This window comes from Cotesia glomerata, unplaced genomic scaffold, assembly GCF_020080835.1.
Source record: "Cotesia glomerata isolate CgM1 unplaced genomic scaffold, MPM_Cglom_v2.3 scaffold_36, whole genome shotgun sequence".
Taxonomy (NCBI): domain Eukaryota; kingdom Metazoa; phylum Arthropoda; class Insecta; order Hymenoptera; family Braconidae; genus Cotesia; species Cotesia glomerata.
In genome coordinates, this window is record NW_025403973.1 from 1 (window position 1) to 72,089 (window position 72,089).

The 72,089-nt window shown below is 32.2% G+C and overlaps 3 protein-coding genes across 9 annotated transcripts; 2 read left to right on the forward strand and 1 right to left on the reverse strand.

Moving 5' to 3' along the window:
• The first annotated feature begins 1,562 nt into the window (after window positions 1-1,562).
• LOC123274450 (inactive hydroxysteroid dehydrogenase-like protein 1) lies at window positions 1,563-4,629 on the forward strand. 2 transcript variants are annotated; one of them, XM_044742065.1, is made up of 5 exons: window positions 1,563-1,796; window positions 2,051-2,287; window positions 2,446-2,789; window positions 2,918-3,129; window positions 4,517-4,629. In XM_044742065.1, the coding sequence occupies exons 1-4, from the start codon at window positions 1,637-1,639 to the stop codon at window positions 3,122-3,124; spliced, it is 948 nt and encodes a 315-aa protein (XP_044598000.1). In that variant the 5' UTR covers window positions 1,563-1,636; the 3' UTR covers window positions 3,125-3,129; window positions 4,517-4,629. The 2 variants fall into 2 exon arrangements, with proteins under 2 accessions (XP_044598000.1, XP_044597999.1); XM_044742064.1 differs by having other exon boundaries at window positions 2,918-4,629.
• On the reverse strand, window positions 3,231-16,729 carry LOC123274449 (long-chain-fatty-acid--CoA ligase 4). 6 transcript variants are annotated; one of them, XM_044742057.1, is made up of 10 exons: window positions 16,165-16,729; window positions 15,745-15,951; window positions 15,504-15,614; window positions 10,885-11,031; window positions 8,682-9,036; window positions 7,846-8,610; window positions 7,448-7,760; window positions 7,120-7,383; window positions 6,773-7,045; window positions 3,231-5,208 (listed from the first exon to the last, which is right to left on the reverse strand). In XM_044742057.1, the coding sequence occupies exons 4-10, from the start codon at window positions 10,902-10,904 to the stop codon at window positions 5,054-5,056; spliced, it is 2,145 nt and encodes a 714-aa protein (XP_044597992.1). In that variant the 5' UTR covers window positions 10,905-11,031; window positions 15,504-15,614; window positions 15,745-15,951; window positions 16,165-16,729; the 3' UTR covers window positions 3,231-5,053. The 6 variants fall into 6 exon arrangements, with proteins under 6 accessions (XP_044597992.1, XP_044597996.1, XP_044597993.1 ...); XM_044742061.1 differs by lacking the exon at window positions 10,885-11,031; XM_044742058.1 differs by lacking the exons at window positions 15,504-15,614; window positions 15,745-15,951; window positions 16,165-16,729 and adding an exon at window positions 12,494-12,711.
• An 859-nt stretch (window positions 16,730-17,588) lies between these two features.
• On the forward strand, window positions 17,589-18,728 carry LOC123274451. The gene is made up of 2 exons (XM_044742066.1): window positions 17,589-17,925; window positions 18,040-18,728. Exons 1-2 carry the CDS (start codon window positions 17,837-17,839, stop codon window positions 18,659-18,661), a joined length of 711 nt encoding a protein of 236 aa, XP_044598001.1. The 5' UTR covers window positions 17,589-17,836; the 3' UTR covers window positions 18,662-18,728.
• The last annotated feature ends 53,361 nt before the right edge of the window (window positions 18,729-72,089 follow it).

A 72,089-nucleotide genomic window follows, 5' to 3' on the forward strand; every position in this document is an offset into this window, starting at 1 on the left:
TAAGAAATCCTTCTATCAGTGTATATTTCGAGATGTCATTGAATTTTTATTTTAAATTTAGCGACTGTTTCTACATGTTAAATTTCTTTTTATAATTTATTAAAAAATATACTACGATGTGTATAAACAAATTTAATAACTAAAATATGATGAATTTATTTATCTTTTCGCGAGAAAGTTATCGCTTCATTTATGTAAATGTTATATTTATTGCGTAGTTTGAACTTTACATCGCATATGTATTATTACACATACTTTCTGGCACAGTATTAACAAATCATTTTTATTTGTAACATGTCATGTCGTCTTATATTTTATGGTAAAAAATTTACAAGCTGCTAATTGGTTTGAATAGGTAAAAAGAAAATATTTATTATAATTATATATTTACTTGACTGAATGCGTCATTACCAGCAATGTATGATGCTATTTAACGTTTGAATTTTATTTCTAAAATATTTAAATATAAAACTTGAACTGTTTATTATTTGTTAATTTTTAAATATGAGTGAAGATAAAAAAATGTATGTTTTAGCTTAAATAAATAGAATGTGTTACACGGAAACGCTTTTATTCTAACAAATAATTTCAAAGTACCGGCAAAAGTCAATTTTGTTTTTTCATACTTTAAGAAAAAAAAAAAAAAAAAAAACTGGATAAACTTCACCTTTGATAACTCTATTAAGTGTTGATATTTTGTTAGTACTTTCGAGGGTAATTCCGCAGTAATTACATAATAACAGTCATATCACGATTTTCATAATAATTTTTTTCAAGTTTGTGGAATGTTCAAGAAAAATCGGATAAAACAAAATAAAAATTATGAATAATAACTTTTGATTGCTCAATTTTTTAATATTAAACAAAGTGTATTACTCAATATAGAATTAATTTAATTTAAATGAGGAAGTATATAGTAGGCGATTAATGTAAACAAAAATTAACCGCATGAATTATGTATGCGATAGTATCTAAAGATGATATAATAGTACTTCACATATATGTTTATAAATGTACGTAGATAAAAGGTAATGTACAGTGCAATCGAAATTGCGCTACAGACAGCAGTTTTAAAGGAATCAATGATAGTTTATTCTGATAAAAAAAATGTATATTATCAACTCCAAATAAAAGAAGAAATAGCTTATCGCGCGATCAATTGATTTTTGTTGAGAGATGAGTAAATAATAAAATAGTTGGTAAAGAAAAAAAATATTATTTAAAAAACTAAACGTGCTAGTATCATTTAAATAATCCTGTGAAGAGTGTGTGTATCAAATCGTGCGAGCTCAGTTGATGTTGATCAACCAACTGCGAGTATAGAGTAACAGAGAAAGTGTTTTTACATTTATAAACTTCTTGACAGTCACTAGAAGCCGGTGAAACTGATTAGATCTGTAGTCCTTGTTCATTTTTCAATGTACATATTTTTTATTTATTTATTTATTTATTAGTGAAGATAATTCGACTGAACTACGACCAAATACATTATCATTCTCGAGTCGTTTTTTGTAGATTTTTAAAAATTTTTAATACAATTATATGATAAATGAGTGGTGATGAAAAATTTAATTAAATAGTTTTAATAAGTTTTTGTAAATATAATAGTGATTAATGTTTATTATTATTGAAGAAAATGATATTGTCAATTTCTCTGTGGTTATTGGTGGCAGTATTGATTCTTTGGATACTGTTGGACCCAGTGAGCAGAATATCTCGTGCAATATTTGAAGTACTAATTCCATTGGTAAATCAAAAACCAATTGATTTGAAAAATAAGTTTGGCGAATGGGCAGGTGAGCTTATTCATAATTTATTTTCAATTAAAATTTTAAAATTATGATATTTTAATTCGCTGAATCCTGGAAATTTTTTTTTCTAATAAATATTCAAAAATTTATTCTTACATTTTTTTGAACAATTATATGAATAAAAATCTAAACATTTTTTAACGCTATTAAAAGTTTTACAATAAAAAAAGTCAATAATGACATTTTTTTAATCCGATGAATTATTGCGATAGTAAAATAACTATTAAATTATTTTACAGTAGTGACTGGCTCGACTGATGGGATTGGTAAAGCTTATGCGAAAGAACTTGCCAATCGTGGATTCAATTTAGTTCTTATTAGTCGTAATGCTGAAAGACTGGAAAAAACTAAAAGTGAAATGTTAACAATAAGTCCAAACATACAAATTAAATTAATTTCAGCAGACTTTTCTAAAGGAAGAGACGTCAGTGTTGAAATAGAACCACATTTGAGAGATATACCTGTTGGAATTTTAGGTAATTTATTTTTTTAAATACTATTTTATCTAAGATTAAAGTAAATGAAAATTTACTGTTTTTGAATAATTCAAAAATTGATATTTAAAAATAAAATAAATTAGATATTTCCTTAAAAGAAAATTACATTTAAAAAATTAATATTTTTGTTTAAATAGTCAATAATGTCGGAAAGCAGTATACATACCCAATGTATGTGGGAGAAGTCCCGGAAGATGAACTTTGGGACATAATAAATGTGAATATTGGTGCTGCTACTTTAATGACACGTATAGTAATACCAGGTATGCAAAAAAGACAAAAAGGAGCAATCGTCAACGTATCATCAGGGTCAGAATTACAGCCTCTGCCGCTAATGACTGTTTACGCCGCGACTAAAGTATATTTAAGAAGTTTCTCTGAAGCTCTAAGAGTCGAGTACAATAAATTCGGTATTACGGTCCAGCATTTAACGCCACTATTTGTTAACACTAAAATGAATGCCTTTTCTCATCGATTGCAGGTAAATTTTATTACAAATATATCTTATTTTTTGCCTAATAAATCATTTTTTAATTACGTAATAAAAATGACTGAAGAATCCTGAAAAAGAAAATGAATAAAATAACCGTGAATTATTATTGAATAAAGGTATCCACAGTCGCGGTACCGGACGCAACAACTTACGCAAAGAATGCTGTTGCAACTCTTGGAAAGATCGACAGCAGTACGGGTTATTGGGCTCACGGTATACAAGCTTTTTTCACATTGATACCTCCTGTATGGATACGGACCAAAATTGGTGAAATGATGAATCAAACATTCAGAAAGGATTATTTAAAGCAAAAAAATCTTTGAACAATGTAAATATACATATATAATTTATAATTTATAATTCAACAAAATAATTTTTCAATTTTATATAAATTTTCATTGAATCTTGAATTTCTTCGTCACGTTTTTATACATCATCTGTACAATTAATCTTAAATATACATATATAGTAACTCTAACGTTTAAATGAGACACATTTAAAAAATTAATTACTTGTTTTTTTTTTTTTTTTCTTTGTTATTCATTTTTTTAGCGTGTAATATACAATGCTTGTGAGTAATTGTAATTAGTACCGATTTATTTTGTCTATTTTTTTATTTAATGGTTTTATAGTTCATCCTGTTTAATTATTAAACACGTTTAATAAAACTATTGATACCATTTGTTGAGTATCTTTATTTACCGCTACTTAATAAATAGCATCCACGATTATTATTATTTTTAATAATTATTATTGATTACTTATTACTTACTATCATTACAAGTATTCTTTTGTAACTCTAGTTGAACAGAAAAATATATATTTATAATAATTTTTATATTCAATGGATGACACAATTTTGTAACAACTTTTTATATATCAATATATAGACACTTATAAAGATTACCATGTAATTTTCATATTACGTATCGACGTATCGTATAATTAAGAACTGATTATTGTTACTTTGTAAGTATCATAAATTAACAGAAAAAAGTAATAGTTTTTTAATCAACTTGTTTCGAATAAAATAAAAAAAAATAATTTCTTGATTTCTTCTGCGTCAGAAACCAATTTGTACTTTTGTAATTACATTTTTTCCTTGTATGTTAGTATTATTTTAAATTACAGTTCACATTACAAACGCTCTTGATATTTTTTTTTTTTTTCATAAATTATTAACGTCTAAAAAATACTAACGAATTACATTTTTTTATTTTAATTACTTCAAGGCTAATAAATATTAACAATTATTTTACTATAAAATAAATTTGAATAATTTAATTCACTTTAATCGTCATCTTGGGGTTTTTTTTTTTCAACAAAAAAAACCCCCGGTCTATATTGCCTACATTAATTTGCATATGAAACGAAAAAAATTTTTGGGAATAAACAAGAACTATGAAATAAATTATCATGTAAATCTCATTATAAAACTTAGAAAAAGAATTTCCTTAGATCGACCTTTACTATTTCTTTTTTAAATGACATTAATTTATTATTTTTCACATGATACTTGTTTAAGTTTGTTTTTAATCTCTTTTTGACTATGTAACGTTGATAATTATCCTTAAAATTATCACAAAATTTTTTTTTTCTATATTTAATTTCAACTATATTTATTTATATAGTACAATTACAGCTTTTGTTGTTATTACTTTTTTTTTTCAATCCATTCTTAAAATAAATACCAATAAATTTTTTTTTTTTTTTAGTTATTACTACTCTCATGAAGCAAATCAAAATGATGTCATTGTATAAGCAGATTTAAAAATCTCAAACAAAAATGTCCAAAAAAAATCAATACTCTATTATTGATTTGTACGATCAATAACGCGGAAGACTTAAATAATTTGTTTTAAAAAAAAACAATGTTCTGCTCATTTAACGAGGTATTTAGCATTACAAACTGTGCGTTACGAAAAAAAAAAACTGGGTTTCAATTAAAAAAGTAATAATTACTTTTGATGATTGTACATAAATAAAATGAGGTTTTGTTAATAAATACACATAAACCTCATAGTATTTTGGTTTGTAATATGTCATCCACTTCATATATTATCATAGCACCTTAATATAAATATTCTGTTTGCATTTTCGAAAGACAAAATTCTCAATAATTATTTTCATTTGATAAAATTACAATTTAGTTTTATTTCTTCACTTTCTCTTCTTTATCTGTTTCCTCTTCGTACAAAGATTTTCTTTGTTCTTAGAATTTAATTCTTAATAAAGATAAAAAGCTCAGAACATCACGATGCATACATTCGATTTATTTCATGTTGATAGCGTTCTTGTACAGCTTTCCTCTTAACTTTAAATGCTGCTGTAACGAGACCCATGTCTGGCGACCATTGTTCAGCACATAATTTGACAGCTCCGGGTATTTCGAATCTCTGAAGATTTGCTGTTAAAATAGAGAAAAAAAATAAAAAAATAAATTACTTTGAATATAAATAATTGTATAATTATAGAGAATTTATTGTGTTAAATAATTAACCAAATAATAAAGTTTAAGCGACAAGTATTTTACTGATGGTTATTCATGAGTATAAAATTAACAGACAATTGATTTTTTTTTATTTTATTCAATAAATTTAAATTTAATCATTACAAAAAACTAAATTACTGCCCAGGAAGAATTTTTTAAAATTCTTTAACCTATTTTTTGTATTGTTATTTTTGTAATAAATGAATTATTCATAAGTTTTTATAACAAAATTGTAAAATGTCTGCTGTAATCTTACTTATAAATGTTAATTAATTCTTCTTCAGTTTTAAAAATCAAGAAATAAGTATAAATAATTTTTTTATGTCGTCTAATATTATCAATAAATATTAATCGATTTATAAAATTAATTAATTAATTATTTTACGTTTAAATCAAAGTGAAAAAAAAATCATCACTGGAACTAATTGATATTATTTTTAAATTTGGCGCGTAATTATTTGCAATAGATCGATTATTTAAAATTAGTCGATAGACGATTGGATGCGCGCGCAACTTTATAAGGATTTTTAGTCTATTTTCCAACGGTCAATTGCGATGATTCGGCAGGTAAAAACAATGTAACGTGTGAATTTTAAACGTTTTTAAAACGTGAATATATAAAATGTCATGTTTAATAGTGTTATTAGTGAGTAATTTTATTAAATAAGTAGTAATAGTTGAGTAATTAGTGTTTTTTTAATCAACATGAATAAAATAGAAATCCTCGGATGCGGTTAGCGGGAAAAGTAGTGAGTACTTTATATATAACGAATTTTATTTTTTAAGATTTAATTAATTGATCATTTAATATCAACGACAGCACATAAAATACATAAAAATATTATAATACTAAAGTTAACCGACGTTTTTAATTTTTTTTTTCAATTATTAATTAGAACAAAAAAATATTTTTTAAAAATTGCACTTACAGTTTTTCAAGTTTTTTACAAATGAAATTTTTTTTTTTTTTTTTTTTAATAATTTTTTCAATACAAAAAAATTCTAAAAATTTTTAGATTTCGGCTAACTTAATTTTCATAAAAATATTCAGTTTATTTATTTTTCGATAAATCACTTTTAATAGTCTGACAAAAATAACGTTCAGTGCTCAGATTGAATATTTTGTTCTGAAGTTATTGTCAACAATGAATTAAAAAATACTTTTAAAATTGATTAACTTCTATTGTCATAAAAAATGTACCGATTTAAAAGTTCTCTATTTCTGAATAATTATTTCTATCTTAAATCATAAAATTCAATTCAGTAATTTTAAAATTTTTCAAGAATATTTAAACTTGAAAATTTTTTTAATTGATTCTGAGATAAATTTTTAAACACGAACGCAAAAATAATTTCAACCCATAAAGCTTATAAAATTAAATGGTAGGTAATTTAAATCGTCAGTTTTCAATAATCACCAGTAATCATTCAAATTTGCTAATCACAAAAAGTTCAAAGAAAGAATATAATAAAAACTTACATTTCTTGGCATGCTCAATCAGTTCTTGTAAAACAGCTTTTTCTATTTGTGGATTCTCACAAAGCTGTTCAAAACTACCCTGTATACCAAGAAGATCAGCTATTTCTTGTAAATGTAGCGTATGAGGTACAACCAACGCCACTGTGTAAGACTTATGACTATCACCATATACACAAATATTTTCAATTAGCCGGCAAGTTTTTAATTCCGACTCGACTCTTCCAAGTGATACATATTCACCATGTTGTAATTTAACCAAATCTTTCTTACGGTCTGAAATTAAAATAAATCAATAATTATTAAATAACAATAACTTGAAGAACAAAAATGAAATATTAATAGCTTACCAATAATTTTAAGACAACCATCGGGATAAATTTCACCAATATCGCCAGTTCTGAACCACCGTTTACCATCTTTTTCAAAAAAGTCTTCCTTAGTTTTTTCTGGTATTTTGTAATATCCCTGAGAAACGTTATCTCCTCCAATAATTATTTCTCCACGTGGATTAGGAGTGTCAGTAACTCTGTATGAACCTTCTTCCCAATTTTCTAGCCTCACATCACAACCAATTTCTGGTGCACCAACTCTTCCAGTGGTACGATCGTAATCTTGAAAAAAAAATTAATAAAAGTAAAAAAAAATTTACTAATTTTTTAATATAAAAATACTTACAGTCCATAACGCTGACTGATGAGCAAGTTTCTGTTAGACCGTATCCTTGAAGTACAGCGGTGCAGAGGCAAATTTTAACTTGAGTATGCGTTTCTGGAGTAAGTGGAGCACCGCCTGACAGTATGAATCTCATTCGCCCGCCAAGAACTTGCTTAGCTGAGCTAAATATTAATCGATCAAAGAAAGGTGTCTCAAAGCCTCGTTTTGTCCACTTTAGTTTGTATTCATAAGCAAATTTAAATATCGCCTGACTAAATGGCCCCTTCTTCTTTACTTTTTCATTTATTCCCTTCGATATACGGTCAAGTATAAGCTGCAAGTAACATAAAACAAAAATAAATAAAATATTAGATTTCAATTTAAAAAAACTAGAACGAAAACTGAATTTATTTACTTACTGGCACGGCAGTTATGCATGTAGGACGTAATATAGATGCATCACCTTTGCATCCTCGTTGAATTTTACTGCTGGAATCGATCATTGTCAGAGGGGAACTGTAACCGATCGGTACTCCGGATAATAAAGCGACACACTCAACCAAAAGCTCAAAGACATGAGCCAGTGGTAAGAACCCGAGGAAAACATCATCTGGTCTAGTCACACAAGCGCTGCAAGATGCTTTAATATTAGCAACGATATTTTTGTGCGTCAATATTACACCTTTGGGCACACCAGTCGATCCAGATGTGTACATTATGATGGCTGTGTCGTCTGGTTGCGGGGCAACAGACTCAATAGTGGACGAATTACCTATTTTAATCACATCTGAAAACGGCAATAAACTTACTCCTTCTTTGAACCCAGTTGTGTCTGTCGGGACTAACTGGTCTTCCATGTAAATAATGCACTTTACTTCGGGTGTCATTGACAATAAATTACGGAATTTAGGCAAGAGTTCGTGACTGGTAATCACTGTATCCACTTCAGTTTCATTTATTCCGTGTGCAATAGCTTCATCTCCCAAAGTCGCGTAAATAGTGACTATAGATAAATTTTGCTTAAAACATCCATGAGCTGCAATCATCCACTCAGCTCGGGTTTCTGCGAAAATAACGATATTCTTTCGTTGTGTCAGTCCACGTTCTTGCAATCCTTTTCCGAATGACGTTACCAATCTTTCGACTTCTTTATAACTCTTCCATTTATAATCGCCCATATTGTACTGCAATCAAGATTAAATTAATTATTAAAACTGTTAGTAATGATAATTTAAAATTAATTTGTAAGATTTACCTTTTTGAAAACCCTGCCATTGGGTTGAAGTTCATTTTCTTCACCGAGTATCTGTCTCGTACCCAAGCATTGTTTATCTCCATGAATCTCAGTAGCATAACGTAAAACTTTATCGACAGTATTTATTCCAAGCCGTTCTAAAGCAGCATGCATAGGCCCTGGTTGATCAACATTTCTGTAGACAATTGATGTTTCATCTTTGTAAATAGATTTCGCGCGAACTTTTCGCGATAGTTTTCTCTTCTCCCATGGCCGTTGAAGGAAAAGATAGACTGGGAAGGTCAACAAATCGTAGACATATGAAAGCGCTTTCAACGCAGTGATGACTCCACTGATCCAGAAACTCTCCATTTCTCTGTGAATAATTTAAAAAATGATAATAATCAATTTATATTTTAAAAAAGGCGATAAATTTTTAAGAGCGATGAAAGATTTATCAGTCGAATAAATTAAATATTTAAGAGTAGAAGAGGCGAAATATATAAATTTAAATGTATAATCAATTATTCAAATCTACTAATGACAGTCGTAGTAAAAATATTCGAGATACTTTAAAATCTTACTTTGCATGACCAATGTTCATTTATTTATTGATTTACATTTTTTTTAGTTCAGAATTTTTTTGTTCATACAAAAATATAGTAAATTTAAAGAAAATTATTTACATTACAGAAAATAGGTAATTTTTATTATAAACTTTTTCTATTAAAAAGTAATTATTTGACATGCATAATAACAAACACTTATTGATGAATTAAACACAAGATAGACAATTAAAGTTTTATAAAAATTAAAAATAATTTTTGTTTCTGAAGAAATAAAATTTTATTTTTTTACCGTGTTATTAAATTACCTCAGTATTTCACGAGCTTTTTATTCGTAATTTCAACAAACTACGAAGTTATTTCATTTGACATAATTAACTATTTTTATTATTCACTTAACGCGTAGTTATTAAATGACAATTAAAAATTAACAGGATTATAATAGAACAAAATTATATAATGTACAATATAAATATTGAAACACATGAATAGTTATTTAAGTTATTATTTAAATGAATACAAAATTATATAAAAAAGTAGTAAGAATAAAATAAAATTAATACCGAAGAAATCGGATCCTCTTATACCACAGCCGTTGTGGTGACTGATTTCAAAAATTGAACTAGGCATAGGTGAGATAGCTGAGAGCAATAATGATAGGTCGTTATCGCATTTGGACTTTGCACGTGTGGTTCTTATATTTTCTATAGATATATGCGTATGTGCCCGTACATATAGATATGTTATATCAAGTCAGAAATATAGAAAAAGACCTTGTTAAACTGAAACTAATGGCCTCTCTCTTCTATCGCGATCTGTTTAATCCTCTAGAAAAGGTTAACAATATCTAAACTATTAATTTTGTTATTGGTAATCATAATTATTTATAAGCATTCATTGTCTTACTGAATCTCAAAGTTCGATCATTCGAGCACTATACTTAAAAATAATTTATTGTTCGATAAAAATTAAGATAAATTAAAAAAAAAACGGATACGAATTATCGTTAATAAATAATATAGTCCATATGATATTTATTGTCTTATTTATGACACTGATATACATGTAATATTTGATTAAAAGAACTTTGAACAAAACTTCTAAGTATGCAAACTTTTTACAGAGTTTATTGCTTATCTTGATAAACTCTGAACTTTGTACGTTAATCGACAATAGATTGATTTCTTATTTAATCAATCCGAGATAATAATTAATTGATTCATTTTTTTAATCTCACTTGTTGATTATTTATAATGATAATTTTTATACACGTTTATCATCATATATCACAACATAGATTGCACTTTAACTTGAATAATACTTAATAATTATTATTTTTTAGAGTTTATTACTAAAAAAAAATTATTAAAGCTTATATAATAAATCATAAGTACAAATAATAAATATTATAAATCGTTACAATAGCAGGTGAATAAAATGTTTATTAAATGAAAAGAAATGTGATTAAAAGCAAAGCTTTGTTGAAGTTTTGTGTTAATTTGCGAATAATGGATACATGCATTTGATAGTGAGCAATAGAACATGTCAATAGATAAATTATCATAATTAATCATTAATGATTAATAAAACCGATAATTTATCATACAATGCACTTTAGTAGCATTTTATATGACAAATTAATATTAATATCGACTCACAATTTATCGTCTATAATCATGATGGCGGATTTTGTTTTTTATTTTTAAATATTGGAACCTTGGTTAATATTTCTTGAGTAACTTCTGGTAATTATTATTTATTGTAGTATTGGAATATTCACACACCAGGGAACTATCTGAATTTTTCTGTAAAAAAAAATTAATCCAAAATCCAGTTCTGATATTTTTTAACTATATCAGTTATCAAAAATTTAAACTACCATGCTTGTATTTCAAAGTAAATTTAAAGAAAAATAATACATCAGTAAAATATTTCAATTGGTAAATAAAACTTTTTATTTCAATATTTTAAATAAATCAAACTGGCATGCTGTCACAACACAAAATAAACTTTTGTATAAATAAGATTGCATCTACATAACTATTAGCGATCTTCATTGATTGAAATGGCTCTGCGTTACTCGCTCTTTGCATCAAATAAGACTTTAAAGACCATCTTTATCATTATTATTAGTCTTATTGTTATTATTATTGTACATATGTCATATATGGTACAATTATATCAGTAAAGAAGAAACCCGCATACATATTCACTAACAATTTAATGATTCTATCACCGAGACGGATCATACACTCGAGTTATGAGTTACTTGTTTTTACTCATTAAAAAAAAAAAACAAATAAAAGCAAACGAAATGTTAAATATTTAAATTGGTATTACAACTCTAGCGATGATTTACTGATGACTGTTTATTGATAGTTGATTAATAATATTGTTATCATAATAATTAGATAAGTATTTAAAAATCTTTTTAAAGAAGAACTGACAACAAAATCTAATTAATTCAACAATCTAATGGTGATATAAATAAAAAAAAGTTTAACCTTGATATTGATTGATAAAAGATTATTATTTTTTATTATTATCATGATCGTCAAAAAGAATAGTACATTGACAAATGTAATGATGTTTGAACGACAACGCTATTTATTCATCAAAATATAAAGTACAGAGTCCAATCGGCTTGTTAGCACTGAAATTTTCATCTTGCCCGCGTGATAAATGTTTGCAATTCACCATTATCCAATGGCAACTCAGAAATTTAATTGAATGTTTAACGAAACATTCGCCAAGTTATTTTTTTAATATACATATACACATATAAACATATATGCATAAAATATTATGTTCATCATACGATGACGTGGATTAAGATAGACGTCAACTTACGATTTAGTTATTTAACGTGTTATTTTTCTCATCCTTTATAGTAAATTTACGGCAACAAACTTTGGACTTTGATTTCATCAGATAGTATGTTAAGACCTTCGGGCATTTCAAGGTAAAAAACTAAAAAAAACTTTGAATTGAAGTTTAATAATAGATATACTATTTACTCAAACAGCTATTTCTCAATAGAAAATAACCCACAGACTCGGTATTTCTTCAAATAATTTTTTTATCTTTGAAACTTTATCAAATTTGAAACTAATCATAGTTTAAAAATAAAAACAACTTTTACTTTTATCTTCAATGTAGGAATAAAGTAATAGAGATATAATAAAAATATTTAAAGAAACAAGAGGAAGTGGCTAATGTTTGTATGAGGGTAGTAAAGAGAAATAACTCAACATCAAGACATATTACCCAATGACGTCGTGCATTTGATATGTGAACTACCAGTGTAAAACAGCTAATGTAACCCGTATCACTTCCCTGGTCACTCGTTCATTATTATCTTACTTACTACACCCTCCCACATGATATTCTACAACACACTGCACAATAGACACACTGATGCGCCTCTACTTAAGGTCAAATCCGCTCAAATAACAAATAGTTGCATTGCTAACTAATTTTATTATTTTTCTAATTCATAATTTTTAACTTCCCGCTACGAAAATCGAAGATTTTCAAAAATCGGGAAGTTATTGTTTTCACCCCGTTTTGCAAAAATCGAGTTTTCATCAGATCTCGACGTTTGAAGGTCACAGGAAGCTTCCCTGACTATCCCTGCGAGGTTGTCACGGCGTCTGTATGTGTGTGTGTGTGTGTGAAAGTATGTGAACCGCTTATAACTTTTGAACGGCTTGACCGATTTCATCGCGGTTGGTGCCATTCGAAAGGGCTTGACCAAACTTAGATTTTGAAAACTATTTGGACCGATTCAGATCAATAGATTTTGAGAAATCTTCAAAAAACTGAAAAAAAAATTTTTTTCAAATGTGGTTTTTTTGGAATAACTTTTAAACGGCTTAATAGTTCAATTCCAAAAACTAATCAGCTCTTAACCTCAAAAAACCACGTCGATCGCCACCAGTCCGGTCAAAAAAAAATCGGTTTATTCATTCAAAAGTTATTGTGGTTTAAAAATTCAAAAAATAGTGTCTTATCAAATCTCTATCAGACTTTTGAGCTCGAAGAGCTTTAAAGGATAGGAAAGCAATCTCTTTGAGCTCGGAGAGCTCAAAATAACCCATAAATTGTATTTTTGAGCTCGAAGAGCTCAAAAACGTCATTGGTGCAATTTTAAGCGCTTAAGTATGAAATTAGCGGGAAGTTGCAGGGATGGCCATCAGGGTCAACCGTTTTCCTAATTTTTTTTGGATCGATTTATGTATTATTTTGAGCTCTCCGAGCTTGGAGAGATAGCTTTTCTATGCTTCTTCGAGCTCAAAAGTCTAAAAATTATATTATCTCATCAAATACGATCCGAAAAGAAATGTTATGTGAACTTATGCAAAATTATGTAAAGTTATGTGGAAAAAACACTTGAACGAATTGATTGAAATTATGTGAAATTATGTGAAGTTATCTCTTGAATGAATCGACTGAAATTATGTGAAATTATGTGAAGTTATGTGCAGAATACACTTTCCGGTTTTCTTTCGTTCATGATATCTCTTAAACGAACTGGCTGAAATTATGTGAAATTATGTGAAGTTATGTGCAGGAAACACTTTTCGGTTTTCTTTCGTTCATGATATCTCTTGAACAAACTGACTGAAATTATGTGAAATTATGTGAAATTATGTGAAGTTATGTGCAGGAAACACTTTTCGGTTTTCTTTCGTTCATGATATCTCTTGAACAAACTGACTGAAATTATGTGAAATTATGTGAAGTTATGTGCAGAAAACACTTTTCGGTTTTCTTTCGTTTATGATATCTCTTGAACGAATTGACTGCACTGATAGAAGGATTTATTTGTATTAAATAATATTTGTTAATAGCTAACAAATCATTTATTAGAGACCATTTTTTAATGTTAAATAAATATTTCTTAGTATTCAAAATGATTTGTTTGTATTCAATAAATCTGATATTCATTTATTAAGTATTAATAAATCTTTTTAAATACTAAGAAATATTTGTTAAGGCCTAACAAATGGCTTCTAATAAATGATTTGTTAAATATTAACAAATCTTTTTAACTATAAAAACAAATCTATTAGTGTGAAGTTATGTGAAATTAAATTCTATGTCAAAAGTATAGAAAGACTATCTCTTTGAACTTGGAGAGCTCAAAATAAGACATAAGTTGTTTTTTTGAGCTCGAAGAGCAATTATTAGTGCAATTTTAAGCGCCTAGGTATGTAAGTGGCGGGAAGTTGCAGGGATGGCCTTCAGGGTCAACCGTTTGTCTAATTTTTTTTTATTAAAATTGACTTTTGATTTTTTTGAATAATGACAACTGATAACACCCGTTATTGTTGGTATATTTGTAAATGTCGCAATAAATTATGTACAGAGATTCTAAACGACGATTACAATCACCTGAAGACCTACCAATAATGGAGTAGTATATAGTTCACGAGTCTATGAATGAATTCTAATCGCATAAGTGACATGAGCCTATACTACGAATTATTATAAGTTTACTATATGTACTTCACATAAGTGGTGTATATACATAATGTGTGTTAGGTTTATTACTATTCCGTAGTATCGATGAAAACAGCTGATAAAAATTTCATTGACTGAGGTATACACTATTGTATAAATATGCAAACGTGTGATGTCATGACCCAAGGGTAATTATTAATTTGTCTATCACTTAATTAACAAGTTCCGGAGTCTACATATTAATTATTAACAAATTCAAATGAGTTAAATTGATTACTTACAGTTGAATAAAAAAATCAGAGTCATCGGTATTGTTGTTTAAATAAAATTACTTGATAATAAAAACATTAGAATTGTGAATTATGTCGTGAGAAATTCTTATCGATAGCTGAGGTAATGATAGTAATGAATTCTATAAATATACTTGATAAAAACAAAATAATTGTTATTATTTTTTTTTTGTATTTCATTTAAAGAGAGGAAAAAATTATTAATAATTAACTTTAGCCTTGCAGATGATAATAATTAATATTAATGTATAGCGATATGATTGATAACCACCACCGAATAGTTATGTAATAATAATCTATAAAATACACGTGGGCATTCTGAGGACATTAACTTTGCATAATTCCCATTTAAATCATTCAATATTCTTGGATATTTTTAGAAGCGTGATATTAAATTTTGTTTAATGAATACCCCTCACCATTATTACAACTATTACCAATTAATTCCACCAAAATAAATAACCAGTAAAAGATAATTAAAAAAAAAAAATAACAAAACAGATAAGCAATATGGAGCTTACCCTTTTTAGCGTAAGTAGGTCTTTCCAAATAAGAAAAGCTGGATTCTTTTTTATTTACCACTCACAAGTATTCTTGATCTTCCAACAAATTTCTCAACCTTGGAATGAAAACTGAAAAATATCCAATCACTTGATCAGTAAATAGGTCATAATCTATAATTTCAAGTTCAAAGTACTTTTACTTATAATTTCATCAATTAAAATTTATTTATAAATTATTATAATAATTAGTATTACAAACCTTTAGATTTTTTTATCGGTAGTAAATTTATTATTACAAATAAATTTCTCTAGAAGACAACTCTCTCCAATATTTGTATCAACATTTACCGTCTCATTTACTCAACGGAATAATCAGGTTAGGTGAGATCGTACGTGTAATTTTTCGAGTTCACCAGATCGTGGAGTCTGCCAACTTTGATCACGTGATAAGCTCATCGAAGTGGATCTTTTATTACCAAAAAAATAAATATAAATGTTCTATTAAATATACTATTTAATTATATAGCTTTCTAGTGTCAGTTCATTGACATCAACACTAAAAAAATTAATTAATTAATTGACTCAATTAATTAATTTAGAAACATCACTATTAGTCATCATGGTCATTATCATCATCATAATAAAAAATATTATATAAATTATTTTTTAGGATACATACCTTCAGTAATTCATTGATGTGAATCTGTGTCACTTTATTTACTACTCTGTTTCGTAGTTTGGATAAATACAAATAGCTTAATATTTTTGATAAATTATGTCAATTTAATTAAACTAACTCTGATAATTAATTAATTCATAGCGATTATTTACTGACATAATAAATAAAACACGAAATATTGTTGATTTTTTTATCAATGACTGTCCTTACGTGATGGTTCATTTAACTTGATGTGCATATGACTGAGTTAGAATATTTTATTTATTCACCAGACATTGGATAAACTGAAGTTTACATTATTTTTTAATTGAAAAAATTTTAGGATAACTCTTGCCGTGTACTGCGTTGTAAAATAACGATAAGTATACACTAGACATCCCAGGGACACTTACTAGTTGTATCTTTACATTTATCAATGTATATAAAAGTTATCCACTAATGTGAATCGTGAATCAGTACGAGTATATATTATGACCAAAATATATATAGATGTATATATATAAATATATACTATTAGCATTAGCAGCTGTAACTCTAACGAGAGTCTGCTGGATTCGTCGAGTCAAAAAAAACCATGTACATACTGTACAACATGTGCGCATATATACCGATATAAACTGAGAGATGAATACTGCGCGCGCTAATAGAAAAAAGAGGGAGACATTGCGTTAACTTATTTTTTTTTACTTTAATTTTTTATAAAAAAAAATCATTTATTTCAATTATTATCAGCACAGTACATTGGAGTAATCAAAAGAGCTATTTATTTAAATTTTCATTTGGGTCATGTTTATTGAATTAATTTAAAAAAAAAAAAAAATGTCATTAAAAAATTATAAAAGTTCTGTAAATTTATAAATTTAGCTTCTATTTCTTCTTTATAATTAATGTGAAGATAAGAAACAATTGGTACTTTGAATTTATCAGTTAATAAATTAAATAATTTTAATGAATAAGTTTTTAAAGAAGAAGTATTTATTATGATTAATAATTGAACTAAGTAAAATTAAAAATAATTGATATTGATAATTGATTTATTCACAATATTTTAAATTTAAAATTTGATAAAATTTAAATAAATATTACAAATCTTGAGTGTATTTCGTATGTTCCATCAGCACCAATCGCTGATGAGTATTTCTAAAGTGGGGATGTGGCGTGATCTACCATAAATGACGTCACAAACTCAGTGAGATCGATACTAAGTTTGTTTTTTTATCAACAATTCGTTACCATGTTTAACTTGACTTAGAAACAAATTATTATTATGATTCATGTTAATTGTAATAAAAAATTATAATTTATAAATTTTCCTGACAGATTTGGAACATATGAATAAATATTTACAAATGTTAATTATTAGATTTATTTTGATGTTAAGATTAAAAGAGAGGTATAGTTTATGTCGTTCTTCACGTCGGTAATGTTGGTAATACTATTAACGATTATCATTCGCAGGTAATGACAATTAGTGACATCTGACAGTAAAAGAATTAAATATTAACAAAAAATTTATTTTTTTGGCTTATTGTTATTTCGGTTGGTAATAAAATACACGTGCTATGTGATCAAGTGAATTTTTTATTTACAAATTTATTTGTAAAAGATAGGTTATAATTAGCGTACTTATTAATTATTATTTAAATGTGTTGTAATTGACAAAAAATTGACAATGGAAAACGTTACGCATTTGTTGAATATCACAAAATTTTTGAGTAAACACAAAAATCCGGAGGCTAATAAACTTCGTAATTATTATGTGTAAGTATAAGTATGTTTCTTTTAAATTATTTATTTGTAATTTAAATGAATTTCTTATATTAGAATTTTTTAGTTAGACTTCATGTTTAATTGATTTAATTATTTAATTTAAAGAAAGTGCTGTAAAGAATTGACAAACGATGGAGAGTTACCTAAACAAATTTTTGGGATTAATACTATGTGCTCTCATTGCGGTTCGTTATGGAACACAGTAGATTATAAAGTAAGATTGATTCGGGGAAAGCCGATACCGAATTCAGTTAAAAAGTTGATTAAAAATTCGGGTAATGATATTCAGTTGTCAGTGTATCAAAAAAAGTTAGTACGTAAGAGTCTTAAGAATCGGTTGAATAAATTGATAATTATTTGCTCTGTTTGTAAAAAGAAAAATTTTGTTACGTTAAATAAACCAGAGCGATTGAAAATAGTTAAAACAGAAGTTGTCACTGACATAACGCCGAAGAAAAAAAAGAAACGGATTAAAGATAAAACTGCTGGATTATTGATAAACACCCCAAATGTCAAAGGTTGCCAGGGAGCTGAGATTACAAAAATTAACGCTGATACACCTAGGTTGTTGAACCCTAAAGGAAAACAAAGAAAGAACAATAATATTAACGTATCCGGGAGTAAGTCGAAGAAAATAAATATTTCAAAATTAAAGGGAATAATCAATACATCAACTACACCCTCCAAAAGAAGTAGTCTCCATAATTTTTTAACAGAACTAGGATAGTTTTAGTTATTTATTTTTGTACTTTAACAGATTATTGTTGTGAATAAAAAATAACATTTTTATTTATTAATTTCATGAATTATTTATTGATTTTCTGTCTAAAAATTTTTTTACCGTTTGCTTAGGAAGGTTTTAAAATAGTTCAAAGCTAAGTAAGTAGATGTCGCGAGTAGTTCGACTATGTGTGCTATTTCAAAATATAATAAATATCTATACCCTAAATAAGAAAAATCCATATTAAATGTTTGTGAAATTATTCAAAAGTTTCAACATTTACCAAGAAATTTTTTGTAAAATTTAAACGTTCCATGCTTACACATAGAATTTTTTATAATTAAAAAAAAAAAACTTGTAGTTATCAACTTTTTAGCTTTAACTTTTTTAACTGTCTGATGAGCAAACGTATGTTCATATACATTATATAAATTAAAAACAAAAATGTAGAGATAATAAACTATGTTTACGCGCAATTACGGCAAATTTTTTTAAAAGTTAAAATAAAAGTTTATTATTTAAAATAAAAATTAATTAAATTAGCGATAGAATGTTTTTAAAAAAACATGAACATTTCCGTTGAAGTTACGTCGTAATGAAACAACGATAAAAACTGTACAGATACTATACTAGACATTGCGTATAAAATTAATTTTATATTGTTGTAAAGTATTTAATTCATAGTGAATATTTTTTTTTTGCTAAAGTATTCAATTTGCTGTGGCTTAATTTTTTTTTCACATATTGTATTTATTTAATTGGTTGGTTTAAAAAGAAATATATTAGATACTTTTTAATCTTGGTGCTTGTTATGTCTTGAGATATTTTTATCTTGCTGATTGTAGTGCGGAACGTTGAAGTAAACACAGCGTACGAGTTATAACTGCAAAAATATTGATCACAAAATTAATAGAAATATCTTCTGACCAGAAGTATATATGATAATAGTAAATATTCATGCTAACAAATATAGAACACTAAACAGAACAGTAAATTATATTAATATAGGCAAGGTTGCGTTCTAATTTTCGGCTAGTAGATGATTATAATTCGTCTTAACCATAATCTACATTGAATCGAAGATGAAGGCGGGCCTGTATGACGCATTTATGCCTTTATATCATGTGAGATCTCATTTATGTGACTAAACCTGTAGGCTATGTATGATTGTTGTCATTCTCCTCGTCATCTTCGTCGTTGATGTTGTTGTTGCTGTTGCTGTTGTTCAGTTATATTTACTATTTTGATTGTCAACAAGTCAAATATATTGTTGACAGAGAATTCTTTGTCTTGTGTTTTCCATCTCTATATTTGTCGCATAGTGATCTCATTTGCTAATTATTACGCTGAAGTAAACAGAACAGAATCGAGAGACAACCTGACGTCATTGTAACTGAAGATATTGCTTAAATGTTGAAAGCCAGTCACATTCCACCTACGACAATCGGCGGTAAATTTAAATAAACCAGCAATATCACTACTCTCAAGAAAAAAAAACCTAATAAGCATGGTTATAACAAAATATTCCAACGAGATTTGCTTTTTCTCGATCGATAAAGTTTAACAACAACAGAAATAGAAAAGGGAGAAGAAGGAAAATAAAAACGATCCATGATAGATAATATCTTTTCATTATTTGCATTAATAATTTAAACAAAGCTTCAACATCATTATGCTATTAATACATGCATTTATATACATATTATTATGTAGAAGAACAATAACCCGCGGATTCAATGAAAAATGATTAATTATAATCTATACAGATGAGTAAATATTAAAAAATATATATGTCCAATATTGTAGTATGAACGTAAAGATAAAAAATAAAAGTAAGTGAATCAAGTATGTACATTGACGATTATTGAAGTTAAACTACATGAGATAGGAGAGACGAGAGATAGAAGTACTTGGAGTTGTCTCTTACTAGTTAGAGCCTCTGCTGACCGGCTACATGAGGTTCGATGAGGACAAGACATCACGATGACGAAGGGCATCGTCGAGGACGGTGAGGGTCGGTACCCGGTTGAACGAGTACCTGCGTCCAAGGCAATAGTGATATGGAGGCAAGTCCAATGGAAGCATCAGCACCGAGAGAACAGAGTAGTACAGAGAGTGGATAGGAGGTTAGGTACTAACAGCAATAGTGGAGGGCCGCCGGTAAGAGAGAACGGTGAGACCGGTGGAGCGGCTATAGAGACGCAGAGGCAGACAAGAAGAGACGACCGCTTGAAACCCCTCTTCTTCCCGCCTGCTTGCCGCCCGTCCGCCATGCCACTACGAGGCAAGCGAACGTACAGCTAGGCCGGCACGGTCCTGTAGCCCATTTGGCATTTCCCCAGCTATAGCGGCGGTCCTGTAGCCCATCGTTGTTATCGTCCCGCAGCTGCATAAAGTCGGTTCTCCCTGTCTCCCCCTTCGATCCCCTTGTCCCGCTCGTCTACCGCCCGGCCCCTCGTCCCGGCACTACCAACTACTACATATATGTGTACGTACCCCACTTCGACCCTCGCGCGCGTTTTCTCGGTATTCCCCTTGCTGTCCCGCAGACCCCTTATCCATTTACCCGGTCTTTGCCCCGCAGTCCTCTGGAGCACCCATCCATTAGTCGTCGTTACCTGGCAAGCAACAGTCCCCACTGCTCTAACTGCTGTCGTAACCTATAGGTTTATCTTTGTCTTGCAACAGCAACGCCACCTACAGAGACGCTTAGGTACTATCGTTATTTCTCCCACCAGTACATGCGACATAGCTTGCAGCATAGAGAGTCGTTGGTGCCGTCCTTGTTGTCCTATTGATTCCCCGTGCCCCACCATGTTCCCCCTATCCCACCCTGCCGCAACGATCACCGTACTTCGTACTTCGTACTTGCTACTCTCTTACTCACTTGCTCATTCTCTCTCTTTCTCGTTATATATCTAGCTCGCTCCTAATATCTCTTTCTTACTCAGTCTGTCTCTTCTCTCTTGATGTCCCAACCGCGCCTCGTCCCCTCATGATAACCTTGGTGGAGAATAACCCGCCGTTCAATTCAAGGAATTATGACGACGCTCTCTCTCCCACTCTCTTTTTACCATCTCAAGCGATCTTCCTCTTTTCTCGTTTCTCCTCTTTCAATGCGAGGAAAAAAGAAAGATTCATCCAAGAGAGATAAAACGATCTAAAGAGCAAGACAGCCAATACTGTCGCGCTGCCAGGGACATTCGAAAGGATCTTGGTTTAGCTTCAAACTGCTTCGTACATTCTCCTTTCGTCCTCACTCGCTTCCATATTCCCTGATTCATATTGCTAACCAGAGAATATCGTTAAACAGGGTGAATAGGGGACTAGTAACGTCAGTAACGAAGCTCAGCATGCACATTCGGGGGTTAGAAATGTTGTCCTCTGTTTGATGAAATTGTGTCTCTGCTTAGCGAATATGCTATACTTCTATTCCTATCCTCCATACTACTGTTCGATACTCTGTCTCGTTCTCTCTCCTGCTCCTGTCATCTATCATCATACTCGATGTTGCGTATATGTAGATGTTCTATATAGAACAGGTGGATGCACCATCCTCATATCACACACCGATCGTATGCGCAAGTGCTACACTATTTGGAGGTTAGGTTCAAGCGCGTTGGTTCCCCGTTGGAGAACGTACACAAAAGACTCTGTCATGTTGAAGAGGATCTATTCTATCCAATGTTCATTAAATTTTATCTTCACTACTCTCGTGACAACACGGTGTTACTACTTTAAATAATACCTTTCATTCTCCTCCTATTTTTTTTATGAAACATTTATCCGCGGCTTTCGCAGTAGCATGATTTAACTTTAATTTTTTTATAACCTGCATGCTGATATACTGCATATCGTTATTATACGATATTTTACATCTAATACTTGTTGAATACTCATTATTCCATTGGTAATGTATCATCGCTCTTATTGATGATAAATTAATGATAATAATGATTATGATTATTATTATTATAATAAAATTAATTGTATGCAAATTATTTTTTGATTGCTCCAAAAGCTATATAATATGCAGTAAATATATCAAGCAATCAATATAAAATACAATTTAGCACTTTTAGTACGTATGTAAATTACTCCACACCTTTATTGCGGACGATGTTGGAAGCTATTGGTGGATCTAAAAAAAAAAAAAAAACCGGCCTCGAAACTCATACAGTAAAGGGACTTGTTGAAGCAGGTCTTAACCTTTTGGTTGAATAAAAGATCCAATGCTTTCTCTTCTGTTATCTTTTAAATTTCAATGCATATTTTTCAAGTGCAACAGAATGGCAACCATCATATTTATTTAAATATTCTAATTGTCATTAGCACAGCACAGTGCAAATGGCTTTTAGGTCGGCGCAAGGTCAAGATGATGAGTAATTCAAATCATCTAGTGTAGTGTGGTATATTAACATTCGATAGACAGCTACAACAGAAGTAGAAGCAGCATCACCAACAGCTACTTGATGAAACTCAACCTATTGGTTATTAGTGATCATGAGAACCAAAACCTATTGCGCAGCAGCCGCTAAACTATACTTATAAACACGTCCTTACGTAAGGTGACTATAAAGATTGCGTCACAATTCAAGATTGCGATGTGTGAAGAATTTTTTGGGCTGTCTGAGAGAAAAAACATTAAGGAGATAAAAAATAAAAAAAACATTGATGACAAGTGAGAGTATGGAAAAAAAACCGAGCAAGATGGAAAGATAACTCTTTTGGATCTAAAATTTACTTTTAAATTATTCCCAGCTAGTCTGGTTCATTCATATATATTACGTGATGTATTTGTAGATGTTTATTTTAACAAGAGAAATATACGTATAGCCAAAAAAATTCTAGAAAATCATAGTATGTAAGTTAATGACTCAGCTGAAGAATAACAAGAACGAAAGTCTTTATTCTGTTAAAAAACGCCTACATTATTTGGGTTGATGCGAAAGAAACGTACAAAATGCTTCCGGTTCACGCGATAAACTCTTCGAAATATTTGACATGCTCTACTGGATGACTTGCCCATCTTTGTCCTTGTGGTTATCGTCGGTAAAACAGTAGGACGTATACGGCGGCTTTTAAATGTGAATAGATGGATCGTGAAACTCGAAATAAACGACAACGACGACGACGACGACGACAAGTTTGAGAGGATAAAAAACTTATGAGGGAAAGGGTACAGTAACTGTATACGCTCGGGGTAGTTTAAGGATGCAGAGCCCCCAAGAGGCAAAGGAAATTTTTTCCGACTTTATCCTAGTTCGTCGTCAAGAGGGCGCTTTTTTACGCGATATCTTGTGTGTTGTAAGTTGCACAAAAGGTGAAACCTTAAAGAACCCTTTTTTTTACCACCAAAAAAGTCGAAAAAAATAACCAAGGAAAACTCTTGGTATCTTAATAAGATAAGCGAAAAAATTTTTTTCCAAAATTGTACTTAATTAAAAAAATTTCTTCAAATTGAAAAAAAAATAAAAGAACACTTGGGATATTAATGATTGTATGAGAAATATACATCTTGGGTACTTGATAAATTAAAAATAAAAAGAAAAAAGTAAATTTATCATCAGATAGTGGTAAAATCATCTGAGAATTTGAGATGAGAATCGCCGCAAGTGATAATTAATTTTTTTAGAGTACGAATCTCCGGAGAAATATCGTGAAATTTCCACGCTGGGTAATATCATCGTGGTATAAGAGCAAAGAGAGAAGCCACTATTGAAAGCCAGATAATAAGAGAAAGAGAGAGAGAGAGAGAAGGAAAGCCGAGTAGAAATTCTTCCCTTAACGTTAAGGGTAAGAGGGAAATGGAGTCGAAGCAATGGAGAAAGAGACTGAGAGAGACAGAACTGAGTGCTGGGTCGAACGTGGTGGTTGAAGGGGTAGAGAGCAAACATGGATCGAATGTAGGGTGGTTAGTGCTATAGAGAATACACTGCGAGGCGCAGAGGGGTGTAGAGCTTGGATCTCTACTACCGAGGGTAGAGGGTGTGTCCTTCTCTTTTAAAATTTCTCTCTCTCACCCTTACTTTCGTTCTGTCTATATATTTCTCTTTTTATCGTGCTCTTAACCGTACTCTATTTCTCTCTCACTTTTTTATTTTTTTCTTTCTTTGTACTTGGTACTTTTCACTCAAAACGTGGCACCCACCTCTGTCTACTTAGATACTGGGTGCTTTTTAACAAAACAAATGCTTTTTAAAATATTAAGTGTTATTTAAATTGATATAAATCAAATGCATAACAAAATATGGAACAACAAATAAATATATTAATTGTATTTTTTATTAGAAAAAAATACAATCTCTGTCACATACATATTTCGATTAGTTCCTTTTAATTTGATTAAAAGAGTTCGGTTATTTTTTTTGTATTGTTCTTATAAAAATAACTAAATAAGTAACAAACATGTTAATGGTACAGATTAATGAATGTAAGGGCTTATTGAAAACCATTGAAAAGTGAAAAGTCAATTTTATCACCGACCCCTTAATTGTTTTCATAATCACATGAACTGTTCGCACTATTTAATCTGTTTATATCTTTGTAAGTTAGAAGCATTATACACTTTTTATTTCAGATTTTTAATTACTCCCCTGATTGTTTACTGCATGCGCAGAATAATTAGTCATCAGACAAGTGTCTTTTTTGTTCTTTATTTGTATTTTCTTCTTTTCAACATCTCGATTTCTCGCAGCTTCATCACACTCCTCTTTTATAGAATTTTTCTTTTGTTTTTCAACTTCCCAATGGGTTTTCATGCAGTTTCACACGTGATTTATTTTATTTTATCGTTTTTCCGTGTACTTGCAATTGTATTCCTCACTTCAGTGAATCTTCAGCAATTGTCGTCATAATGATGATCAAATAGAAATTGTACATAGTTCCACATATTTTATTGTTTTCATTTTCATTAGACATATATATTAGGGTGTTTCAAAAAAAAAAAAAAATTTTTTTTCTTCAATGGTGTTGAAAAGTTGAAAGTACATTCAAAAACAAAAATTTTGGTACCTATTAGAGCCTTTAATATTGATATTAAGGTTTGCCTCAACACATTTCTAATTTTTCTATATTTAAATAACACGGGAAAATATTTTTTTTTATTTTCGAATTTTAATTACTTCGGAATGGCTTGTTTACGCAACATCCCAGAGAGAGGATAAATAGGAAATTTTACGCTCTACAAAAAACGTTTGAAGGTCAAAGTTCCTCAGATCAACCGTTTCAAAGATATCCGCGATCAAAAATAACATTAATCAAAATTTTCATATATTTTCCCATAAAACTGCAAAAAAAAATCATACTCCATATTTATATTATTTTTTTTTTGAAAAATCACTTAAATTCTGTTAATCTGAGACTTTAAACTTTTTTTTTGATTACTTACTCCATACGTAACTCACAAAAAACACAAATACATAAATATAAAGGTTAAAAATATCAAATAAATGATTTTTGGGTCCCCGTGAAAAAATAAATCATATTAACAAAGTCTTAAAAATGTCGTTTTTTTAAAATCTTAAACGTGACAAAAACCAAGACTGTTTTGAGACTCTTTTAAGACACCGAAAGCCAATTCCGAGAGCAGATTTTTCAAATTTGGATCTCAAATTTGTTATGAAAATTAATTTTTAGACATTTTTTAGACGATTTTGCAAGTTTTTAACCACAACATTTTTGAGTACGCTCTTTTTAAATCGACTTTGAAATTGTTGAAAAATTGTCATCCGACAATTTTAAGACTTTTTTGAAACGCTTCGTTTTAATGTTCCGGGGCTCTGTCGCTGTGAGCTCATCTTGAAATAATCTTTAAAAATTTTTTTTAAATTGTTTTAACGCTATCTTAAGATGATTTTAAGACTATTTAAAGACGCTCTATAGTAATTTTTCCGGAGCTCTGTCGCTGTGAGCTCATCTTAAAATAGTCTTAAGAAATTTTTAAAGATTTTTAGGACTATTTTAAGATTTTCTCAAGACTATTTTAGGACGCTCCACAATAATGTTCCAGAGCTCTGTCGCTGTGAGCTCGTCTTAAATTAGTCTTTGAAAATTTTATTAAGATTCTTTAAAAACCATTTTAAAATCCTTTTAACATTATTCAAAGACGCTCCATAACAATTTTCCGGAGCTCTGTCGCTATGAAATCATCTTAAAATAGTCTTAAGAAAATTTTTAAAGATTTAAGCGTCTCAACGAAATGTTGTGCAAAATCACTTTTCTTACAATATTCTTCAATTTTTTAATACGCGTACTTTTAAGTGTTCTCTATACGAATAAATTTTTTTTTAATAGTCCTTGCGGTACTAATTTTCGAAATATTAGCAATTAAAAATCGTATATTCAACATGTATCCCTTAAGCTGATCGTAGTTAGAGTAAACATTTCATTGAAGAACAACCATTTTTTTCTTAGGATTTTTTTGAAAAACTGAAAATATTTAATTGAAGTTATAACAAGTATTTTTTATCAAAAATAACACAAACGAGCGGTATTCATTTTTTTATAAGAAGTGTTTGAAGTTAGTGACTTTCGACATTTTACGTGAGTGGAAGTAAGTGAGCGATAGTCTGTAAAAAGAGGCAGCACTAGTATGTGAGAAAGAAACCAATAGCCATAACCTATTAGTGTCTTTTTCTTAGCGTAATACCTCCTTAAAAGAGTCTTAAAATTGTCGGATAATAATTTTTCAACAATTTCAAAGTCGATTTGAAAAGAGCGTACTCAAAAATGTTGTGGTTAAAAACTTGCAAAATCGTCTAAAAAATGTCTAAAAATTAATTTTCATAACAAATTTGAGATCCAAATTTGAAAAATCTGCTCTCGGAATTGGGTTTCGGTGTCTTAAAAGAGTCTCAAAACAGTCTTGGTTTTTGTCACGTTTAAGATCTTAAAAAAACGACATTTTTGCGACTTTTTTAATATGACTAGAAAATCGAACGCGCTTTGCGCGCTTCTGTCACAATGTTCATTATCGACAATTTAATTAATCAATATTTTTACAAATTTTACTCATTAATATTTAACCGTTGCTATGATAACCATTGCTAAAAAAGGTCACCGTAGTAACGAAAAGCGACAACAATGAAAACATTACATCAACTTTTTAATAAAAGTTATGATTATTTTCATGGAAAAAATTCGCCATAGCAACCGTTGCCATAGCAACGGTTACTATGGCGACGGTTACCATAGCAACGATTGCCATGGCAACGAAAAGCGACAACAATGAAAACGTCACATCAACTTTTTACTAAAGGATTTATTTTTTCACGGGGACCCAAAAATCATTTATTTGATATTTTTAACCTTTATATTTATGTATTTGTGTTTTTTGTGAGTTACGTATGGAGTAAGTAATCAAAAAAAAGTTTAAAGTCTAAGATTAACAGAATTTAAGTGATTTTCCAAAAAAAAAATAATATAAATATAGAGTATGATTTTTTTTGCAGTTTTATTGGAAAATATATGAAAATTTTGATTAATGTTATTTTTGATCGCGGATATCTTTGAAACGGTTGATCTGAGGAACTTTGACCTTTAAACGTTTTTTGTAGAGCGTAAAATTTCCTATTTATCCTTTTTCTGGGATGTTGCGTAAACAAGCCATTCCGAAGTAATTAAAATTCGAAAATAAAAAAAAATATTTTCCCGTGTTATTTAAATATAGGAAAATTATAAATGTATTGAGGCAAACCTTAATATCAATATTAAAGGCTCTAATAGGTACCAAAATTTTTGTTTTTGAATGTACTTTCAACTTTTCAACACCATTGAAGAAAAAAAAATTTTTTTTTTTTTTGAAACACCCTAATATATATCCATTCGTAGGTACAGACGATACAACTTTATCCGTATATTTTATTACACATGTGTGTTTTATTTTACCGCATCAAGTTTTTCAATTTCAAAGCACATATTTGTCTTTAAACTACGGTCCAATGTTTGAAGTAATTAATAGAAATAAACTTCGCTTAGCAGATGTAAAACGAAAAAATAAAAAAAATTAAAAGTCTGCTTTAAAAAAAATTAAAAAAGATCAGTAAAAAAATTAAGAAGTTATTTATTTATAATTAATATTAATATTATTATTAACATACCGAGCAATATTAATTTACTGTAAAGCACGCAAATATGTTTACTGCTGAGTAAACATTTATCCGTAAATAATTAAATGACATGTGTGATACAATGAAAATAACGAGCTTTTGCTTAATATCAACAATATTAAATTTATTTAAATACAAGACAAATCCAACATGATCTACCGTTCATCGATAGCATTACGACTGAATGCATTTAAAGTATACAAATATCACATAACTCTGACATCCGTGGGCTCAAGGTCGATCATAGGGTCGTAGTCTTCCCACGACCCGTGATAGTTGCAAGAGGTACTTTTGCAACAAGACATACTTTGCAGCTTTTATAATCGTCGAACATAATTCACGTATCATCATAATCATAATCGCAATTATTATTTAAATATCATGTCATGGCTACATATGATATTTTCATACGAATTCTGATCAAAATAATTTCCAGTGAACCAATTTTTACGACAACTCTTTGTAAGCTCTTTGGGATTAACTTCGAGGAAAAGAGGCCCAAGTTAAGATGACTCGGTGGTATCTTACCATGTTGGCTACGTATAACCACCACATAACACTATGGCTGTCACTATAACCAACTTGAAGACGAGGTGGACGGTGTGGGCGTCACGGATCGGCTCCCAGCAGGAAGCCGTGCCTACCTGTCTCGAGTATATACGTTGCTATTTCGCCTTTGCTTTATCTATTTTATTTTCTCGTGATTTTTATTTTTGTTTTTCTTTTAGGATTTTTTACTCCTTATTTCTCTGCGTACATATAATACACATACATATACACATTACATTACAGCTTTATTCTGAGACTAAGACTCTGGTTCTCATGACTCTAAAAAGTTTATTCACAATGATAACTTTATAGGTCCTACACAGCAAGCCAAAGAAAACTTTATTGCAATGACCGGTATGACGTTGCAGAAATAAATGTTAATAGAACTTGAAGATATTCTTTGCAGATGTTTGCAACAAATTTTTTATTTTTGTTTTATTTAGTAGCATAGCTAAGCTCAAAATTATTTCTTGGGATAATAATATGTGTGGATAATGTATACACGTCTATGTAGATACGAGTATAAATATAATAAAAAATAAATATGTGTACGTGTGTGTGTTTATGATATTGAGTATAAAAAATCAGGATCCGGGTTACTGATCCAACTCCAGCAAACAGAAAAGTGCTGAGTGTCAGGAGAGTATAGGTAAGAGAGTATAACCTCGTCGGTGGGCCACATTGTGGAGAACCCATGCCACCACCACGCATTTGAAGTAACGGTTAAACTCCTACTTCTTTCTCCTGGAATCGTCCTACTGCTGGCGTTGTCGACGTTCTACCTCGCGATACATAGAGAAAGATCTACTTGCATTGCTTTGGGTTATAGGTGTATATATTTTCTAAACGGTATCATCAACATTTCTCGTTATATTATTTCATTTACAATGTCTTCGGGACATGTTAATTTTTCATAAAATAATTGACTTCATTTTAAAAATAATCAATGAATATTTATCATAAATACGTTGCGAGTCGACGATTATGATTTTGTTTATTTATTTTTGTATAATAAATTTTATTAATAATCATCATCAACAATATTTTAATTGCTACAAGCAAGAGTGAATAACGAATGCAAGGATATTAAAGAAAATTATTGACCAGTAATTTATTATAATGAAGTTGTCTATATATATATATATATATATATATATATATATATATATATATATATATATATATATATATATATATATATATATATATATATATATATATATATATATATATATATATATATATATATATATATGAACGCGCGGGATACTTTTTGAATTAAGGACAATAATACGTTATAAGAAACGAGCGATCCAATAAGATGCGAGGTCGACAAGCACTCGACCAATAGAAATTTCCATACCTTAGTTTAAAGTCACGACAGCGGGATAACTTGACAGCACGAGAAAACAGGGTGGCTCAAAATAGAGAATCGATTCCCGCGCAAAAACACGCGCGCGCAACATCTAACCTCCTCTACAGCATTTATATACGAATATTTTATATACGTTAAAATGTGCGATTAAAGTCAAATAATAGATTAATATATTATCATACTGCAACTTATATTTTACAATTATAACTTACAAATTTTAATATACCATGAATGACTACAATTCATCGTTAATTAGTGAGCCACAATTTTCTTTTATTTTATTGAATTTGAGAAACTTCTCTCTGTATTATTCCATTGTAGAAACTTCTAATGAGATTTTAATACAATTATTTTATACATTATTCTATTCTATTTTATTTTATATTTTGTTCAATACTTTTTCATAGTATTATCATACAAAAGTGAAGTTACTATTGTATACATAACTTTTCGTACTGCTCTTAGCTAAAAATGATTCAATTTTCGGATTTGCATTAATTGTAGAGATAACTTTATCGTAACTTGTATTTCTAGAGATATAATATTTATTTATAATTGTTTATTACATATAAATAATATTTCGATTATTAAATTTAAGATGACAGTATAATACATTTGAATTAGATGGAAATATAATCTGACCAGCGGTTGACATAATTATTCTTGTGGGTTCGCAACAATGTAATAATTGTACTGTTCAAATGGTAATATATTTGAGACACGCAAATGTATAAATGCGCACACGCCGCGCCTGTATACTTACATCTACATCGACAATATACATATATTTCACATAGTAGTGTTATATAAATTCAGTATTGGTATATGGCATATAGGGTGTAGTTGGTAAAGTGTTAAGTCGCAACCACATGTCTGACCACGGCCGGTAAAGAACTACTTCCACAGCTATTTCTACTTATTCTTTTTCTTCTCTTCTATTTCTTCTTCATTACATTACTCTTCGTTAAACTCGTTTTCTTATTTTAGTCCAAGGCAACCACCATTACTGCGCCTACTCTCATTCTCCCTCTATATCACCCTACCGTATATTTTTGAACATCAAAACAAAATTTTCTAAAATACCAGGCTCACATTTATTCGTTTATTGCCAAATAAAAATAATCCGTTAAAAATATTGTGGAGGTATATTTTTGATATTTTTTTCAAAAAATAAATGAATTCTATCTGCCTCTCACAGCGTTATTGTTCCTCGAATGAATTTACAAATAAAAATAAAAAAAATGCTATGAGTTTTCTAGATCATAACACGCTGTGTATAAAACCATTCAAGAGAAGAAAAAGGTATAAAAAAAACGGCTAGAATATTTGTGTGGCAGAAATGGGGTCCACGCAGCTCGGCCATCGGGTTCTATCTGACAGTGTATTTTTGTTGAAACTATCACCCCCACTAGCCAGACAAAATCTCTCCTGCCCCGTTATCCCACCAGTTTTCCAATGACGTCAGCAGAAGATCGACCAATGGGGAGCGGGCTTGAATTATACAGCGAGTGCAAGTGGAGAGTATATGAGAGGGGCAAGAGAGGAGAGGAAAGTCGAACATGAGGCTGGATTACACTACCCTGACTCCTTGGTTACGAGGACAACCCTCTCGCTCCCAAGCAAGGACTTCCGCTCTTGTGGAAAACTCCAATGAAGAGTACTGCTAAAAAATGAAATAAAAATAAAAGTTTAAATTGTCAACCGGAAGTCAAGTACGACCACGAGGTCTTGTTGGTTTTAAAGGCGTACATAAGATAAGGAGACGTCTTTTGCTGGATGATTAATTTAACAACAAATGAACATCCCACACTGAAAAAATATATATGCGCGTATATGCTGACAAAAATACATATACGTCGCACATATAAAATATATACGCCACATACTTTTTTTTTGCCCCCCTATATGCGGCATATATTTTTTTTCAGTACGGGATCCAGTCATCATTCGACTTACCTTTCACCGTACTGACTGCTAATACTCATGCTTCTGCCGCTGCTTTCACTCTGCAATCTCCTCGTCAAGTTACGGCATTTAAAATAACTTTTTACTATACTCTACCTCTACATACTTTTAATTGTTATTTATTATTATACATCTATGATAATAAATCATTCTTAATAATGTTTTTGATTTTTTAACGTTCGATTTATATGTTGCTAATATCAATAATTGTTCTTGGAATTATTAAGTTATAAATCGAGTTCGGTCAGACAGACAAAAATCAGTGAGAACTCGAAAAAAGTAATAAAGTACGTAGAAATGAAATTTACTAATAGCATTAGAGAATGTACGAGAGTGATACCAAACATCGAATATACATTTAAATATATATATATATATATATAGATTGGAATAACTGCTAGCTAAAGCACATATATATGTGTACACCAGTAAATAGCAAGTACCGGGGTGAAAATTCGAGTGGGAGACTCAAATCCAACGGTAAAACTCGAACTGTTTTGCAGATGAGAGTAGGAGCTAAAACTCAACTGTGTTAGAGTTATGTTTGTATAGATATATCTATATAAATAAATACATACATACACATATGTACCGTTCGAAATAGAGAGATAGAAGTGCAACAACTAAAGAGAATAGACCCAGGAGTTGAGGTGATCTGAAAACGTATTACATACTCTCTAGATCAACTGAGTGCTGATGTCAATGGTTTATTAGTATGGCAAGTCAAATAACGTGAGCTTGTTTGATAAACTTTTCAATAATTGCATACATATTCACTATTATGATATTCGCACATACGTGTGTACCAACACCCGTTAATAAATTATCATACAAAACCCGTACGAGTATTACATTTTTTGTTTTACAATTAAAATAGACAAGGGATTATGAGAGGATATTGTACGCACTCTCTCATTATGTCTCGTCTATGTTTTAACTCATCACGGTTGTATTTGCTTTTTATCCTCTTTATAATAGAATAAAAGCCATGTAAAAGAAATTACGATTCATTTTTTTTTTTTTTTTTTTTTCTTTTAAGTTTTCTCTTAATTAGTCTATTTAATTTGTAAGCACTTGAAGATATGAATCGACGATTATCAGCTCGTTAAAATTACCATATAAAAATTGTATTTAATAATTTATAATATTATTATTTTATTAATTGGTAATGAATTTAAAGGTGTATAATTATCTAGAAGAAGATTGACTCTAATAACAGAGCAATTGCGAGTGGTACCCACATTCGCATCCTCTTCCTCTCCTTATTCTTAAATGTATACCCACAGATTCATCAAGTGGCTTCGATAAGTTTACCACTAGTTTGTGGATATATATATGTGTGTAATAGTTCTGTAACAGTAGTCCCGTGCCCAGAAGAGAAGACAGCTGAACAGAAGAGAAGATGAGATGAGAGATGTTGAGATCGAGAGGGTAGTTTAAAGGAGTAGTATACAGAGTTCCCCGGCCTACGATTAGGAAACTTTGCCAAAGTTTGGTGAACTTTCTGAAAACTTGTCGGGCGAAAAGTTAGAGTAGAAGGAGGTTACTGCCACGTGGAAACTATAAACACCCAGTGATTTTTAATACAACTCAAGATCTTCGATTTCTCAACTTACTTGTATACTTATAGACATCAAGCAACACTCGGTACACTGAAATGAATATTTTTTTTACAATGTACTTTTCATTTATTTATTTATTTTTTTTTTATTAAAACTACATAGTTTTACTGTAGAAGTTTTTTCTTCGCCGCGAGCATGAACATGAATAATATTGTGGTCGTTTTGGCTGATAAAATTAATATGAATGAAATACCCAGCTTGCATTGATAAATTTTTGAGGCTATCGATTGTTATTGTGGTATAAAGAAAATATTATGTTTTGGCGGGAACGCTTGAAGGTATTTTCCCTTTCTATGACCTAATATACAGTATTATTGGGTCACTAGCATTCACATCGTCTCGTTCCACCCGCGTAATCGACCTTCTCTTTTATTTCACGTATATATCTACGTTTTGTATTCTCACCGTGAACTAGTATATTTTATTTGCTTTTATTTGTATATTATATATAAATATATTTGTACATATATGAATGTACACCCATATATATTGCTTACCTGTAATAATTCAAATAGCTTCAAATATTTATTCATAATTAAGGTGAATAATTGTATAATATATTTACTACCACATGTTATTTCATTCACGTTTATTAATAAGCAATATTTTATTAAGTTGTTTGTTTATTTATTTTATTTACATTATACGTGGTAGCGTCAATTATTTTATTCACCAAAATTTAAAAACTTTCGCAATTAAATTACATCTATTGCTACAATTAATTTAATATATTTTTCATTGACATAGAAGTAAATTTTACGCTATAATTTATCATTATCATTATTGAAAAGTCTTAAGGAAGAAAAGCTCGAGTGTAATTTTTTTGTAACCATAGGTTATTAATTAATAAATTGGAATTGATTAAAAAGGAAAAAGTCGAGTACCTCCTTTTGATTTTAACGAATTTTCAGTACAGTAGCGTCTGATAAAAAGTTTTATAGAAAAGAAAATTAATGAAGATTTTTTTGTGAAATTCCATCATTAAAAAAAAAGTTCAATAGACAGAAATAGAAGCGATACGATGGATGTGTTGAAAAAATGATAACTACAGTGTAAAAAATAGTATAACAAGACGAAGCAGGAAGTAATAAACGGCAGGATATAAAAAAAGTCTACAGACAATATTAAAAACAAGTAGTACGTATAACGCAATATCTTGTGCGTCTTCTCTTTAGTCTTCCCGGTCCCTGGATCTCTTCTTTGCTCTGTTAATAATTTACAAACTCGTTGTCCATAATGTCCCCGTGGTCTATCCTCAATCTCCATTTTTCAATAGCATAATATCCTTTAGCATTATTAATGTAACGAGAAAGTGAACGAGGTAGAATAAAATTTAAAATTTCTTCTCCAAGCTGACCACTCGCTTATAACCCAGTTGGTAACCCTTTTTGGTTGGATATGCCAGCAGACAACTGTCGCTTTGCGTTGGTTCTCCTCAGCTCTACTCTGTTCTTTCAACTACTGTTTATCTCCCGAAACTCCATTACCGACATTTTCCATGAATTCCGCGCCCGGCGCCGTCGCCGTCGCCGAGGACGAGGACGAGGGCGGACAAGAGAACTTGATGCAATGAAATTTGAACGTGGTCTTACTCTATTTCTGTCTCTCTCCTCCTCACTTATTACACGTACAATTACTCACTCGTCATCTTGCTCACTCCCATTTCATTACTCTCTCATGCTGACGTTGATAACGAGTTCCCTGTCTCGCTCTATCCGGGCTCGAGTAGACAGCCATGCCAGCAACTGAAGTAGGGATAGACGGACAAGTACAGGGTTGGGGTGCAGAGTGAAGTACCCACTGAGAGAGATAGGGTATGTGGAAGCGAGAGAGAGGCAGATAGAAAATGAGCACAACCAGCAATAGCAGTGGATGTGTAGTAGTAGTATTATACACATACATGTATATGTATATATATATATATATATATATATATATATATATATATATATATATAGAATACTATGGTTTTGCGCGTTGGTTCAACACTTGGCAACGTTGCCTTTTACGAGCACAGTACCTATATATTGGTAGCTCTGGCTGCGACTTGACAACCCAGCCGTGACTCAGCAGCACAGCACTACACTGCCAGCAACATTGCTTTTACGTTTTATCCACTATGCTATAAGATCAGGCCTTTTGCAATTCACATTTTGTAACTTGATTCTATAGTGAATAGCTAGCCTAGAGGCGTAGTTGGTTATGCAGCGATGCAGGATATCGATGCCGTTTGCCGATCGAGCCACGCGACCTATGTCCTGCCTTTATTAAATTATGTGCTTTTATAATCATCGTATGACAGCTATTATCGTATTAAAACCAAAATTTTTATTGCCAAATTATTAAACTACACATACATATTTCATACAAGCTGCATAAAATCTATGCATTATTCCATAATTAGGCTTATGAAAATAAAAACACGATCTTTTTATACTAATCAGGTTCTCCTTCAATCATATTTCAAATCCAGGAGAGCAGATTTATCGGTGTCATCCAATCAACTTAATATGACAATTTAATATTTTATAAAATTTGAAGAACATAATTACTCAGATAAAAATTTTAACTATATAAATTTTTATATAATCCAAGCGATGTATCGATCGGTAAATGTAAAAAGTTTCTAGCGAGAACGATTATGCGACAAAGTTAAGCAGATCGATTGTAAATGGGCTTTCATGGTTTATAACTATGCAACTATTCAGCGGTTCTTTATTAAAAATTATTATATCAACAGCCGATAAGGGAAAGACCTTTCTGGTGAGAGGATCAGCGATCCCGCGTAAATGCTTCCATGTCGATGTTTAATTTTACTTATACCTGTGTTGAGAGCTGAGTTAGTTGCATGGAATGACGAAATCCCGAACGTCGGTGATTGCAGGAAGACATATATATTTACAAAAAGAAGAAGAAGAGGAGGAGACAGATGATGATGATGATGATGATGATGATGATGATGAAAGAAAAGTGGAAGACGATGATGATGATGAAGAAGAAGACGAAGAACACGTTGAATTACTTGATGTTGATATCGGAGTGGGAGCGTGTTGAAGGCCGACGTTTTGTAACTTCTCGAGCATTCCTTCTTCGAAAATTTCGGCTCTCACTCGCTGTTAAGCAATACAGTTTATTATTTGGAACGGTCATTCAAAACAAGAAAAAGAAAAATTAAATTTAAATACAAATGTTAAATAAATAAATAATTTTTTTATAAATTTTCGGGATTATTTTATTTCAAATTATTAAATTTTTTTATTCCATTTCCCAACGCCCAACGGATTTACTGCCGATTTTTTTTTTTTTTTTTTTTTAATGAAAACATTAAATATCCGGAATTTTCACCGACTTGATGAAAGTAAATAGAATTTATTTATTCGCCAACATTTCCACGTCATTTCATTTGTGAAAAAAAGTTATTAACCATCTCTAAAATCCAATACTGTTCTCAGTTATGACACTTTAAATTGTATTCAAGAAAGAAATGAAGCAATGGTTAAATATTTGAGTTTGTTATTGGAGCATTTATCAAAAATTGTACAAGTGAAAGAAAAGCCAGGTTTATTTTAACTCAGGCTTTCACCCTCGAGTTATTTAAACTCTCTCAGACTACTATTATAAGTATAGATATATATTTATCTGAGTATATGGAGTTCTAGTACAAGATCTGTATGTATAACATTGTAAACTTGCAAAAAACGACACGTGTGACTTGATCGTAGAATAGAAGGTAACTGCAATATCGGTGATGCAGCATGTGAGTGAACGTTGCATGAGAAAAACTCGTAGCCAGCTACTAAACTCAGTCGTATACCACATGCAAGACAGTTTCCAGTTAAATTGAATTAAACTCGTGACACATATGAAACGAACAGAAACCTCGTCGTTACCGACTGTGTTTTTTTCATATAGTATAAGTTTCCTACAATAGCCAACTTTAATGTACACAATAAGCGCATCGAGCACTTATAATTTTAAATCTCATTAACACATCTTTACCTTTATCACTATAAGAATATGAAGTCTTTTTAGATTATAACTACGCTAATTCTCAAAAAAAAATTTGTTGATACGCTCGTATAGATACCAGGGTAGGTACAGAAAGTCATACGGGCGTATATAGTTATTTAAGGGAGTACGGAAAATTTTGTGATCAGCATATTTGCATTATAAAAAGGGTTTATGTAGTTAAATTTGGTACTAAAAGAAAGTTCTTGACTTGAATTCGTGCTTTGACAGTTTTATATATTTTTAGACGATAATCAATTTATTATAATTTGAAGCTTTGAAAATAGTTTGTTGGTTTTATAAATTTGTACTGTCAGATTTTCAATCACGGAAAATATTGTGCAGTATCATTTACTACAAGATTGCAGTAAATGTTTCTGTAGTTACAAATATCATATAAGTGATAACAGTTACTTAATATGCGTCAAATTATACTAAGTCAATAAGTTGAATTTACTCCAATCTTGCGGTAAATTCTACTGCACACTGCAATAACAAATACTCCACGTGGGAGTTGAAAGTACTACAGAAGGAACCGTTCCCGCTATTTCGCCAATTTGGGGTTAGTCTCTTGTTAGTATACTCGTTTATTATAGCGTCTCATAAATAATCATCTGTAAATAAAATACTAAACGTCACACTGATAGAAGGATTTGTTTATAGTTAAAAATATTTGTTAATATTTAACAAATCATTTATTAGAGACCACTTTTTAGTCTTTAACAAATATTTATTAGTATTTAAAAAGATTTATTAATATTTCATAAATTAATATTAGATTTATTAAATACAAACAAATTATTTTAAATACTAAGAAATATTTGTTTAATACTAAAAACTGGTCTCTAATAAATGATTTCTTAATTATTAACAAATATTTTTTAATACAAATAAATCCTTCTATTTTTATAAAAATAAAAAATTAAAAAAAAAAAATACAGACATTTTTTTTTAATTCATACTTTTTTAAAACCTAAATATATTTAGGGTAATTATGTACAAGTAGGGTCCACCCTATTTTTGGGCATATCTAAGTGAAGCATTAACATTATTTAATTTTTAACTTCCCGCTAAGAAAATCTCAGATTTTCAAAAATCGGGAAGTTATTGGTTTTACCCCGTTTTACAAAAATCGAGTTTTCATCAGATCTCGACGTTTGAAGGTCACAGGAAGCTTCCCTGACTATCCCATCGAGGGTGTCACTATGTATGTATGTATGTATGTATGTGTGTATGTCTGTGCGCGCGCGCGCGCGCGCGTGTGTGTGTGTGTGTGTGTGTGTGTGTAAGTATGTAAACCTCTCATAATTTTTGAATGGCTTGACCGATTCGATCGCGGTTGGCGCCATTCGAAAGGGCTTGTTCAAATTTAGATTTTGGATATAATTTAGACCGATTTGGACCGATAGATTTCGAGAAATCTTAAAAAAACTGTAAAAAAAAATTTTTTCAAAAGTGGTTTTTTTTTAATAACTTTCAAACGGCTTTGTTGATCAACTCCAAAAATTAATCAGCTCTTAACTTTGAAAAACCACGTCGATCGCCGCTAATCCGGTCAAAATCGGTTGATTCATTCAAGAGATATCGTGCAGGAAAGAAAACCTAAAAAAGTGTTTTTTCGGAATTACTCCGAAATTTATAGTTTGATCAATTTAAACTTAAAGATTTTCTAAAAGGCTTAAAAAACTGCGTCGAATGCCGCCAACCGCGTAAAAATCGGTTCATTCATTCAAAAGTTATTGCGGTTTGAAAACTCAAAAAATAGTGTTTTATCAAACTTTTATTAGACTTCTGAGCTCGAAGAGCTCAAAAGCATAGAAACGTTATCTGCTCGAGCTCAGAGAGCTCAAAACAACACATGAACTGTATTTTTTAGCTCGAAGAGTGCTCAAAAACGGCATAAGTGCAATTTTAAGCATCCAGGTATGGAATTAGCGGGAAGTTGCAGGGATGGCCTTCAGGGTCAACCGTTTTCCTAATTTTTTTTTTATTCTGTTTGTTTTTACGACGTATATGTGATAAAAAATGTCGTGAGAGAAAAAATAAAGATTTCGACAGCTTTTTTGCCATCAAAAGTTTGAAAAAAAATTGTCTCTCATTTTTTTGGATAAAGTTTCTATTTTATCTTTTTTGATGTTTTTAATATATTTTTTTTTTTTTTGAAAAATACATAAAAAAACGAACAATTAAAAAAAAATGATCAATTTAATCAAAAAAAAAAAAAAAATATTATGGCCCAGAATGGATGAACCCCACTTGTAAATAATTACCATATTTATTATATATAAATAACTTAGTAAGTAATTTTTAATTATAAACTATAAAAATTTTAGGTTATATACCGTTTATTTTTATGCAATTGGTTAACCGCATATTAAGTAAACTGAACTACAATTGGAGTTACAAATACCGCATGCTGTAGCATATCTTACTTTTTATTACAGTTAACGCTTAACTACAATATTGGAGTAAATCTACCCACAGTTTGGAGTTGTCTCAGGTCATACTACAGCCTGCGGTAAATGGAACTACGATTGTTGTTGCCACTACCACAATTTATTTTCCGTGTAATTAAATTTTTGATAGCGACATTATTATTCCCAAAAAATTCTTTCGAAAGAATACAAATTATCTATATCATGTTTGAAATTTTAATTCCCTAGAAAAACATAACTATCACACCATTTGTATCGCAAAATGTTTACAAATATTTTAATTATTGGTTTAATTAACTAATAGTGATCCAGGTAAATAATTATAATAATTACATAAATGTTTAGTGTGCTATCAATGTCCATAAATGCAATCAATTTCGCTTATGTCAACTTAATGACAATGAGACATTACAGTAGACTAGCTGTGCAACCGTCAGAGTAACAGCATACACAATGATCTACATACATCCATTTATGTAGTATGTAGTGTGACATACATCATACACGTACATGTAATATTGATCAATTTATCCAGCTATCCATCCATCAGGAATTCTCATTGGATCATCGACCGGATGTCCGACCAAACCACTCGAATCCCTTAGCCGGCTTTCGTGTAATAGTTTGGGGAACAGCTGTGTGAAGCACATGTGAATCCCGAAAACATCAGGCCAGAACTTGGGACTGGGCCTACTTATACTGCCTACCTTGAGTTTCCTTGATTCTTCCTTTCTATACTTTATTACTCCTGTTTTTATTTTGTTCTTCAGACAGTACTGTACTGAAGTGTACATTCCATACATAAATTTATACTTATATTATAGTCGTAGAATCGAGGATTTTATTTAACAGCAATACAAAGTCAACACCGTCGTATTATCAGATAGCTGCATCAGTAGAGCTTACAGCAATAGTAAGACGTGTGTTCGATGCTTCAGTATTTGTACACTGCATATAATACGCTGGTACTAAACCAAACGTCCTGCCGGCTGTTTCTTGCAGCTGTCTAATACTCACCTCCATTTTGTCTGTTGTCTGCTTCTTGGATTGTTACATACACTTTGTTCTTTGACAATGATCCCACTATGACATCCACATATTAAACATTAATAATAATTCTCCATATAAAATATCAAAAATGATATTTTTTTTCATTAAACATTAAGTCATAATTAATCTGAAGGACTTTCAATTACAAACTACTTTTTTAAAAAATAATTTATTTTACAATTAATGATTATAAATGCGCCTATGAATGTTTGCTATTTGCACTGTAATGTATGTACATGTGTGTTATTTTATAGGAAATAAGGAAAGATTATTTTTTGTCTTGTTACGTTCGCGCGTTGCATATACTAGTTCTTTGTAAGCTGGTGCAAGAAGGAGTTACGTGTTCACAATGTTACGTCACATATTCTCTCTCCCAGCAAAGACATTCGTTTCGGAGTGATCGCGAGGCCGTTTTACTAACTCACTGTTCTGGTATACAAAACTCAGCAAAAGTACTAACGTTATTGCACATAAATAAAAAATTCTGAACTTAAAACTTAACGAGATAATTAAAAATTTTTCCAACCTCATGCTTGAACTTTTTTTTTATGCAAAGTACAGGCGATATCATTTATTATTTGTAGTACGTACAATATTAGAGTCATTTTTATTGTATTCAAACGATAGAGATATGATGTTATCTTGTTTGTGATCCCGAGGATATGACGTAGTGAGAATCACATCTTTCATATGTATTCTCTGTGCTAACTTCTTTTGCTGCGCATTAGCACCGGGAAGTCCAACCACATCGCGTTTTCCCGTTGCGTCACGCATGCCAACGTATAACAGTACACAGAAGTATATACATACAACATACGACATACAGTACATACCTATTCAGCGATTCTTAAGTCTATATACCCAACAATAATTTTTATTTTATTAATAAATAATTTAATTATAATCCTTTAAAACGAAAAAAAACTTGTTCATTATTTTTTATGTATATAACTGCATGTTATTTTTAATAAATAATTGAATCATTTTCTTCATGATTTAAACTTTTAATTAATTAAAAAAAATTAATATTCAAGTCACGGTGTCTTAAAAACTTAAAGTCACTTTACATTCTCTAGCAATAAAAGCAGTATCAAAAAAATTAATCATAAATCGCAAAATAATCTGATTCTCGAGCTTAATAAAAAAAAACGTCAGCCAAGTATGAACGTGTCGGTCTCGCCCACCATCATCAGGAATAACGGGATGCAAGTGACCTCGGATCACAATCGAGTACCGAACGGTGGCTCTCCCTATACTCTATACATACATTTAACTTTAGTTGAGATATATCTTTTCCGTGTATGTTATTGAGATCGTCGACCTTGCATTCGGTTTAATCTCCTCAGAGTAGATACATGTGTGCCAGAAAAAGACCCTCGTGTGTCATTGTCATTCCTGAATAAAGTATTAGTTACTCGAGATCTAAGCAAGTGTTTTCGGGGTCTTAGAAAAAGTAAAGAAGAAAAAGCCCACAGCTACTTGAAGAAAGAAAATACACATTAGTTACATTAGCTGACGATGTATGAGTGGTTAGGTTGTACGGATAAGAGTTTGCCGACATATATACATATACCAACCCCTAAAAGAGTGCTCGCGCTTTGATAGCCATCGTCATGCAGACACAACATGTACCTGTTGCTTGTTCTGTTGTTCTCCGCGGACGTGATATCCCCTCGAAGGCAAAATCCTCCTTTGCCTCCTTCTTCCCTTGGTCTACCCCGACATCCGAACGATGGACACCCTTCATTCTCTTTCGAGCTTCTCTACTACTCTTGTGTACTATGAATATCTAAAGCTCTTGCATTCACTCACTCCATTTGACTTTGGCTTCATTACTAAGTCTCTTCAGTCAGGTTGATACACCTAAACCCAAATAAAACACTAAAACTGATGAATATAATCTTCAAGGCGGTACATCAACTCTTATACACACAATAACACCGGTGCCATATATTAAAATACCTTTCTTCAAGTCCATTGGTATAAGGTAGTAGTAAATATAAATATAGATGTTTAGACATAAAATACCCGGAGGTTTACAAACATTAGTATTATATATGTATGTATAAAGTACGAGAACCACCTAACCAGCATAGCAGCAGAAGTTTCTTCATTCATAAAGTTGGACCGACTCCCCGATATAGTAGAGTGGAGTCTTGTCCCCCTTATATTCTCCACGGCACTTCGGGGTTGTGGCCTCATAAGAAGCCAGTTATGTAGGTTACGCTTGAGACTTCGCTGACGTGCAGGTACTTAAGAATACACTCAAGGTCATGGCTGGACCCGTTACATCCCTCGGCAAACTTTTTCCTCATTCGATCTCTGTCTCTCTAACCGCCTTTATTTTTATTTTTATTATTTATTTTTATTCACCCACATTTTTTTTCCCTCTATTTCTTTACCCCATTCTAACGTCGTCCCACCGCAACTAAACGGCACAGCGCCGACCGCTTTGAGCTTTTCATCACATAATCGTTTCAATCCTATCAGCGATTCCTTATATATATATATATATATATTTTATACATATGATATATTACACACAAATACAAACAAGTATTTACTTTTTGATTCTTTTATCATACGGGTAACCAAGCATGTATTATATTCTATAAAATATGTATTTATGTATTACATAAGAGTTTTAGTGATTTAGATGTTTATTATTTGTTTTATTTTTTTTTTCTTTACAGTTTACGTACGATAAAAGGTCAAGTTCACGATGAAAGAGAATTCTGAATAAATAAGCATTGCACGTGTTTTTATCGTATCGTGAGGAATATATCCCCCAAGGGACTTTAAAGAGGGACAACCAGCACATAGCACAGACACAAACTCTCTCTTGAGTTGTCTCCATTTCCCATTCATGGAATATCAAGTGAGTTATATAGATATATATCTATGTACATACATACTTAGGCGAAAACAACCGAGAGAAACGAATGTAAGCATAGCAATTGAACTGACAAGTGGCGCCACACGGGTTTGATCCTCTACCCGAGTGGGCCACAAAGTTTAGCATAAGGCGGCGACATACACCTTCCGTTTGTGAATCTACCTATTTATATACCTATAGATGCATGCGCTTATACCTATATACATGCCAATATATGCAGGCAAACTACGAAGAGACGTAGGGGGCTCGAGTGGGTGGAGAAACGAGTGAGAAAAGCGATAAAGGGCGGTAAAGTTGAGCAACAGGTTCTCTAAAGCTCAAATGACACGCATCAGTGATATATTTTTTTTATTTTTATCTAGTTTTTATTCACACCACTATCTTTCAAACTGTGTTTGTAAAGTTTACATTACGTATGTATGCATACATAAACTTACAATGTGTAGTATAATAGTATCACTGTTATTTTTAAATCGATTATTTAATATGATTAATGATTAATAATCTTAAAGTTGTTTAGTATTCATCGAGCAATTACAGACAGTTTACATTAACTAAAAGCTGTTACTACAAATACTATTTATATACTTGTCGATCACCTTAACGAGCACGACAGACAGCATGGCGCCAGTCAATACAAGCTAACTACACATCAACAAAAGTATATCTCTTTCATCTCACTCTTTAATGTGAATTAATGCGCATGATTAACGAGTTATCATTCATTGGAGCAATAAAAATAAAAGAACTATAATCAGTATTTATGAATAGATATTCAGCATATTAGCTGTACTGATGTACAGTTTAACGATTGTTAGAATAGAACAGCGCATATGAGTGAAGCAGCACGTGGTACGAGGTGTCAAATAGAAGAAACGTAACCGTAGGCGTTTCGAATTTATATATGTAATACATAATACGTTCATTGAACCAAAGTGCCTGTACATGACTGTACGACAAAGTATCAGTTTAGTCATCCGGGGAATCCCCAGTGTCGCAGATATAAATATATATTTATACATGCATGTATGTACATTATACACCCTACTTTGGCCCACGTGACTGAATACATAAGTTTATAGTATAAGCGGATGCCTGACGTACGTCACGAGTCAGCTGAATCGTGCTCAAATGTACGATGAGAGATAAACGTCGTGGAATGTACGTGTATATAAGCAACAAGGACTATATATAAAGTGCATACAGATAAGAGCAAGTTTGGCAAGTGATTCTCTCGGTTCTCGATTAGTATGTTGATGTGTCGACGGTTGTTAAACCGAGTCGAGCAGGGGTCGTCGAGTCGAGATGAATATGTGAATATGTGCCACGCGAATGAGAGACTAGTAAACGGAAAACGAAAGGGAAAACGAGGTTGGAGGGTCGCCTCCCATGGCACCATCTCCGTCGGCAGCTTTATATACACAATATACTGAGCCCATTCCACTTTACTCCACTGTATGTCGTATTCTCAATATATGCATCACACCCCCTGTTGGCATCCACACGCAATGACTGGTATGGCATTTGATTCAGCTACATCTATACCCATATTATACAGAGTATATGTATCTTATGCATCCTCTATGCCTATATTTACATGCATGTGAATGCACAAGAGAAGGATTGATATGCTGTGATACATATTCCGAATCACCTCCACCATATAATATTTCAAAATAGTCTCGAATATAGAATATATATAGGGGCTGCACTATTCTGGGTTCGAGTAGGAGGAGGAGGAGGAGTACATACATGGTGTACACGGGATGGAAGGTCACAGTACAAAACGCGACGCTCATCGCAAAACGCGCCCGGATGATATTAAAATTTCCATTTTTGTCAACTACACACCAACACCGACAGCTGTTCTCTGATGTATGAAAACTTTTCCCGGTGACCTTGTGTCTCATATACATGCCAGTTTTATTTACCTTTTTTTATTGGTGTGTACAACAACGACACTGTAACACCGTAACGCCGGTCTCGATATTCCATTCATTACAAAAAATCGATAAATCGTAAAACACTTTATATAGATGTGCATACATGTGCAGTAAATATCTAGACCACGAACGACACTGTTGAGTTTGGTTTATTGCTCTGATACTGATGGAAATATGCTTGGTATGTAAATATGTTATTTTATAAATATATATTTGTGTGTATAAATACCTTTTAATGCACCAATTTATTTACCAGATAATTACTCGATACGCAAAAGATCACTGATCTTGATTATTCTACATTTAAATGAGGGTAAAACGTGTAACGTTTCGGGTATAAATATCTCTTGATTCTGGTACGTTATGCATCAATGTATAAATTTGTATGTTGTACATATGTGCAATAATAATAAGTGTGATAGTTATCGGTACATATTATCAAGGGAGAATTTAATATACAGATAGATAGATGTATATATACTATGCACATACACATATGTTGGGACTAAACTTGTCCAGTGTGGTTGGAAACTTAGTAGGAAAGACCCTACTGACCTCATTGTCTTTCGTACTCGAGACTTGAGAGAAACACAACCCGAGTTGTCTTGGGTATTAGAGCCGAATTAACAACATATACATAGATATATAGATAGATAGGGTCTATTTATAGAGGTAGTTTATCTTTATTCCTCTTAACGTGTGTCTGTGGGGTCGGCATTACCGCCGGCACAACAATCACAAAACTATTAAACAGCTTTTGTTCTTCCGTGTGTAACCCATCCCTTAAGAGAACCGAGAACGTCGGGCGCCCTCATCACCCTTGGAACCACTTACACTTCTCTACTACTAACTCGAACTGTTAAACGGTGACTCTCTTGCTCTACTCGCGTTGTTACACGATGCAACAGGTTTAACAAGAGTCTACTCTTTGGCATCCGGCAACACACTTCCGGGCCAGTATCCATTTACTTACGATAATTTTACTGAGAACCCTCGAGTTTCTGTCCCAATTAGTATTTACATAACGAGGATTCTTAATTCCCTGTTATAACGCCAGTTTTTATTTAATATCAACTTTAAAGGACCTTTCAAGCCCGTAATACCGGAAGAATAAACTTTATTAGCAATTCAATTTATTTTTCCCTGCTCCTAAAAAATATATTACCCCAGTATGAAAGAGTTTTCATTGAAAAAAGAGATAAAAGACTCGGGTAAACTAGGTCATCAAGAACAGATTCGCACATGGATAACAGAATAAATTCCATCGGAAATAAAAAAAATTTCCGGCGTGACGATGCGCGATAAACTTGACCTTGCTTTCTACTCAGAGTTTAACTCGTTCGTCTCATCCCCGTTTACTTTTACTTTTTATGTACTTTCGACCTTTTCTAGTCGACTTGTCGACGCATTTCTGACTTTTCAAACTTTACCAGACAAGTGTACGCCGCCTTACATTGATACTACCAACAAACATGCTACATATTACTTTTTTTTTTCTTTTACATTCACACAAACATAATCTGAGGTACATGTATAAAATTTTGTTTTGTTTGTTTTTGTTTATTTATTCTCGAACGCCGACTTGAAGTATGTACCGTGATACTTTTACCGAAAGAAGCATCACAAGGACAAGTTTGCTTACAGTTAAACTTGACGTTTTGTGTCACACATGACATATCAAAGTTTACTACGTAGTATGGCTAGATATAGAATAGACGAGAGACAGACAACCTGAGTTGTGAGTAGTGAGCCCAACCGTGCAAAATTGCTACGAGTTACGTGACAACCGTAGTCTTCGACTAGTGACGAATGCACGAGACGTAACTCACGTTCTCGATCACGTTACTTACATGCATACACATGTGTAAGTGTGTCTATATATATTTGCTCATAGCGCAAATAGAAGCAGTTGTGCACGCATACAAGCTACACACTATGCTTGTCTGATGGCTGTCACCGTGGGAATCTCGATCGATTTGTCTAGACGATAAACTTCATTCAGTAGTCGTGACTTCCACTGGAGCGATGAGACGCGCTGGGTAGCTCGGTGCAGGGGGACCACATAACCATCCAAGTAAAGTGCACTGAAATAAACATTCAAGCGGTTCTCCGGTTCAGCTGTACTCGCAACTCGCGTAACACATCGATAACTTTAACTGTACTGTGTACCATCAGTTCAATGAATGAACCACTCGATACTCAGCAATTCGCGTGGAAAAAAAGAACTGCAAAAAAAAAATAAAAATAAAATAAACCAGGGCAAATGTTTTATATTTCACTTTTGCTGTGCTGGTGAATATATATATACAACAGTAGGTAGTAGGTAGTATAAAATACCACAGCATCGCCGTTGACATGAAAAAAGTTTAATCGTTTAATCGGTCGATCACCTATACTAACTAACATACACAAAGCGATGCGATGCCATACGAGAAAACTTTTACAAGCGCAGTGTATAGTGACTCATTCAGTTGTAAAGATAAAATATTTTTTCTGCCCTCCAGGGGGAAAGTCGCAATTTTCGGCCCGGTGCGCTAAACGAACTTGCCGGTTTCCGCCTCTGTCGAGCAGAAAAATAGTATACAAACACATGGCAGGGAAATAATAAATACCAGATCACATATGTCGACCTCGGCTTCGCCTCGGGCAACATATATGTGTTCTGAGACATTTCTCATTTTCTTGCCACATGTGTGTAATATACTATTAAACTCGTGCCCATGTTTTACTTGTGTACTCGGCTACGTGTAGATATATTTATTTGTATTTGTACTGTTTACCTATTACACAATTTAATTTCACACTGCAATTTTTACGTCATTTGGACATGAATAACTAAATAAAAAAAATATATAAAGAATGTAAGCGTATAATACGTCACGGCCAAACATTGATCTCGAACAGATGTTTCAATTTAATATGTTGTGACTGGAGTCAATGATCCATAGCAAGTGTCACACGCCGTACGGAAATAAAAAATATATATAAACGTGTAAACTCATGTCACATTGGAATTTGACCATAACCTACCGTGATATCCAGCATATAAATATATATGTATGTATATAAATACAAAATCCAAACGATTTCAATGGCCTGAAAGTTGTCAAGTCTTTGGCTGTACATCGATCAACCGACGGGCTGCCAAGCTCATGAAAAATTCATGCACCACAAACCCAATAAAAAGTTAATCGTTTCGATGTACAAACCTCGAGGTTTATGTAGTACGCCATAAGATCTTTATTTCAATTATCCCGATAAAACAGGTGTACATTGTACAGACTACAGACGAGACTTTACTATTTGCCGGTATAGAAACGGTAAGCGGTGATAAAATTGCCTCATGTATATATACACAAATCATAAATGTACAGACAGACGTGATCTATTAATCCATCCATCAATTCGACCACTTGACTGCCTTATTTGCATGCACGTATATTATGATTACTATTCCTATTACAAATAGATTTATTAAATAAGTGTATCTATAGATAAATAAGTGCATAATATATAATAGCATATTAATACAAACGATGAGCATTACTATATAGAGTATTAGCTTAGAGTCCTCGTGCGATGTTTATATCACGAGTAGTTTCCCTTTCTGTTGATCGTCCTCGATACCGGGCACACAATGCTCGATGATTTCGATCAGCGAGAGAGAAGTTATTTTATACATATACAATACAATACCATGGAGTAGTCGGTATTTGTGTACCGCTGTTAGTTCCACGTGCCATGTTCATTCATGGATATATATCTTATCGCTTGCAACCTCGAACTTCTTTATTCTATCCATTCTTACGATACGACTCTCAGCTCAGCCCAATAACAAACGTTCTCTGTCCTGCTCTTACACTCACACGTAAATATATTTTCCGTCTCGCTTATCCGGAAAATTACCAGTGAAGATGGGACAAAGTGAGAGTTAAGTTTGCACGTGGGTAATCCCTTGGGTATTTTAGCACGACTGTAAATTACCTATACACATAAAGAGTGTCGAGTGTAGAGTGTAGAGTGTAGCGACAACGTGCAGTCTCACCTACCGAAAGTTATCTAACTGAATTGTGTACACACTGGCTTAAGTGAATGAACATTGCATCGAGTCAGTGTTAAGCGCAGTGTCAAGTTATAGATACACCCACAGATACCCTCAGTGATTGCTGGACTATTATATAGTTGTAGTACATGGTTCGCGTCGTGACGGGATCCGCGAGTAGCCGCATTGTGTTGCGTCCATGGTACGGGCATGTGAGGGGGTATGGGATTAAACGGCTCCAAGTGAAGTCGGTCAATAGTTTCCCAATGTCGGCCTTGTCTGTTTCTCTCTTCAGACTCATCTGTCTTCCTCTCGCGTCCTCTTTCACCCTCACAGTCTCTCGTGATCTCGCTCACGCTTTCTGCTCGTATATACTACTCGACTCTCGTTGCTGGTTGATGCCTGTTTGCGTTCACCCGCAGCAGCACTTTATTTCACACCGACAGACAGACCAACCGACCGAGTGAGACGAGACCAATATATAGTATATAGTATATAATGTATACAGTAAAGTATGTATATATAAATGTATGTATATAAGGTTAAAACGTAGTGTGTCCAGTGTGACGTGTTACTGGGCCATTATCCGTCCCGTCAGATACGCGCACACAGTAAATCGATCTTTTCGTCCTTCCGGGAACTGTTACGAGCAGCCAAGACATGAATGAGCTCAACTCTCGATCCTCCTCGTGTCGTTTTCACCATTTCATTGGTGAACCATTCAATACATCACGTAATCCGGCGTTCTATCTACAACCAGTACTACCCGAGTCATTTTTCACGTATCCTGCCTGCTATACCTATCTTCTTTCCGATAGTTTTGTACATACATATATAGATAACAGTACACGTGTATGACTAAAATAAATAAAAACACAGAAATGGAACACAAAGATAATAAAAAGTGAAAGAACGTAAACGAGAATAAAAAACAATTACTTTCACTTTCTGCAAGCAATGAAAGTCGATCGGATATTTTCAAAGGACTTTTTATATACAAAAGTGGATCAGTAGAAATAAAAGTTGAGCCAAAGTCAAAAGTAAATTTATGGACATTTGAGCATTAAGCTTGCATTGGAGAATTCTCAAGAGTCTCTCAATTGACCGTGAGTCTATGTAATGTCAACTTCAACTGGAAGCGTCCAAAGTCGTGCAAAACTCTACTACTATTACTGTTACTATCACTATTACTACTACGGATGCGAATCCTCCGAAAGAAGTAGTACAAGTACAAGTAGAGAGTACAGAGATCATCAATCCAAGTGAATCAGCTAAACTGCCTTTTAACGGACTAGACGACCTTTTTTAAGTAAAAGATAAAAGATGTTTACATACATACAATATGTAGGTATGTGTGTGAAAAGATACACATCTATTATATCCACAAGTGGTGGTCTTTGGAATTGATCCCTTCCTCAGACCGAGACTCACTGTGGACTTGTAAAGCCCTGGCTGGCAAGGTTCGTATATTTTGCCGAGTAGTTATGAATGAATAGTTAGAGGAGTGTAGTTTACTACGTACACCATTAGGCAATTAGCCGGTGGTTATGGTTCAGATACTAGTCAGCTATTTTGGTGAGCTCTGTAGGGGCCCCAGGGTATAAACCACTCAAAAGAACACAGGATGAATGGATGTATAGTATTAGTACGGACTAATGGATCTTTCTCTCCTTTCGAATTACGTAAGGTCAGTATTTTGTAACTCCCTCATTATCGATACACATCGCTCATATAATAATAATAAAGTGGACAATGTCCAGAGCTCATAAATCTATCTTTAACAAACAACATAAATATCCCATTCTCATTAGTGATAAAACAAGTTTTATCACTAATCGCTGTTTTATACTCATTATTTTTATCCTTTAAATAAATAATGACTAAAGTCACTAGTTAATTTATTTTTTTCACACTATTATTATTTATTATTTATTATTATTATTAACATTAACAAGAGACAAGCCGGCGCGTGCCGTACATTGAAACAGTAGCTAATTTTTTTATTTCTCTCTCACTTGTGCATTATCGGCGCCGCAAGGGGTTGCGTCAGGTTAATTAACGCGTGCACATGGGCGCACTCACGCGACTGCGAAAACCAGAACGACATTATATCTATACTACACATATATACATGAGCACATATTTTAGCAGCATATATCCATCAGAGTCAAGTACGTGCATGCATGCATACATACTCATATTCATATGATACATGTATTATGTAATATGCATGGTGTTAAAAGAGAAGGACGGTCAAAGTACATGCTTATACTGCTCTATATATTGGGCATATATGCACATAGACATCTCAACAGCTGGTTGTATATAAAGCTCACAACAGTGCATAACACAAATGCAATAATATAACACATACTCCTCTTCATCATCACCACCATCGCACCATCAGGTGTAGTTGTTGCAACCAGAAGAGGAGGAAGAGGAGGAAGAAGAGGACGACGACGACGACAGGTTATTAGTCTGCCGCAGGTCTGGCACAGCAAGCGAGAATAATAGTCTAGGTGTGACATTGCCCCAGAGTTGTCGAGTCTCTGTCATTGGCTCGTGCCAGTACATGTATATATGTGTATGTATATAAAATACAGCCTGAATATAACCACCTATCGCAGTCATTATAGCTTCCGTATAGTCGGTAATATGTAGGCTACCACTTTTGCTTTATTTGCTCCATATATCTATATATGTACGACCAAGTATTATATTATTATTATTCTAACCTCTGTCCTTATCTTGATTTTGTCACTTGAGTATGCAGACTCGATTATACTCATTGGCGTGTCATTGTAATGTGGGTCTAGGCTTCGTTGTCAACGACTATGCCATTCTGTTGTTGACGACAGGTGTCGCGTGGTGTGTGCAGCCCACCATTGTTCCTCAATGGGATATCCCTTCAGTATTATTATACTCAGCATACCGACAAACCAAACTGCTCACTCTACTCAGGAGTAAATCTCTCGCCGCTTAAATCCCCCAACCTGTATATACATATACATAGATATATAGATATAGCTAATGTAGTATATAGAATAAGTCCTCTTTCCTTTTCTCATCCTCTCTCAATCTCAATTTCAGAGTAGGACGGCATTTAATGTAAGTCTCGGGACTAAATCTTTGCAGCCAACCAGTACACTCTATATAGACGGATCTTCATCCTTGTTGGATAAATCAAATACCCCCCGGTCGCTCTTATTCACTTGCTCATTCCCTCATTCACTAACTATCTCCATCCTTTGGTTATTCTCTCACTATCTCGGTATCTTGTAAAGTGGATCTTCGATGAGAGAGAATATATATACATACAAACTAAACTGTACCCTTTACTCCACTCAGAAGCACAAGAGAATCAAAGAATTTATCTTTAGATCTTGAGACTCGAGATACTACTGTCGATATCCACCGAACAAATCTCAAGGGCTCTACTACTTTCTCCTCGTGTTTACATCCGTCTCCGTCGGGTTAGTTTGTGTATGTATATTGTCTATATGTTTATACAAAAGGTACATGACAAGGATTTTGCACACCGGGAAGATTTATACGCGGTTTAAATTTAGATCCCAGTGTTATGTGCCGTACGTTCTGGTACATAACAGAAAATACATCCATATATACATACAGGATCAAGGAAAATATGAGTCAGTGGAACACAGACCGAGAGAAATGAAACGAGGAAGAAAGAGGAAGAAAACAAAATACACCCTTCGCACTGTATGTTTTATTTTTTTCCTCTATTTTTCTATTCATCTCTTTTTTATTTTTACTTTTTATTTTTTTTCGCTCCTTTTTGTTCTGCGGGTCCTTTTTTGCATTGACTTGAGCTCATTTGTCTTGTACCTGATGCTGCCACTTTGAAGAACTGGCACATACCCAAGCACACATATGTACATTGCACATGTGTCTGTATAATTATATATATATATATATATATGGAAGTTGAGAGCACATAGCAAAGGAGTGAGAATGCTCAGCGGTTTAGTTGTTCCGCTTGTGTAACTGTCAAACGAAGGAAAGTGCGAATTAAATTAGTAGACTCTTGAGTGTGTGTACCAAACGAGTCAACACTATAGTTAAGTTCTGAGCTGAGAAAGAGAAAGAAAGTGACTGCGACAATGTTTTGTCAGACGCATTAAGCCGATCCCAGTACTCTTCTCGGTTTGTAATATAAATCTGCGGGTAGTACGTGTGTATGAAGGTACACATTTAACGAGTAGTTTTTATCGGTAGTTGTGCAAATATATACAGTAACGTAGACGTAGTAAATATTCACTTTCCCTTTTTCTTTCTTATATATTTATTCCCCGAGGGAAGGGTCATGTTCATGGAAGCCATTCACAGTTTGCTTTCTCTTGTGCATAAAGAAGTGCTGCTGTAAGCTTCCTCGTATCGTCTGGTCGTGGTGTGTGTCCTATATATATTTTATATATGTACACAGCAATAAAGTGGTTGTTTCTATCCGTGACGGTGGTATATTTACATACCTGTGTACGTTGCCAGGAAAAGCCTTGTCGTCGACGACACCGTCATCACTGTTCACTGTTGTTAGACGGGGTGGAGTGGAGTCGAGATGAGGAAACTGAGGGAAGGAGCCGGCTGCGAGTTAAGTCAGACGGAAATTGAGTACAAACGGGTCAAAAGATCAGGTCACTGGTACTTGAGGGTCACGGTTAATCTCTTTTCTTTCATCTCCACCATTCTTATACTCAATTATATACATTTCCTCTCTTCTCTTCTCCTCCTCTCTTGTGTCTATATAATATAATACCCTACCACTACCGTTACTTCCATTCAATTAAATTATTCTTATTTTTGTTGTTGTTAATAGAAATGAAATAAATAAATATACTAAGAGGTATCAAACAAGTCAACAATTTTTTTTTTTCAAGTCATCTTGAAATTTCGTCACAGAATCTCAAAATTTGAGTTCTTAATATTCATCAATAATTTTTATCAACAACAATAATTTTGCCGAAAGTAAAAAAAAATTCACAATTTAAGATATGTCAAACTTTAACTCTGAATAAGTATTTTGAAAAAAAAAATTTAACAAGATATATTAAAATACCAGAGTTAAAAAATATTTTTTCCCACGTTATTCAAATTTTAAATCGAAAATTTTTATCCAGCGTCCTTAAATATCAATATTAAAGGCCCAAATTTTAATAAGACCTTTATTTTGGCATATTCTGAGAAAATTTAAAAATTATTAGAAAAAGAAATTAGTCAATTTTTTGATACACCTTGCCATATATGTATATATACTAAGGTTACACAATAACTTTGATAATTTTATTTTCACTCTTATCGTAAAATTTTATTAATTTTGTAATTTAATTATCGGGGGGTATAAAATAAAAGGAAAGACCCGATACCCGATTGAACTGCTATTAGCGGTAATTGAGGCGAATAATTAATTTTCTTAATTACATTTGCAGATATTGGAAGCCCGAGGTTGAGTGAGGATACACGGGATAAGGGAGAATGGCTTCAAAGACCCGGAGGATATAGATTTGCCAGGTTCGCTTCTGCTGCTGGATGGTATAATGGTAATGGTGAGTGACTTTAAACTAATTTGAAATTCAAGGCTTTCCCCAGTTCACAAGAGTATGCTGCTGGGGTATTTGGATCAGCTGACTGTAGTTTGTCTGCGCGTCTAAGATGCATATCCCATTCATACCCTTTTGGGTTCTTCCCTCATCTCCTCCCACTTTTATTATATATACACATGTACATATACATATATATGTATTATATACGTGTATACTCACAAATATATATATATATATATACAACAACCTATATGATATATATACTGCTGCTGTATATATATATATATATATATATATATGTATGACACCAGAAGGTGTTGCATTCCTCAGTGGGTGCTTGGCATATTCCTCATTCCCTTTTACCCGCGAGCGTAAGCCTTTCATTCACATGTACGGACTTACACTTCCAAGTCCATTGACGCTTTTCTCATCCTTCTCTTATCCTTTTCCTGATATAAATATAGATGTATTATGTATATATCTTTCACGGTTCTTTCACATCATCCCTTTCACATACCCCGCACTCTTTCACTCACCACCCTCTTACTTACTCTTTCACTTTGACCGCAATCCTATTACTATATATGTATACAGTTTTTCTTTTTATTCTGGCTTTTACTTTTACACTTTTCCGAGCCTTAAGCTTAAAATGCCGTAAAAAAAGTACCTCACTCCCGCCTTATTCACTTTGTGTATTATCGTAAACAACAGACGTCTACTTGAACTTTATATCATTGCTGACAAAGGATGGTCCGACAAAGAGGCAAACAAGGTTAAGGGTCTCAGTCTTCGGTATATATCGTTATATATCTGTATATGTGTATATAAAACGATTAGATACTGAAGGAAATAAATAATGGGCAAGGTCATGTTCACCGTAGATTGATTGTGCGGAGGAAAGAAGATTCCAAGATTTTGGTGCTTTGACATCTGGCGAGGTTTCTAGCAGACGGTTCGTAGATTTACACACACTCATATTACTCACTGTATGCACATAATAGTAGTAGTATAGTTGTATAGTAGTACATAACCTGGTTTTAACAGTGGGTCAAGTTCAAGCGGTCGCAGCCGGTGGTTTACGCTGATTCGATTTACGTCGTTAACTCTCCCCGGTTTATGTGTAAGCCTTGCAAACTCTGTTGAGGGTGTGCAATGAGGGTGGAACGTTTGCCGTACTCTATACACTTTACGCTACGCTATTAATCAGTCAACGTGGATAGTGATCCACTGGATTTTGTATTTGTGTATGTAATGTAATGTAATGTATGTATATGTATATAATCTAATCTCTACCAAGTTAGTTTAACGTCTACTCCATTCACAAAGCAATGTACAACTGATTGTACGGTATCGATTAACTTGAAAGTGAATCCACTGCACCGTCGATTAGACTTACATGTACGTGTACATAATGCTTAGATTGCCGAGTTGAGGTGAAGTGATGTTGCCGATCCACTGGTAAGTGCCAGAGGTAGGTGTATAGAAGTTTAAGTATAGTAATGTATGTATATATAGATATATACTTATATCTGTGCAAATGTTACAACTAAACAGTAGACCATGCATTCGATAGAGCATCGATATAATACGAGTAGTATGTAGTATAGGTAGTAGGTAGTAGGTAAAGTGTCTATTACCGTGAAAATAGGTTTGCAATAGTGTATATATTGAGTTGTATGGGTAGAATAGTAGTGCAGGAGTGTTTGAGCCCATCGACGGAATTCCCGACGGGTCGGTGACCATTAAGAGCGAGAGTGCCGCAAGATTTCAGTCATTTCCTCGTTTACCCCACTGTACACTGGGTCAAGTTCAATCGAGGGAAACTCTCTTTGGAGTGAGAGGCATTTATATAGAGGGACGTAAAACGCAAAGAGGGTGGAATACTCTGGCATCACAAAGCGGTAGGCGGACGAACGCGAACCAGAGACTAACGGGGGACGGGGACCGGCTGAGTTTCAGGCAGATTCAGAGTAAAACGTGCCACGTTATATATAATACATATAGATATATATATATTGAGGTAGAAAGAAACAGACCGAAAGAGCGAGATAAAAAATATATTCAGTGAGTGAACGGGTGTAACAGAGAAGAAAAATGGCTCTTCCGTTTGTTGAACTGAACCGGGAATCGATTCTCTATCGAGATAACAAGTAGGCAGTCGACAAAGTTTCGAATGTCGGATTAAACTTCTCTCTCTCTCTCTCTCTCTCTCTCTCTGTCAAACATTCAATTTCTTTTTCAACGGCAAAACTTCTTTCATGCTCCTTCTTACATTACACGCTCCGAGAGTAAGGAATATACCTGCCATTTATACACTTGTGTATACATATTATATAGATATATATATAAACATCCGTAAATGTAGGTGAACTTGAGCGTACACACCACGTGCTCGAGATAAACTGCAATGCTCTGTTTCTTCTGTCATTACGTATAGTAGCAACTTTTTTATTATTTGTTTACATTGATGGAAAAAGTTGACGTTTTACGCCTGATCGAGATTTAATTTTTGTTGTTTATATATCTGTTTATTTTTATAAACTTTAAGACTTTGGACTTGGGTGTGAGTGAGTATAAGAGAGCAGCCCAAGAAAGATGTTAATTGATGACCATTAATGTCTTCTTCCACTTAAAGATACCGTTTCTTATCGATCGTGATCCACGCGCAACGATTCTCGGCACGTGGACAACACTCTCAGGTTACATTACTCTTCTCTTCTTCTTTACTCCGTTGTGTATAGATATATAAACGTATGTATGTATATATATATATTTATATATATCTATATTTGCCACACTCGTTCTTATCTGCGGTGATCACGAGGACTCACGCGATCGGCCCGTTAGATCACTTTTACGTTTCAATTAAATTCACTTACGTCGTCTGCTCTCCTTTCATTATTATTATCATTAACATCATCATTATTAATAATTTTTTGTCTCTCACACATTCACAACTCCTCGGTCTCGCTCGCTCACATAGAGCTTTCTCTATTTTCTCGATCTACGCGGGATTACCCACGTGAATCCGTTGTAGTATACGAGACAGCTACTGCAGAGTACATGCTGGGTAAAAAAAGTATTCAACTAAAATTAAATTTGCGGCACGTGTATTCCCGAGTCTGAGAGGAAAAAAGCTTGAATAAAATAAAATAAAAGAAAATAAAATAAAATAACTTTAAAGAGAATAACAATGAGATCGAGGGAGAATCGTGAGCATGGATGTGGTGAAATAGGCGCCACTGGTGAACCATTTCGTCGTGTTTATCCTGTCCTGCTTTTCAGTAGGTCAAGTTTATACAGAGCAGACAGAAAGATTTAAAATGGGGCTTTGACTTCGCTCGGCATTAAAAAAGATCCAATAAATGCGCCACTGGATACTCAAGACAAAGAGACAAAAGTACCAGGAGCCCAGTAGTTGTCGCAGTATTGGTATAAAGAAAACGTGAGCTTGTTCTTGTGTTACTAATGAGCCATCGGTGTCTTATTATTGAGACATCGATCCTCTTGGGACAAAACTTCCTTTCCCTCTTTCTTTATTCTTTTTACTCATTTTCTTTCTCATCCAGAGGGGAATGAACTTTTTATATACCTTGTTTATGTATCCAATCCTTTCTTATCCCACTCTTACTCTCACTTTCAAGATCCTTTGGTCGGTATATAAATATAAATATACATACTTTCACAGGAACAGAGAATGAATCACGCGATCAATTAGCACATATTTATTTTTTCTTCATTTCTGTCTCTTTTTTTTCCAATATTACATGATATTTACATGCATAATGTATCAACAATCTTTCAAACGATTACCTTTTAGGAATCTCTCAGCATATTACAGTTACCCATAATCAGTGAGATCATCTGTGGATTTGCACTTTATCTCTTCGAGCGATCGGGCCCACGAGAGTATTAAACGGCAGCGTGTATAAAAAAGGTAAAAAAGCACGTCGGAGCACGTGGTGACTTTTATCACTTGTCAATAGACGAGTCTTTTATTGGAAATATCGAGTACTACCGGGTTTTAAATTGAGTGGAGAGAATGTGGAGCAACGGGACCCTACAGATAGGTGAAATATGCATGTGGAGGTGTGAGGTGTGAAATAGCACGAGTGCCGCGAGGGAAGCGTCGAAACTTTTGCCGTGCATGCCTCTGCCATTGCACCGAGTGGAGTAAAATCGACGAGAGCGTAGAAAGAGAGGACGAGGACTCTGCATCAGATGACGAGAGGGTTTCCCTGCCACGGGAGAAAGAGACCGAGGATGAGGATGAGGATGGTGAATATATGCAGCAGCAGCAGTAGCAACAGCTGTTATCGCGGTACGGTTCGCACGAGCGGGCCGTAACTTCATATCATCACCACCACTGGTAGGAGTCGAGTTGAGAGCTTCCCACTCGGTGAGTGGGTCAAGTTCGGAATGCTTATGATAACAATCCCCTACTTCTGCTCTCTTCTCTCATCTCTCTTCGTTCCTTTACGTTTGTTCCATCTAGTTACTCCCGCATACACACCCGCCCTTTGCGAATTCACACAAACTATGCCCTTCCGCCTGCCTAACTATTATCCGGGTCTTATTATCATCATTATATAACGCATACCAACCCAAGCCGGTTCACTCTTACTCTTACTGTTAGTTTGGCTCTTACTGTGCCTTATTCTCAACTCGAGAATATTGTTAAAGTTTCCTTTCTATCTTTCCTTTACATTAGCTCATACCATCCATTATATCTACATAATTCTCAGTCTTCTGCTGGCATAACCCGACACCGCTGGTGGTTAACCCTCATTCACTACTGTTGGCTCTCTACTTACTTACTTACTTACTTACTTACTCACTGACTAGTTGCTTGTTTTTGCTCTTCTTCCTCTTTTTCCTCCATCCTCTTCCTCTATTATATATATATATATATATATATATATATATATATATATATATATATATATATATATATATATATATATATATATATATATATATATATCTACTTGTGACACAAACCCCCCGTTGTCTTTCACTACCACCGAAACTCTTCACAAAGTTCAAGAACAGATGTCTCCGTCTCTTTCTGTCTGGCTCTTTGAATTAGTGTCGCATTTCCCAGATGTCTCAGACGGAATTCCGTGACGGCTAAAACCACTGCGATTAAAAGAGAGAGAGAGAGTGAGATACGAGAATGAGTAATATAAAAATAAAATACAAAAGAAATAAAGTTGCTAAATAGATTGCTGTGGCATTTGTTACGTAATTGAATTTATACACAAGAACAACACCTGTTTTTGTGTTGAGTATAAATGGGGACATTGATCCTGGTGAAAAAAGGTCGAGGTCGAGTTCGAGTTCAAATGGTGCATCCCCACTATATAATACTGTATAATACTATATAATACTATTATGTACACTTTCAACAAAACTACGACTACTGTTTGTACGTACCGAGGATTCCAGATAGAATAAATCGTTTGTTTATTTTTATCGAATAAAAGCACGTGTGTCTAGTCTACTGGCGGGTTCAATCGAATCCGATTGACTCTTTTATTTAATAACTTCAGGGGATCTCGTGCTTTCACTTATATTCTACTATATAGTAATAGTGATCGTATATATATATATATATATATATATATATTCGTGACTCGTAACGTATTTCGAGGATATAATCTGAAGGTTAGAGGGCAGAGGGCAGAGGGTAGGAAGGGTGTTTGCCAAAGTACGATAGATATTTTCATATCAGTCAATGTGTCTCTCTTTCTCTCTCTGCATACTATATTATATATCTGTATATATACATACTCAATTCCGATATCGTTCACTCGCTCGCTCATAGGCGTACATTCATGCATTTATATGCATTTGTATATATATATATATATATATATATATGTATATATCTTCTTTCCGTTCGAGTCAATCTCGTGCAACAAGTGTTAATGTACATGCACTTGACACAGGTGCCCCATGTATTCATCCATATTTCCAGCAAAAAAATTGAACAAGAAAAAAAAATAAAAATACATACTCCGAAGCTGACTATTATATATTCGGGGTGAAAATAAAAATGCACTTTTATATATATTTATATATGTACATACATGTGTACAGATTCGTCAGCAATCGAACACGTACGTGTCCCGTGAGTGATCGACATAACATTCTGGACGTGAGCCAACAAACTCGATTTAGTGTATATCAAATAAGTTTGTGGATATATATACATATATTGTAAATGTATGGATATCCATGTAAATTTATTTGTGTTGCGCGAGTGTGAGTGTGTGAATAATTTATTGACTTGGAGCACGCGCCAACGTGAGACTTATTATATATTTATAGCTTTAATAATTCATTCATTATGTATTTATTTTCACGGTATATTAAAACGACTTAAATTAACTAAATTTCATTCACACCGATACATACGACACACTTGTTCCTTCTACATACTATCGCTGTTCACTCATCGGAAATTCATAAATAAATAAATACACTAATTAATTAAATATTACGTTAAATGACTCCGCGATTATTATTATCAATGCACAGTGCATAAGTTATGTAAATAATGAAAACAATAGTCTACAATCCGCGTGTGTATGTTTTGACAAATAACACAATAATTAATTACAGCACAACAACATCACGTATAGTTCATGATTATGATTATGTTTAATGTCTCTACACTTTTGTAATAAGTTAATTGCTCTAATGTTGAGTATTACAACGTGTTAAATGTTGGCGTGCGCACGTGGTCACGTTAAGTGGAGATAAATTCTGTCTAGTGGAGATTTAGACGAGGGACCTTCTGGCTTCTGGGGAAAATAAATAAAAGTAAATACGTGATTTAATTAATAAATAATAATAATAATAAAAATGAAGGTCGGTCCAAATAGTTTAATGGGATTTATGAATGGATAACAATTCTTGTCTGGGTTTTACACTCGTGCTCGTGCTCAAATTGAAGAAACTGCACTTGGTGCATCATTGTGACTACGGAAATTAAAGTTAATGCCTGTAGACCGCTATGTACTCCTATTTAGTTATTTTTTTATCTGTTTATAAAGTATGTTGTGCTGAGAAGCTGGCAATTACATATTTATAGATAAATGTGTGTGGTATATATTTCTAACCGTTAATTTTATTTCATTCGTTTTCTGGTTTTCTTCTCACCGACTTTTGTATTAAGATCAATTTAATTAGATGTTGGAAAGTAAGAAATTTTTTCTTTGACTAGAAATTTAAATACCAGTTGGTCGATTTATTTTTTATGACTATTTTTTTTTGGTCATTACTTATGAACGTTTTCTTTTGAAGTTGTAAACAACTTTTTTCACTAATTCACTTTTAATTGAATGCAGAAAAAAATGAATAATTTTATTTTGATTGCTATGGGGTTCGATTAATTAATTAGTTGATTGGAATCGGTAAAATTTTTTGTAGAAGCTAAAAGGATTTCCACGGGAATTCTTAACCGGAGCTATAGCTCTATGTGAATGTCTTCATTAGTTTAAATTGAAGGCGGGAAAATAAAAGTAAAAAAGGTGGTGGACAAAAAATAAAAAAAGTTAAGTCAGGAACGTTTGAAATGGACGATAGAAAGGAAAAGGCATCAGGGGAGAAACCTCTTCCGTATATTCTCAAACCACGTCTTAAAGATGAGCAAGAAGAGGAATCGCGCGTGCCAGACGCCGTACCGTCTTGAGTATTCTCACTCACACAAGAAAGAAGTCACTTTATAGAATCCCCGAGGCTCCAGTTCGGGAATGCGAGTCGGTGTATATGGTTCTACCACTCACTCACTCTCTCACTTGTATTCTACAACTAAGCGAGAAATCCGCTTAACAAAAAACACACGACTCCGCCCCATTCAGAAATTAAGTCATCGACTTTTAACAAAAAAACATTATCTCTGATAAAAATCTACTCTCAATTCTACAATACACCTTTACTTTTGTTTTGTACATATTGTATCTACCTGCTCTTATTTTCTTCCCATTACAACCATCACATATTTATACATATATATATATATATATTTACAAACAACTTTATTTATTTTATTATTTCTTCCAGATATGTGCTTTGAATCTGACAAAAAATCTAATAAACAAACGGTGATTACTATCTCAGAAAATTAGTATTCGTCTGGAGTAAATAAACATGCGTAGAAATATATTGCAGTACACAAAGCCTCTTTGCACGTGTATTCGTGTATGAGCACATGGGTGCACATTATGAACATACATGAACATGATATATAACAAATGTATGACATACATGTTGGGAAGCATTCAGATTTTCACGATAAAATTAAGGCCACTTGATAGAATCCCAACAACGTGATGCTTCACTCGCGATTGCATAATGCATTTATACGTCTTTCTGATATATGAATATCTAAGCTAATATATATATATATATATATAGATATATATGTGTGTGTATATAGTGGTGATTCATTCATTCATTCCGAACAAGTTATAACCGTTTACTTTTGTGTAAAATACGTTCATTGACCGATGCAATTGCTAAGTTTATATACACACGAGTTGCTCCGCCGATACGGTTTAATGTATACCTATATAAATAAATATATGCAGACGAGTTACAATTGAATAGAACTAAACTGAACCGTATAATATATAAAACACGCTATTAGATTTGTGCATATGTATATAGATATGACTACCGTATTTTCTGTCTCGGTTTTAAACTCTCGTAATATCAACGCAATAAGCTAATGTAATATACTGTCGGATAATCTACGCGGCCTTGTCAAGTACAAACGTCCTTTTATTTTATTTGCGAGAAAAAAATTTATCAAGTCAACTGGACTTGTCACAGCACAAGCGAGACCGAGATAGCCGTATACATATATAAATATAAATATATTGTGAGAAAGTAAATAAAGAATAAAATAAATAAAAACATGAATCTCATTCCTTTTACTTGGTCACGAATTGCGATTACGACATGCGCCGTTTTATCGGTCGACGATCCGAAATACCCATACCATGATGCCAGCATATATAGTATGTAGTTAGTAGTATGTAGTGCCGGACGGCACATACAATCTTTGTAATACACGATAAGCTATAACTTATTATTAAAAGAAAACAGATGGGCAGCCTTGACTGTGGTCATGGTTACATCAATCACTGTAAAAAATCATTATAATTATATTGCTTTATACTTTTTATTATCGCTATTCTTTTACGCTCTGTTGGGATTTTTATATCTATCGTTTTTATGTAATCTTATCTTAAACTGTGAGTTATTAATAATTCTATTTAAATGCTTAATTATATTCAGTGTCATTGTCATTGTCACTAAAGAAAGTGAATTTGTTTTCGGAGTTCGGAGTTAAGTAACTTAAGGATGCATTTAGCGGAAAGTCAAGTTCGTCAACTTTTGATCAAAAAAATTTATTAAGTAATTGTAATTTTAATTCAGGACTACTGAGTTGACTTAAAGTTCTTTTAAGTTCATCATTTTGAAATAAGACTTTAATTTTTCTTTTTAAATCAATCATTTAAAGTTTTGAATTTTCATAATTTCTGTTATTTCTTCACTTGTGATAAATTTTCCATAAAACTTTCATCCTATGGAACAATCAAATTGAACCTAAAAAAAATTAGAACATTTTTATTTAAAATAATTATCAAATTTTGAACATTAACCTCGTTTAAAAGTAAAACGAAACTTTACATTACATTTTAAAAATTTTCTCGCGAAACAACTGATTTATACACACAATAGTTTATTACAAAATTATTTAAAAGAAAAAATTAAATAAAAAACTTGACAAGTTATTGACTCAAGAAGTCTAAAAATAAATCGTCAGTCAAACCAGTTATATTTTAACGATCAGACAATAATTTTCTTTATCCACATTGTTTATAAACAGTTCGAGTGGCCAATCTGACTAATTTAGCCGTTGAATTTCATACAGTGATTCTTTGTTCACGTGTCAATGTCATGATTTTCCTTGGAAAAAAATATTTATTTATTACCCACTCTCAAATATATTTAACACATTTAAATAATTACCAATACAATGCTTAAAAATATTTATATTTAAAAAAATAATTAAATACTTTTCGAGTATTTAGTTACAAGTGTAGGAAAAGAGAAGCATATAAATCTCTTATGTTATAATAATAAGTCCCACAAATGTTTTTATGTTTCTTCAAAGAAAATAATCACTCCAAACAATCCGAGTACTTCATTTTATCTTCATATTTCTTTTACCCCTCTCTTCTATATAATTATTTATATATATAAAAATATAAAGTATGTCCATGTATAAGTATGTGTGAGTATATATTAATACAGTGTAGGAACAATTCTGCGCGTCTTAAAAGCCGGTTTGCGCTAGAGTAGTGCGACTTTGGTCAGAGTCCAGGGCCGGTGGTCTTGCTACTTTAGTGTGGTGGTGCTGTATGCCTGTCTATATGCCACTGATGTTACTTTAATTATTAATTCTATATGCTGGGTGACGCGTTACTTGCGACAGTATGATCTATTTGCTTCTATACTTTAGACGCAACCGTCTCCGCAATATTTATTTTAATCATAATAATTATAATGATTTCCAGACCTTCAGGACTTTTTTAGTTTACTCTATATATACACATAATTTTACTGAGAGATAAATAGGGAGGTGACAAAAAACTATCTATCCGCATATTATTTAACGTCTTCTACCATTATCATTAAAAAGAGTGTTTTTGTCATCATAATTTATCCAATAAGCGTACACACTTTCTCGAATAATTAAATAATTTGTATTTTTAATAATTAATAATCGTCAGTTGCACTTTGCTCAAATTATTTTTACCGAAAATTGATTCAGATTTTATAGTTACTTCAAATATTTATCGTCTGAAGATTAATATTTAAAAAATTCACTGCGTAGTTTTTTGGTTCAAGATTTTTATTTTATTTTATTTGTTTATTTTTATAAAAATATACAGAAGAACTTAAACTAAATATATCAATCCTATCAAAGTGAAATAATTTATCTATTCATAGGTTAAGAAAAAAAGTAACAATAAATTTCTAATTTATGTTATAATCAATTTCTTATCATTTATTTAACTTTATGTTAAAGGTTTCATTCTGAAGTACCTCATAATTCTATTAATGAAAATGTTGAAATAATAGATAAATATTCAAAACTAAAAATTTTTATATATATTTTAGGTGACTTTAACTATACATACAATCGGGGTTGCAAAATATTTAATTTAAAAGTTCTGCATTTTTTAATCAAGATGAAATTAACAATGTTAATTTATTTAATTGTTCTTTTTTTTCAATTAATAACTCAATTTATTCTAATCATTAATGATTTGAAAAATGCATCAACTAAATTTTTTAAATCGTTAATTATTCGAAAAATTAATTATATATATATAATGTGATCAAAGCATTTTTTGAGAAATTAAAAATTAACTGTTAGGGGAGGGGGGGGGGCAAAATGGGGTAGGGGTGGCAAAATGGGGTACCCCCAAAATTTTGTAAGAAAATTTTTTTTTTCCAAAAAGCTCTTTCAGCTTCTTAAAATATATTTTAACGTCATTTCCTACAATTTAAAAGAAAAAAAAATTTTTTAATTAAAAAAACAAAAAAAATTTTTTTTTTCTAACTTTTCTTACAGTAATTTATATCGTCATTGTGCATCGTAATAAATTTTTTTTCACATCTACGATTACTTTTTCTAAATTTTTAAGTTCTCGCTTTACAAATGAATGATAAAAAAAAAAAATCAGGGAGTCATTGGTTCCATGCCAGTTTTCGAAAATCAAGTTCTAATCTGATCTTCACATTTTTAAGGTCCTAGGAACTAGTTCTTAATATTCCTACGAGGATATCTGTCGGCGTGTGTGTATGTGAGTGTAAACCTCTAATGTGTCGAAGAAAAATCTTACACAGAAAGAAAAATTTCTTGACTGGAGAACAAAATTCTTGGCTCAAGAAAATTTTCAGGTGCCTGAAGGAAGACTGAAGTTGTGTTGCCCGAAATAAAAATTTTTCTTGAAATTCTATTTTTGGTGGAAGTAATTTTTTCTTAATTCAAATTATCATAAATACTTGATGCAATAAATTTTTACATTTGATCAAGATTTTTAGATACTTTAGGGAAGCAGTGCCACCTACTTCAGCTGAGAACAAAAATTTTCTCACCTTGAGAAAAATTTTCTCTTGAATATTTGATACCCATTTTATATTATTTTAGCATGCAATTATACATATTGAATGAAAAAAAATGATTCAACATTATTTGATCTTCCCATTTGATATGTCAATCAATAAAAATATTAATGAAAATTTTCTTCTATCTTTATATTTAATTTTTTGGAGCAAGAGGCTGAATTTTCTCAAAACAAGAAGATTTTCTTGACTTAAATAAATTTTCTTGGATCAAGATACATATTTCTTAAAACAAGAGAGTTAATTTTGTTGGAATAAGTGAAATTTCTTGTGTCAAAAAGAAAATTTTTTTTTCGCTCAAGGAAATAATTAGGAAGAAAAATATTTTCTTGGCTCAAGTGAACTTTTTTTTCTGTGTAAACTAATCATTCTAAAAGAATGTCTTTTTCAAATAACTTCGAAATTTACTCTCGGATAATTTTTGATGTTATAATTTAACTATCAATGCTCAGAAAACTGTGTCAGAGGCCGCCAATTTCTTCAAAATCATTTGGTGGGCTTGTGAGATATTTAATTTAAAAAGTAAGATCTTCAGGCCTACAAGATCATTCAACTTGAAAAAATTTTCCTGAATCCCTAAACCAAGAAAGAGAGTGCAAAAAAATTACGAATGTTTTTTTTCGTGCTATTGCTTGGAATTGCGTGAAAACTATGTCTAAAAAATTTTTCACCGGGAGATCCAAAAATTAGAATCTTCTCAAGGAAACTCTTTTTTCTATCTTGATATTATTTTTACTCAAGCGAAACCCGTCAAAAATTACTACAAAATTGAAAAATTTTTTTTGCTACCTCAATTTTTGTTAGGAGTATATTGCGTCAACTATAACAATGTTTCTTTTTTGGGTGATTTGTTCATCTCTCTGGGTTCTTTCGTAGACTTATCGATAAGAAAATGTTATTTTTTTAACGACATTTCATTTTCGGATAATGAAATTTTTTTTTCACTTTTTCAAGGGGTACCCCATTTTTCCCGCAAAAAAAAAATTTTTTTTCTACGGCAACTTGAAATTTGATTATTTTCCTTCAATTACGACTGAAAACGAGAAAAATCAGCATATTTAAGCCCTTAAAATCATAACGGTTTCTTAATTAAGTACCCCATTTTGCCCCCCTCCCCCTCCCCTATATTTTAAAAAAAATGGATAATTAAAAAATTTTAGTCCATGGATTTTTGAAAAATTAATAATAAAATATTCAAAAATGCATTTTATGTAACTCTGCATATAATACTGTAAATAGTATGAACAATCGCAATAATCATTTGATCAATATTATCATGAATATTAATTCATTTTGAATAATAAAAGAAAAGCTTGTACATTTGAAAATGTCTATGATCGAAATAATGTCTGCAAAAAAGAAGCAGAAGGATGAAAAAATCCAACATTACATTTCACCCCACTTGAATCATGTATGTAAATAAAAACAATTCATTTTAACAAAATGAATAAGTGATGCTGAAGACAAAGAAAAGAATAATCATACAATGACTAAAAATTGAATGCGACCTCTGGAAAAACAAAAGGAATGAAAAAGAAAAAAAAATAAAGAGTTAAAGGGAATAAAAAAAAGCATTATGTATAAAAAGAGGAAAAATAGGAAGGGAAACGTATGCGAAAATACCTAGAGTACAGTTTAAAATCTCGAGGAAGGGTAAATTTATCTGCTGGTGCCACGTACCGAGGAAAATTTCGTTCTTGCATACATTTATTCGTTAAACTAGTGCGGTATAGCCGTCTATTTCCTCACTTGGTATAATTTTCACGCTTTACAACTTAAACTTCTGTTGACGAATTTTCTTATAAAAAATAAACTCAAATTAATTCCAATATATAAATTCCTATTATTATGAAAATAATTCATCTATATTTGTTTGTTTATTTTATTTGAAGTTTGTTAATCTGAAATTCAAAATAAACATCGGAAATTTATAGTCATGTTTATTATTTTACAAATTCAACTTCTATACAGTTAATTCGTTGAAAAACATGATCACGAAGTTTAGAATTTGTATTTTGTCGCTTCGAAATCACAGATGAGTACCGAGCTACATTCTACATCCACTTACATTACACATGTATGTTTATTTATCATATATAGAACGTATAAATGGGTTGTGATAGTTTCACCGAAGTCATAATTGCCGTGACGCGAAGAGCAAACTAAACGCACGTGAGATAAAAAGCAAAACAAAAGTGCTATGGTGCAGCGAGAAGGAGAATAATTGTGAAGGACAAACCCATTGAAACTGAGTGTAATTTATAAGGGTAAGACAAAGACGAACGAAAACTGCCACGCGCCAGGCTGCGAGAGAGCAAGATGCAATAATGAGAGCGTGAGAGTGCCGAGAATAGATGGAAAGAAAGAGAGGAAAACGCCTTTGCTAAAAGATTCCTTCCACACATATTATACACAAAATACTATAATGTAAACTAACCAATGATTGGTGGATTTTACATAATTTTCCACTGCAGAATATAACTTTGTTCTGCGTGCAGGATATCAAGCATATCGCGAAGGTTCAAGATGTTGCTTTTTATCAGCTCCTGTTGATTTTTAGCTTTTGATAGAGGGAATAAAAATAAAGTAAAATAAATAAAAGGAAATTACTTGCTTTTAAAACAATTTAAAAGAGTTTTTAACTTCCCGCTAAGAAAATTGAAAATTTTCAAAAATCGGGAAGTTATTGTTTTCACCCCGTTTTTCGAAAATCGAGTTTTCATCAGATCTCGACGTTTTGAGGCCCTAGGAAGCTTTTCTGACTATTTCCGCGATGATGTCACCGCGCGCGCGCGCGCGCGTGTGTGTGTGTGTGTGTGTGTGTGTGTGTTTGTATGTGTGTGAATCTCTCATAACTTTTGAACGGATCATCCGACTCGATCGAAATATGCGGCGTTTTGAAGAGTTCCTTTGCCCCTAGAATTCTGATACTAATTTACAGAATTTGAGTAGATCAATTTTGAGAAATCTCAAAAATAAAATTTCCAAAAATTCGTTTTTTTGAAATATCTTTTAAACGGCTGAACCGATCAATTCCTAATCAGCTCTTAACCTCAAAAAACCACGTCGATTGACATCAGTCCGGTCAAAATCGGTTAATTTGTTCGTGAGATATCGTTGTCGAAAAAAATTGAAAAAAATGGTTTTTTCAGAATTTCTATGAAATTTTTAGTCTGACCAGTTTACGCTTGAAGATTTTCCAAAGAACTCGAAAAACTGCGTTTAATGCCGTAAACCGTGAAAAAATCGGTTAATTCATTCAAAAGTTATTGCGGTTTGAAAATTCAAAAAACAGTGTTCTATAAAACTTCCATTAGCCTTTTGAGCTCGAAGAGCTCAAAAGCCCAGAACAGCGATTTATTTGAGCTCGTAGAGCTCAAAATTACATATAAATTATATTTTTGAGCTCGAAGATCTTAAAAAATAAGTGAATTGTTGAGCACTTAGGTATGGAGGTAGCGGGAAGTTGCAGGGATAGCCTTTAGGGTCAACCGTTTTCCTAATTTTTTTTTTTGTATAAAGTATTAATTTAAATGTGTAAATTATCTGTAGATAATTTGCTGGAAATTTTAACGAGAGAATATATATGTATAATATGTGTAAGTGGCTGGTGAAGATGATACATAGTGTAGTGATAGAGTAGTATACTTGATGAAGAGTCCAAGT

What these genes read in the sequence shown, in the direction of transcription:
- LOC123274450 (XM_044742064.1), top strand. Translation starts at nt 1,637, where the DNA reads ATGATATTGTCAATTTCTCTGTGGTTATTGGTGGCAGTATTGATTCTT. An exon ending in TAAGTTTGGCGAATGGGCAG is followed by an intron (nt 1,797 to 2,050) that starts GTGAGCTTATTC and finishes ATTATTTTACAG; the next exon opens with TAGTGACTGGCTCGACTGAT. An exon ending in TATACCTGTTGGAATTTTAG is followed by an intron (nt 2,288 to 2,445) that starts GTAATTTATTTT and finishes TTGTTTAAATAG; the next exon opens with TCAATAATGTCGGAAAGCAG.
- LOC123274449 (XM_044742057.1), bottom strand. Translation starts at nt 10,904, where the DNA reads ATGATTATAGACGATAAATT. An exon ending in ATGATTATAGACGATAAATT is followed by an intron (nt 9,037 to 10,884) that starts GTGAGTCGATAT and finishes AATTATTCACAG; the next exon opens with AGAAATGGAGAGTTTCTGGA. An exon ending in ATGGCAGGGTTTTCAAAAAG is followed by an intron (nt 8,611 to 8,681) that starts GTAAATCTTACA and finishes TCTTGATTGCAG; the next exon opens with TACAATATGGGCGATTATAA.
- LOC123274451 (XM_044742066.1), top strand. Translation starts at nt 17,837, where the DNA reads ATGGAAAACGTTACGCATTTGTTGAATATCACAAAATTTTTGAGTAAA. An exon ending in AAACTTCGTAATTATTATGT is followed by an intron (nt 17,926 to 18,039) that starts GTAAGTATAAGT and finishes TTTAATTTAAAG; the next exon opens with AAAGTGCTGTAAAGAATTGA.